The 65929-nt window shown below is 38.0% G+C and overlaps 2 protein-coding genes and 2 pseudogenes across 3 annotated transcripts; 1 reads left to right on the top strand and 3 right to left on the bottom strand.

Moving 5' to 3' along the window:
• Positions 1–24453: 24453 nt before the first annotated feature.
• LOC143623604 (DNA replication licensing factor MCM2-like) lies at positions 24454–27821 on the bottom strand (annotated as a pseudogene).
• An 8814-nt stretch (positions 27822–36635) lies between these two features.
• Positions 36636–38187, top strand: LOC143623603 (DNA repair RAD52-like protein 2, chloroplastic). The gene is made up of 4 exons (XM_077094463.1): positions 36636–36910; positions 37084–37121; positions 37605–37696; positions 37900–38187. Exons 1-4 carry the CDS (start codon positions 36636–36638, stop codon positions 38035–38037), a joined length of 543 nt encoding a protein of 180 aa, XP_076950578.1. The 3' UTR covers positions 38038–38187.
• On the bottom strand, positions 38098–41449 carry LOC143623601 (uncharacterized). The gene is made up of 10 exons (XM_077094462.1): positions 41376–41449; positions 40276–40345; positions 39725–39849; positions 39527–39635; positions 39379–39442; positions 39260–39315; positions 39039–39137; positions 38811–38960; positions 38541–38711; positions 38098–38444 (listed from the first exon to the last, which is right to left on the bottom strand). Exons 1-10 carry the CDS (start codon positions 41447–41449, stop codon positions 38214–38216), a joined length of 1149 nt encoding a protein of 382 aa, XP_076950577.1. The 3' UTR covers positions 38098–38213.
• Positions 41381–45404, bottom strand: LOC143623600 (uncharacterized; annotated as a pseudogene). The gene is made up of 6 exons (XR_013151928.1): positions 44619–45404; positions 43054–43119; positions 42725–42939; positions 42356–42650; positions 42075–42271; positions 41381–41984 (listed from the first exon to the last, which is right to left on the bottom strand). The product of XR_013151928.1 is annotated as an uncharacterized LOC143623600 (transcript).
• Positions 45405–65929: the final 20525 nt, after the last annotated feature.

Raw genomic sequence — 65929 nt, 5'->3', positions numbered from 1 at the left:
GCTTGTATCCGAGGCTGCGGGAACAGGCGGAGTCCTTCACCATGGGAGGCATTTCCTGCGGGACCAGCTTGCATACTGCGCGTAAGGACGTCACTTCTCTGAGCACGGTTGGTCCTGCGGATCCAGTTGGTCTCTGCGCAGACGTCCCTGTTTAAGGTGAGTCTTGCGGGTCCAACTGGGCTCTGCTGGGACCTACCTCTTCAAGTCCCCCCAGTCCAATGTTCTTCTCATGCGTGTTTAATAAAGTGAGGTGAACTTTTGGACTTAAAAGGGGTTTTTGAAAAGGGTTTCGTAAGGTTTTCCATGGGAAGTCCTTGTCACTTGCAGAAATGCCCGAGTTTCCTGCTTGGTCTTTGGGTATGATGCGGGTAGGTCTGTAACCTCCTCGCAAGTCAGGAGCATTGAGTCCCAGTTGTGTGGATTCTCCATGAGGTTTTGGTAGTTTTGAACATAGTGATCAATTATGTTAAAACCACCAATTCCATCCTGGAGCTTTAAACAACGTAGTTCTCGACGTTCCCGCTATGCGGGGATGTTATTTCCTTTTCCGCAAGCACTGCCCAGAAGATCCTTCTTGGTTTCAATTCCCAGCGGAGCGCTAGGTATGTGAAGGGTTTTGCCTTAACACTGTACCTGCGCTCGTCTTACGGTTACTTTACTTCCAAGGTATTCCTGGCGTCAATTCCCTGCGGGTGCTAGGTATGTGAAGGGTTTTGCCTTTACACTGTACCCGCACCTGTCTTATAGTTACTTGGTTGCCGAGGTACTTGGCTTCAATTCCCTGCGGGTGCTAGGTATGTGAAGGGTTTTGCCTTAACACTGTACCCGCATCCGTCTTATGGTTACTTGTTCGCCAAGGTTTTCTTGGCTTCAATTCCCTGCGGGTGCTAGGTATGTGAAGGGTTTTGCCTTAACACTGTACCCGCATCCGTCTTACGGTTACTTGCTTGCCAAGGGGTAAGGGGTATTTTCCCGCTTACTTTTTAATATTTTCGAATTTTGAATTTTGAAATTCGAAGAGTTGGTGAAAAGATAAGTCCAAACCTCTGAAACGTCGTGCGACGGTTTCTTCTGACTGTGTCAGGACGTGCAGGGAGTTATGGTGACGTGACAGAACATGGTCATTCCAGTTGCTTTTTCAGGCGCGTGGGCACGGGATTTCGGGCGCGTAGCCGCGAAATCTCTGGCATACGTCCTTGTGACAGATGTTGCCAGCTTGCTTTTGCCACGCGTCCTAGTTTCATTGCACCTTTGATTTCTCTCTCTTCCGTTATTAAATTCATCGCATTAATTGCGATTACTATATAAAGGGGGGGAGGGTTATTTGCAATTCACACTTTTCACTTTCATCTCTTCTTCTCAAGTAATTTCCGGCGATTTTTTCTGTTCAGTAAAGCATTGCCCTGAAATCTCTTTTCATCTTTCTTCCACCATGTCTTCTCATGATGCTGATGACCAGAAGACTGCTGGCGAATGCCAGTGCTCTCTTCCTGTCGATCTGTACCAGTATATCGTCAGGAAGTTCATGCTCGAGTCTCTCGAGCCTGAGTTTCCTGAACCCCACCATACTGTGTACGATGCCCCTAGTGGCAAGATCGGGGTTTATGCTGCATTCTTTGTCTACGGAAACCTTAGGTTTCCGTTGACAAAGTTTGTGTACCGTGTCCTGGAGAGGCACGGTGTGCACCTGACAGAGGTGCACCCCATGGCCATTGCCAAGGTCCGGCACTTTGAGTGGGTGTGCCGGATACTGGGCCTTGAGCCCCTCGTTGACCGTCTGATGACCTTCTACACTTGGAGGTGCATCCAGGGGTGGTACACTCTTACAACCCGTATCAAGGGTTTAAAGATTTGTACCACCGAGCGGAGTCTTCGCTCATGGAGAAGAGAGTTCTTCTTCATATCCGCTCGCGCCATCCCCATCGCCATGAAGTTCAAGAATGGCCAGGCGCTTCCGAACCTTCCCGCCCTCAACTACGAGGAGGCAGAATGGTTCTCGAAGATATCTCGGGTCCAGTCCCCGGTTTTCCGTTTTCCGGAGTCGGCGATGGTGATGCTGGGGATGAGCCGGGTGTGGAAGGCGGCGAATGCGGATAAGGTTCCGATCGTCCTTGAATATGGTTCGAACTCTATCCCTTATGGTACGTCTTGTTTCATTTTGCTGACTTCGATTTTTTCTAACTTTCTTGTTGATTTCAGAGGGTAACGATCTTCAATCGCTCCTGAATCCGCGGGAGGAAGATGGTCCCGCACGGATGGGTACTCGTGCCCTGGACGAGAACGAGTTGCCCATCCTAGAGCAAACTGCGAGTCGGTTCGTGGAGGTTTACCCGCCGGGTCAAGAGATCCTGAGCCATCGACGGCCAGGTAAGCCTATCTTCTACCCTGAACCCCTCAATGCTGTGCCTGCTGCTGGAGTTGTTGACATTTCTTCTTCTGAGGAATCCGCAGAAGGTCCTCCGTTGGTGCGGAAGAAAAAGGCTGCCGGCCGGGAAGGGCAAGGAGAAGGTGTCCACTGCCGGCCCGGTAGTCCTATCTGACTCCGAGTCAGATAGTGTAGAGGTGGCGGGGAAGCCCGGTGGTGAGGAAACCACCGCTCCTGAGGCTGCAGGTGTTACCTCCGGGGAGGCAGCGACGACGACGGTTACCGGTGTCAAGAGGCCGGCTCCATCGGGTTCGCCCCCGCTCGTCCGTGCGTTCAAGCTCAAGAAACCCCGTAAGTACCCCCATAATTCTTGTCTAGATTTGTTGTTTCAAATAAATTTTTCTAACACTTTTGCTTGTGCAGGTGTGGATGTTGACGCATTCCAGGGTGGAGTTGGAGCAAGTATTCCCCCGCCAATGACGGTAGGCTCGGTCAGCCTTCCCGAGGCGTCGACCCAGGCGTCTACGCCTGCTTCCGCTGGTTCCAGTCTTCCTGAGGCTGTTCCAGCTGAGAAGGTGTCTCCGCCGGCCGTGAGTGCAATTTTTACAGCATCTTTCACGGAGCCGGCGGTTACCGTTGCTGAGGAGGCGGTGCCAACAATGGCTTCCACAGCGGCTGCCACTATACCTGCGCCACCGGTACCGACGGCCGGACCATCAGGTACGCGCCGGGCTTTCCGCCGATCTATGCCACCTTCCCGTCTGCCTGACCTGTTGGATGGATTTCCTTTAGGTTCAGGTGATGGGTTTGGCGGCTATCGGCCTGTTATTGACCCTACAGGTACGTAGGGTTCTTTTTCCCGTATATATTTTTATCATCTTTTCCTAACTGCCTTTGTTTCTTTTGCAGTGTCGGATTCCAATGAAGTGTATGTTCCAAGATGGAACATACGCCGAGGGACAACCCTTCGCACCCCTGTGGAGTGCGTGGACTGGGCTCGCCACGCTGCTCCTCATGGTGCGTTGGGGGAAGCCATGGCTAGCTACCAAGAGGGTAGGCTAACCAATGAGCTTCGGGTTCTCCAGGCCCGGACGCAGCCCCGCGTCGAGCTGCTTTGTCGTGAGAACGACAAGTTGAAAGCAGCTCGCGCCAAAGATGTATCTGAAGCGCGGGCTCTTCGGGAGGAGAACCGGCAGTTGGCCGCTGCCGCAGCCGAGAAGGAGAAGGCATTCAAGGCCCTCGAGGTTGAAGTCCAGGCGCGACTCGAGGCCCGCTCCAAGGCTGCCCAAGCTGTGAATGAACAGCTTCGGCTGGCCAAGGAGACTGCGCGAAACTCAACTGAGAGGGCTGCCAATGCTGAAGCTGTTGCTGAGCCGCTTCGCGAAGAGAATGAGCAGCTTAAATGCAAATTAAAGGCTCTTCAGCATGCTCATGACGCCTTGGCAATGGAAGATGCCAAGAAGCTGCAGGAGATCCTTGACCAGAGGGGGGTGCTTGACCGCACTGAAAGGAAACTCAAAAGCGTCGAAGAGGCTGCCGCCAAGGAAGTTCAACTTGCCAACCTTGATAAGAGCGGAGCCGAACGTGCTTACAAAGAAAGTCAAGCTACCCTCCAATGGCTGCTTCGAGAAGCGTTGCCTCAGGTATCTTTAACTTTTTCTTTACGCTTTCTGCTCGTAATTAGAAAATGTTCTAACTTGTATTCTCTTGTAGGTTGTGCGTCGGGTCCTTTCGGAGACCTCTTATGACGATGCGATGAGCACAGCCCTCAACGCTTCTCATGAGGATGGGGAGAAGACTGGCTTCCTGCTTGGTCTAGGGTTTGCTGAGAGAGGCTTTCCGCCCTCCAACTTCCCTTTATTCAATGTTAATACTGAAGCTGCTTATGACCAAGCTGTGAACCAGTACGCTGCCTTCCCGCATCCAGTGGTGGAGAAGGTGAACGAAGCTGCTGCTGCTGATGATGGGCTAAACATCCTTAAGGCTTTCCTTGGGCAGCCGCGCTCTGACGGTGCTGGTCCAAGCGGAGGTGGCCCTGAAGCCTGATCCTGAAGATCCCTTCCCACTGCTAGGATAGACTTAGCTTTGTATAGATTTCTTTTAGGCGGGTAGTTACCCGGCCACTGTTGTAATATATCATTGAAATATACGATTGTTATTCCTTTCATTGGATTCTTTGCTTTATAAACTTATGACTTGCATACTTAGTTTAAAATAGCAATTTTCCAAGTGTTTAGAATAAGAACCTTTGACCGTGGTTGATAGTGGGTTAAAGTTTCGCTTCCTCCTTCGTGATTGTGCGGGTAGAACCGTCACTTGCACTTGGTAGGATGGCTAAACTTTAACTTTTATCTAACCTGCGTGTAGGTTTTTCTTACTTTTTGAGGATAAGTTAACCTTTGAACGTGGTTGATAATAGGTGTGAAGTTTTGCTTCCTCTTTCGTGATAGCGCGGGTAGAACCGTCACTTGCACTTGGTAGGATGGCAAAGCTTTACCCATACCTGACCTGCGTGTAGGTTTTTCTTACCTTTTTAAGAATTTTGTTTTGAACCGTTCGACGCGCGGTTGTCGATAGGTTAGTGTTCTTCCTTTCATGATTCGTGCGGATAGACCGGCACTTTCATTTAATGGAATAATTGAACTCCTTCAACTGACCTGCGTGAAGGTTTGCCACGTTATTGGGTTCGTGCGGGTAAGACCGCCTTCCCACGCAACGACTTCACGTAATGTGAATGCCGTCACCAGTGTTGGATTGTTTTAACCGTTCGACGCGCGGTTGTTGATAGGTTAGTGTTCATATTCCTTTCATGATTCGTGCGGATAGACCGGCACTTTCATTTAATGGAATAATTGAACTCCTTCAACTGACCTGCGTGAAGGTTTGCCTGCTGAGGATAAGTTAACCTTTGAACGTGGCTGATAATAGGTGTGAAGTTTTGCTTCCTCTTTCGTGATTGTGCGGGTAGACCCGTCACTTGCACTTAGTAGGATGGCATAACTTTACCCATATCTGACCTGCGTATAGGTTTACCTTTTCCTCTTAAGAATTTTGAACTGTCCCACGCGCGGTTGTTGATAGGTTGGTGCAGTTCCCTCGAATGATTCATGCGGATAGACCAGCACTTTCATATGGTAAACTTTTTTCCCCTTCAACTGACCTGCGTGAAGGTTTATCAAGCTTTTTGGGTTCGTGCGGGTAGGACCGCCTTCCCATGCAATGACGTTTTTTGTAATTATGCGGTGAAAACCGGCATATTAGTGTGTACAAAAGTATAAATGTAAATCATCAGCTTCGACGTTTGAAAGAGAATCATTTCCATTAGAAGTGGCTCTTGGCCTTTTCTGTACAAATTGGAATTGATTACATGCAAACTGTGTAATTGAACTCCCTTCCATGTTGGGACAGGAGTGCCATCGAGCCGACACGCACCTGTTTCGGGATCTCGTTCTTTACGCAGCATGTAGTCTCCATATTGAAGCTGATTTTTTATTCATGTTTACCCCAGCCATGGTTCCACACGCACCTGCCTGCCTGCTTAGCTTTTATTTCGCCACGAGGTGTGCGAGCGTCCCATCTCTGACGAATGTTTCGACCATGTCTTTTACGTCTATGCATTCTTCAGTGTTGTGGCCTTTTGTTCTGTGATAGTCACAGTACTTGCTCCGATCAGCATCGTGACGATGTCGGATTACTGGAGGCTTTGGCCATGGGAGCTCTTCAGTAGCAAATATGTCAGTGACGCTTTTGGTAAGTGGCGTCCATCTGGAGTTCCGGTGCAGCTTTACATTATCCCTTTCACCCAATCGGTGCTGTAAGCCGGATGAGGTGTCAAAGTTTACCCTTGACTGCCAAATGCCTTGCTTCCGTTTTTTGTTCAATCGGGCGGTGAGGACGTTGTCCTCTCTCGTCCTCTGGGTGTAAAGGTTTGTGCTCTGCGGAAGGTCTCTACCCAGTTGCTTCTCCGTTTCCGCATAGCGTTTAGCTGCTGTCATGATGCCATCCCATGTGGATGGCATTCCATCTTTACCCGTTAGGGTGCGGATAAGCTCTGGGTCCTGCGCGCCCTGGATGAAGGCTGCGCGAACAAGATCCTCGCTGATATTGCCCAAACTTAACTTCTTTGAGTTGAAGCGAGTGATGAAGTTTGGCAGAGATTCATCTTCTTCCCGTATACATTTGAGGATTGTCCATTGCTCCTCGGTATACTTTCGCTGCTGGCTGAAGTGTTGGCTAAACTTCTGCTGGAAGTCTGCCCAGTCGTAAATGTGGTTAACCGGTAAACGATCAAACCAAACCCTAGCAGCCCCCACCAGCGTCATTTGAAACATGTAACACCACGTGGGTTCCGTCCAGTTGCTGACGGTTGCCCCTGCTATGAACCTGTTCAAATGGTCGTCTGGGTCGGACATACCATCATAAGTGCCTATGTTGGGCATTTGTTTGGCACTTTTTGGGGCAATTGCTTCCGCAATGTCCCTTGCAAATTTGGACGTTCCCGCATTTGCAACGTTCGGTCTGTACGTTTTGGAGAAGTCTCGTGAACTTCCACCTGTGCTTTTTGGTTTGAAGGCTTGTCCAAAATGCCTTCTCGGTTGGGAGTCCGTTTCCTTACGCTTCCCTTTTGCCCTATGGCGAGGGTTCGCGTCGGAGTCGGATTCCTCCGAGTCATTGTCCAAGTATTCTTCGAATTCGTCGGCCTGTTGGACGGAACGCAAGCGTTCGTCCAACTCAGCTTGGAATTCCTTTTGTCGTGCCTCCGCCCATGCCTTAACTTCCTCAAGAGTTTGGCGGGGGAGTCTTGTTCGTTTTTTAAACTGGGTATCGGTGAATCCCAGTGGGCGATTATTTACTGCACTTGCCCCAGCTTGGGTAACTGGGGTAGTGTTCGTAAAATTTACTTCACTTGCCCCGGCTTGGGTAACCGGGGTAGCGTTTGTAAAAACTGTGTTGCCGGTATTCCCTCCAGTAGCTGGGGTTGTGGTTACCGGAGTCTCTTTAACCATCTTTCTAGAAGTTTGAAAAAACTGGAGAAAAATGAAGTTCTAGCTTTATGCACGGATGGCGCCAATGAAGAAACACCAGTCGAACCCCGACCGATTACTGGTAACCTAGGGGTTGGAGAGCTGTTTCCCACGAGGGGTTAGACCCTTGGAAGATGGTTCTTCTGATAACCTGCAAAACAGACACCGTGAGCTCGTCACTGAGAAGGGGGGGGGGTTCCTCCTTGTGACCACCCTCCGGCGTGAGAATCAGACTAGATTGCTCTTTAAATATAAAAGTATATTAAGAGATTGCTAGAGCAGATATCAGGTATATATGATGATAATATGATCAGATGAGATGGTCATACCATTTGGGGTATTTATAGCCGAAGGTAGGTTTCCAAGGGGTTTAGCCGGCCCAACACGCTACCAACTGTAACCTATGCACGTGCCCTGCCTGTGAGTGGTGGATAGGTAGCGGCTGACACAGAGCAGGCGTGTCGTGCACTCTTCCTCTTCTGCCAACAACAGGCTAGGCACGTGGTATGGCAGGAGTTGGTGGGTAGGCGGCGGCTATTGGTCACAGTGCTGTGGCGTGCTGTCTGCCATGCTGCTGTCAGTGAGCTGTCGCATTCTTGGTCAGATCTTTTGTCTGTACCTCGTCAGGTATCACACAAAAGATCCTCCATCATACGGACTGGCTCATTTAGGCGGGAGTTTTCCCCCTCCCGCCTTTGCTCATTCCTTCAGGTGACACTGGGGAGAGTTAAGTGCCTAGTGCGTGTAGCCATGCTGCGCGGGTGGCCTTCACTCATGGCTTGTATCCGAGGCTGCGGGAACAGGCGGAGTCCTTCACCATGGGAGGCATTTCCTGCGGGACCAGCTTGCATACTGCGCGTAAGGACGTCACTTCTCTGAGCACGGTTGGTCCTGCGGATCCAGTTGGTCTCTGCGCAGACGTCCCTGTTTAAGGTGAGTCTTGCGGGTCCAACTGGGCTCTGCTGGGACCTACCTCTTCAGAAGGCAATCCCACTTATAAATAATGTTAAAGAAAGTATCCCAAGTGTAGCGAGTTATGGACTCATACTCATTCTTAAAAAAGGATACACATACATTGAACCATCTAATATGTGAAACTTAATTTTGAGCATGTTTCAATCTCAATCTATGATAACCAATTTTCATGAGGTTATGTTCTCCACATAGTAAATTTATTAAAAATTAAGGAATAGTTTATACAAAGTATATCTTTGTTATTTGTTATGCATGATAAAAGGCTATTTGAACACTTGCACATCTAATCTAGCTAGGAGTCTAGATCGTAAATATAAATGCACACATCATATATATATATAACGCGTGAACACACAAAATATTTTCATAAACTTCATATAAAAATTACACGAATAATTCATGTGATTTGCTTATATTTTTGACACATCGTCTAGAATTTGATATTCAACACACAACAAAAACTTTTATTGGCGTGATATAATAACCATTTTACTTATTTAGATAAAACAAGAACCCTTTTCATGTATTTATGTGATTGTTATTTTATATTAAAGGTGATTTGTAATATATATATATATATATAATAAGAATTTATGATACAAAAAATAGATTTGACAATTATAATTTATATGCGTGCTTACAGTTCACATATATTAAAAATAGAAAACGTTAAGATTCTTTTAAGGTTGATACTTACAGTCTGTTCCAGAGTCAATTTGTGGAGAGAAAAGAAAAGAAAGGGGGAGGAATCATGAATAGTTTCAGAGTTTTTTTTTAAAAGAAAAATGAGAGAAAGGAAAAGAAAGTAATATAAAATTGATGGGATTTATATTCCTTCCAAATCAAAGAGAAAGAAAAGTCGATCAAGCTCAATATAATTAAAATTACTATCTTGCCCTCAGCCCCTCACCATGTCTGCATCAGTTCATAAGCTTCGTACCTCTTTCCACTAACCAAATCTAACCTGTTGTTGATCGACATAACACTTTGTTTTGATTTTGCATATTTTAGGGTTTAATAACCATCTAAGGAATAGGATTAATATGTTTATCTTGTAGCACTTGAATTAATTAAGTAGTGAAAGAAAGTTAGAGGTAATAATTGTCAAATAGTTTGGTATTTGTTAATTTGAAATTCGAAGCTTGTAAATTTAATAAGAACTTGAAATTCAAAGATGGTAATATATTTTTTTGTTGGTAATTCAGACAAAGATGGTATTATCTTTTTCTGTTGGTAGTTTTTGTTTATGTGTAATGAAAACAATTGATGGTTAAAGAATTAATGTTATATGTATGTGTTTGATCATATTATATTATGTGGTATTGAAACACAATTCCGGTAATGAATATAATCATTAAATGGGAAACGATCGGTCTGGTCCGGGTATGTGCCCGCCGGAGCATGGTTGGAACCGTGAACCCGTAAAGATTAATCGCCCTAATCAGTTTTTAAACTACATGAACCATAATGTGCAGCAGCAAGTTATGTTATTTTAAGTTCTGATTTAGCAAGTTAAGGTTTTGGAATATTCAACACTCAACAAGGTTGTGGTCTTGTGGTTGTTAATGAATGCAACAGATTGATTATGTCTTGAGGTTGAACATAACTAATATTATCTACTTGAGCAACAACCTGCAAGTGGTATAGTGCAGAAAAATTGCAAACGGGCCAGTCTCATTGCACAGTCCTAGTTAGGGGTGCAAACGAGCTGAGCCGAGCACGAGGTCGACTAGGCTTGCTCGACTTGTGAGTATTTTTTCAAGCTCGAGTTTGACTTGGGCTCGGCTTGTTTACTATTCATTAAAAAGATTATATAGTCATAATACTTTATGTAAAAATGATCGGCTCGTTTAGGCTTGCGAGCCGGCTCAAGCTCGGGCTTGTTTAGGCTCGGCTCAATCGATTTTTTTCATGAGTCAATCACGAGTAGCTCGCGAGCAGATGCGTTTTTCATTTTAATTTTACTAAAAGAGTATAATAGTAAAAATATAACTTTATTTTCCTTTCTACCCATCTCAGGAACACATAAAATGTATAATTTCCTTTCTTTTCCTTTCATTTTCATTAAACTCGGGAACACAAAAAAAAATCATAACTTTTCATTTTTTTTTCCTTTTCTTTCCATTTTAATTTCCTTTCCTTTCTTTTCTCTTATTAAATGAAATTCAGAAACACAGTGTTAATGTCTTTTTCTCTCCACAATTTGCTCAATCATCTTATGCTAAAAAGTCATAGACCACTACGACTTGATTGTTGACATTTACTAATTTCATGATGTAGGCCGCGTTTCATATTAACCAGCCTCAAAACTTTAATCAAGATTTTAGGGTTTGCTTAGTATGTGGTAATGAAATGGACGGAATAATGAAATTCACAGTAGAATAAAATGTATCATTAACATTTCATTCTTGTTTGGTTATCATGTAGCAAAACTAGGAATAAAATTTCATAATTTTGTTCCAAAACAAGTGTAGAACTTTCTAGCGTAATAAACAGTGAGACGGAAACTTGGTTGGGATCAGTATTCAAACTAACAACCTAACAAAGCCTCGCTTAAATCCTTAATTGTCATAAACCACCGAAAATAACGCTAGTGGATTGGGGATCGAATGTGGGTCTCTATCGGAGAACCCAAAAAATACAACCACTAGGCCACCAGTGGGGTATAACATAATTTTGGTAGAGACAAATAACTCTTAAGACGGTCGAGGGAGGTCGGCAAACGGGTAACATAGATTCTTAAATTTGTCGTTCTGAAAGAAAAAATATATTAGAAATTTTAAAACTTTGTAACTGATAAGAATTTTTTTTATTTTTATAACTAATTTAGATATTTAAGTTTTTTGTTGACACGTTAGGCGATGTCTATTAATTAATTTATAGTATTATATTCCCGCCAAGATAGAATCTCTCTTAATTATTTTATAAGTTATTATCAACAGAAAACGGTATTATGTGTAGGTTGAGTATTTGTTGTTGTTTCATAATATCAAACCATGTGCTACCGCTTGTTTTTCTTATAATACAGCCATCAAACTATCGATACAGATCACCAAATTAATCATAAAACAATTATATAAGTATCACGATTATAAAGTCCCAAATGGAACAACTAAATATGTGATCAATCTTTCAATTAAATCAAAAGAATATTAAAAGTATTTAATATTTTATTATCAAATCAGATGGAGTAAGGTATTGAATAAAAAAAAGAGAGTGTGAGAAGATGTTTTAAATTAATTTATATTTGTACAAGTAACATGAATAGGGCTTAATAAAAAGTAGAGGTGTTCATGGTTTGTTTCGAAACTATGAAACCACCCAAATAGGTAGGTTTGGTTTTATGGTTGGTTTTTCATTAACTATCGGTCAACCGGTTTCAAAAAATTCAAACTGTAGCGAACGGTTTGATTTATGGTTTACAACGAAAGCCAACCGTATAAAATCGGACCGGACCGTGTGATTTAATTATTTTAAAGTTTTAAATATTTATATTTTATATGTATATATATTTTCAAATTTATTACTATACATAATTAATTTAAAGTATATAAGATATGTATAACAAAATTGAACAATAATGGTTAAAAAAGACGGGAAGAGCCCAGAATCCATACAAGTTTTTTACTTGGCAACTTGTGGCTTAAAATCGTGTTTCGCTTATTTTTTAATGACGTGTTTATGCTTGCTATATACAAATATATGACATTACTAAAAATTTATCATGCATTAATTTGGACATCTTTACAAAAATCTAAAAGCCCAAACCGCGAAACCAAACTGTTACTAACGGTTTGGTTCGGTTTGGTTTAGGAGTTAATTATACGCTCGGTTTTGGTTTATAAAAATCAAAAACCGTTACCAACGGTCTGGTTCATGGTTTTACCCAAAACCATGAAAACCGGACCGTGAACACCCTTAATAAAAAGTATGGTTTTGTAGGAAAGATAAGAAGTATCTAGTTCAATGATTTTGGACATGGATGGTTGAGATTAATTTATGGGTGAAATCAAGTGTTACATAAAGGGAATGACATAATAAGAATAACACATTTGTTGACTTTCTACCCACATGCAAGACATGCGTCAATTCTCCTATCATTTTAAAATGTTCATAACTTTTTTATACGACATTTAAAAAAAATAATAAAATCAACATAAACACGAGTGTTTTTCATCTTTTACGTGAATATCATATTGCTATACAAAAATAAATAAAAAATTAGTGGGTTTTTTACAAAGTGTTTTACGATAATTGTGTTTTATAAAATTGTGTTTTACAAAGTTGTGTTTTTATATTATGTTTTACCATTGTATTTTTATATGATGTTTTTCATCATGCTTTTTCCGTTGACTTTTCCGATGACTTTCCGGTGAAATTTTCCGGTGAAAATTCCCAACGATTTTTCCGGCCAAAATTCCGACGGCTTTTCCGGTGAAAATTCCCAACGACTTTTCTGGTGAAATTTTCAACGAAGTTTCTCAGCAACTTTTACGGCGAGGTGGCGTTGGTGGGTGACGGTTGTAGTGGGCGGTGGAGTGGTGGTGGTTATAGGAGATGAGTGAAGATGTAAGTAAGTTTTTAAGCTTAAATTAAGTGGGTTTTTAAGGTTAAAGTAGTTGACCAAAATGTCCCACCTCCCTAGCATTCCTAGAAAAATCATAATAATAAACCTCACTTTGCACCTTAAACTTTTTTTTATATGTTCTTACTCATAGCTCTCGTATTACCTTTGTTATTATCGATTTGGGTTGAGATTTGCGTTACAATACCATCACCAAATCTCATTAAAAATAATATAACTGAAAAAGAAATTTACATTTAATTTTTGACAAAATAATACACCACACATCACTAAAAACTAAAAACTTAATATACATTAGGCCCAAAGGTGTTAAAGCTGAGTTGATAAGGTTAACGAGTGACACACCATATCATTTATGAGTTAAGAGACATTAAATGCAAGGTAATTAAAAATGTTAATAAGCTTTAAAATCCTTGGCACAGGCAATCACAATAAAAAAAAGGTTAATGAGGGTTAAATGATCTTTTGAAAGTGAGACAAAGTAAAATAAGATAAAATAGTTAATGTTTACTTGAAGTTAAAAATCTTAAATATATACCCCGATAAAATAGGTAATGTTTAATGGTGGCCAAAAGCAAGCTTTTGTTGATTCCAAGATTCACGCATCCGACCCACATAACATGATATTGCCCATTCCTCGTTTGTCTGGGTATCTCCAGTCTCATTCCTTTTTTAACTTTTTATGTGGATTATCCTCATGTCAATTGCCTTCTTGTTTTTTAATTTCTTTTTATTTTTTTAGTAAGACAAACATTTTCACACCCACCAAATATTTTCATTCCTTTTAGGACACTCTAAAAATGTTGTGTTTCGTGACTCCTCGAGACTGACTGGTTCGACTTGTTGACTTGCTTGTCGACACATTAAATTAAAGTCCAAGTTTTAATATATCTAAACCTAAATATTTATAATTTATTAATTACACAATGTTTGTGTTAAAAGTATACATTTCTTTTCTTATATATGTCAGTATGGGATTATGGGTAAAATAATAAAATTAATTTCAAAGAATAAACGAGCTGGCTCGACAAGCCACAAGCAAGGGAGTAGCTTTTGAGTAGGGCTGTAAATGAACCAATCGAACACGAACAAGGCCTTGTTCATGTTTGTTCGTTAAGAAAATATTGTGTTCACGAACACTTACCGAACGAGATTTTATGTTCGTGTTCGTTCATTAAGAAAATTAATGTGTTCACGAACGGTTCACGAACACAATAAAATCGGTAGAGGATGAGAATAAGACCGATGGATTCATCAATGTGAATATTGAAAGCCCGTAAATGAATCGAATGAACACGAACAATGGCATATTCGTGTTCGTTCATTTAACTTTATAACTAATCGAACAAATATTTATGTTCATGTGTGTTTATTTAAAAATGGACATTTATGTTCGTTTGTTTAAAATCTAAACAAACATAACTAAACAACGATAAACGAACATAAATAAATATATATGAACCAATGTGACTGAACACAAACAAACATAAACAGACTTAAATCTGAAAACACATAAATGAACACAAATTATCAAATATAAAACCTTTAAGACATATCCAGATAATATTTAATTGTTTTCTATTAATACATAAACGAACATAAACGAACGTTCATGAACATAAATGAATGAACGGAACATTTGTTCATGTTCGTTCATTTAATTAAACGAACACAAATTTTGTGTTTATATTCGTTCGTTTATTAAATAAATGAACATAAACGAACTTTCCGCCGAACGGTTCATGAATAGTTCACCGAACGTTCGGTTCGTTTACAGGCCTATCGGTCACCCCTCAATGAGTTCGGTCACCCCCATGACTTAGTCCAACCTTCGGCACTGGCCGCGAGCCAGCTTGAGATTTTTACGGGCTGAGCTAGAGCTCAAAATTTCAACGATTTACCTGGAAAAGCTTGGTTCATTTAACGCCAAGCTAAAACAAATTTCCAACCGTCACTTTCGAAACCCCTGTGACAACACATGGAAATACTTGCTTTGGTGGCTGCACATCATGAAGTATTTGTTACGGCTCTTTTTATGACACATAAACATAAGCCTGGAAAATACCATAAAATTTTTTACTATGAAGAATATGCTATTATCACTGTCACATAGCATAAATGTTGCTATGATTCTTGCATTTATGTAACTCCATTCTTGATAAGAGATTTAAGCGCATTCATCTACTATTTCATTTTTTTAAATAAAATTATGAATTTTTATGTAAAATATTCTTTACTATTATTACCATTACTCTTGAATATTTCGATTAGAGCCGGCGTGATAATGAAACTGGTCATTTAGTGTTGTTTAAAATAAAACACTTTTGATTGGGTTGACTCGCACATATGTTTTTATTTGGTTAGAACATACCATTTTACCGGCAGGATGCCAGATGGTCATTGGGAACAAATAATGCGTTACTTTGGTTATGAAAACACTATTATTAGAAAACTATATCCATTTTAATAATGATTTAGGAGATCGTGTGCAGTACAAATACACATTCGACTTTCAACCAATTTCCTCTTTTTAACAAATACTTTTTTTTTATTCATAGATTACAACCCAAATAAACCAATTTATAACTACATGAATTTAGTTTTGAACTTTTGATGCAATTGTAAAATCATAAAATATGTAAAGCATCACACCTGAACATTTCACTAAATCAATGCAAGTTGGAAAATCGTCTAGGAATTCAATGGATTCAAGATCCAAATATCAACTTGAACCACACTTGAATGATTGGAGTCAAACTCTAAGGAGACACATGATTGTGCTTCCCAAGATACTTAATAGCATCCATAAACAAACAAAGATATAGATAAGATAACAAGAAAGTAACATACAACAATCAGGTATAGACAAATCATGGGCTAATTGACCATACACCACAAAGATACATGGCATTGAAAACATGTTGCATAATACAGGGATGCATTTGTATATTATGCATGTATGTATTTAACCACTAGGTTATGTACCCGTGTCTTACACGGGTTGGACAACTTAAATTTTATAAGTGATAACTTTTGATAAATAAAGTTGAGTAATACATTAAGTAGGTACGAAGTTAAATTATAACTACTATTCACAAACTTAAAAATAAATCATAAATCTCTAAGGCTAAGTGTAGTGGAGGGGCTACAATTGAGGGCGAATTGTGACACGTGGCGCCCAGTCAGCATGGAGTGGAAATTTGTTTTTGGGGTGTAATGGTGTAGGGGCTACAAGTTAGACCCACAGAATCTTTTTTTATTATTTTCTTTTTATAACTAAACTACACAAATAAAAACCAGTTTATTTAAATAATTAGATAAAAATGCATTAAAATTAAAAAGAAATACAAAAAACTTAAAAAACATAACTAATAATGCATTAAAATTAAAAAAAAAAAACACATAACTAAAAATATTAAAAAACATAACTAAATAAAATACTAATATCCATAATATTCGCGCATTTTTTCCATTCGTTGTCGTTGCAATAATGCGGCATCTTCGTGTAACCCGACATCTTTGAGGGGTTTGTATTCTTCACTCATTTCCCGCAATTCCAACATTTGGGCAATCTTTTCGTGTTGTTTGTTGGTTTCGTTCATGACATCGTTGAGTTCCTCGACACATTTTTTTTGTTTTTTGATGATTTCTCTCATGGTAGCGGCGACTTCTACGAGTGTCGGTTGGTTCGGGTTGTTTGTAGGATTCATTTTGCTAAATTTTTTGAAGAATTTGGGTATGAATTGTATGAAATGGATATGAAATGGAGAAGAATGTGTATGTTTATATATATATATATATATTGTTTAAATTATTATTTTTTTTAAATATTTGACCGTTTACAACGGTCATATGAATATAATAATATTAATTTCTTCTCCACCCGGCGACAAACTAACCTCGCCCCCGCCCCTTTTCGCCCATATATCGCCCCCGAGGGCGGCGTTCTAGCTCTTTGTCGCCCCTTCTCGCCCTATATTGTAGCCCACTACACTTGGCCTAAATTCTTCTTTCGATACAACATTAGATAATACACTAAATATATGGTAGCAGCTAAAGTAAAATAGTACTATGAGAATATAAACAGTACAATGGATCAATACGAACCAACCATCAATAGAAGAAAGCATTCGATTAGTTGAAGAATGTATAGTAAAGGAGAATCGATAAGGTTTTGATCGACAAAATATGGATAGAAAGAAATATATCACAGTTACAAGTGAAAAGAAGGCGGTTCAGGTTCAATTAAAGATCCACGTGTTTTTATCAATGAACCCGTTGAATAATGAAAATGTTCAGTTTATAAAAATGTTTTATAAATAAACCAAACGTTTTTTGAAAATATAAAATACGTTTTGTAAAAGCAATTAGAGAAATCATTAAATAAAAAATATATAAAAGAACTTTAAAAAGTATGTATGATTAATGTATAATTAATACGAGAGAGAGAGAGGCGGGAAGAAAGAATAAGAATACATAAGAGAATGACATGTGGCATTAGAAACTTTTAGGTAGCGTTTGGTATGCAGTAATCATAGAGGGAATGGAATGATTCATTGCTTGGGAATGAAAAATATGGTGTTTGGTTGCTTAATTGAATGGAATTATCCATTACACATGGAATCCCATTCCATCAAAACCATTCCTTCCCACACCCTTTTTTTTTCATTCCATCCTCATTCACCATACTTTCTTAACAACATCACCACCTAAACAGCATCAACCACCACCACTACCATAGCCACCACCACAATTGGCCGCCACCTTCGGCGTATCCACCACCACCTCCGCCACCACCACCGTGTCGCACCACCACCACCTTACCACTAGCGCTACCACCGTCACCACGCCGCCGCCACCATTGTCACCGTAACCACCACTACCATTTCCACCGTAACCACCGCAACCATTGTCACCGTCGCCGCGTGACTATCATCGCCACCACCACCTGACCTCAACCACTGTCGCCACCACCCTACCATCGCCATCACTACCAATGCTACCATCGCTTAACCACCGCCACCCCTCCCACCATCACCACCACCATAACCACCGCCCTTGACGCCTGACCACCACTACCACCACCGTCGCCACCACCATTTTTTTTTGTAAAATAACTTACTCTGAGAAAAAAGTGTGTTTATTATTTATATTTCATTCCTATAATTTTTTTGGATACCAAATAACATTAACTAATGATTCATTCCATTCCCATAGGTTAACCAAACAAGACAAATGAATGGTAATGATCCATTTCATTCCCTTGTTCATTCAATTCCTTCTCCCATTCCATTACCTCCAACCAAACATACCCTTATTTATTATATAGTATAGATTCATACCTTAAATATGTAAACATCAAACTAACACCACCACAATATTTTACTGGTATCTTTGACAAGTCATCCACCTCACATCAACATGTGTAACATCTACATGAGACCCCAAAAATCTCTTAGCTAAGGCCACCCGTAGTGGCTGCGTTTTACCCTATAACTCCGGGCACCCCCCAGGTGTTTTGGGTGGTTAAAAGTATCCTGGCGTTTTGTGTATAACGCGCTGGTCGCTCGAAATAAAAAAAAACATTTTTTAATCCCCAATGGTCATATGGCCGTTGTAAAAAAAATTGTTTTATATATATTAACCACCAACTTTATCTTCAATCAAAACTCACCAAATTTATAAATCTTTCTTTTTACTCTATATTTCCTCACACCAACTTCCCTATACACCCTAAATGGACTCTCCTACTTCTATATATAATCAATTTTTTGGGCCCGGCCGACAAGCCGAAGACGACGCGGAAGAAGAGGCGGTTACGAGTGCGATTGTGCTCACGACAACTTATATGAATTCTATTAGCTCTCATCCACCCCCTTTCAAAAAGAGCATACATCGAAGAAGATCGTATCGAAGGAAACAACCGGTTGGTGACGGATTACTTCAGCGACTCGCCGAGATACAAGAACCCGAAGACCTTTAGGCGTCGCTTTCGAATGTCTAAAAATTTATTTATGCACATCACTAATGATTTGAAGCGTGAGCTTGATTACTTTAATCAAAAACCAAGTGGTCGAGGGACGCTAGGATTCACGGCTATTCAGAAGGTTACGTTAGCCATACGCCTGCTAGCCTACGAAAACACGACCGACATCAATGACGAGTATTTAAAGATAACCGATAAAACAACTCGGGACACCTTGGAGTATTTTTGTTACGGTACGTTTCATTTATTCAAATAATTATATCACTTGTTTACTTAATCGATTATTTTATAAAATTTGTGTAAAATATAGGAATATTACAACTATAAGGACTACATTATCTGAGAGAGACCAACTGGAACGATCTACAACGTCTTTACGAGGCCCATACAAGGGTGCATGGTTTACTCAGCATGATATATGCATTGGGAGTTGACTAATTGTCCAACTGCATGGCGAGGTCAATACACATGGGGTGACCAAAAGGGACCAACGGTAGCCTTCAAGCGATTGCTTCATACGACCTTTGGATTTGGTCAGCATTCTTTGGTGTTCCCGGTTCCAGTAATGACATCACCGTCTTAGAACAGTCGCCTGTGATGGAGAATTACATATCTTGGACCGTTACCGTCGCTTCGTTTGGGGCTAACGATAACTTCTATCATCATGGGTACTACCTGGGTGATGGAATATATCCAGAGTATGCGATTATCATGAAAACATTTAGAGACCCGTTGGATGAAAAAAGACAGTATGTTAAGAAAGTATAAGAGTCTGCGAGAAAGGATATCGAGAGGTATTTTAGGTTCTTCAACAACGCTGGCATTTTGTTAAAATCATTGTCGCCTATGGTTTTTAGAAAGAATGAAAAGTGCTATGTATGCGTGTATCATATTGCATAACATGATCATCGAAGACGAGGGAAGAGCAATATGTCCAACTTTATACCGAAATCGGATCCACCACGAACTCCAGCAAGTATGGAGCAAAGACTTGAAATACGCGATGGGCTTTCTTGAGGACCTATCGCGTATCGCGATGGGATGTTTTAATTATTGTTGACCAAGGGTCCATCACGATACGCGATGGACCAATTAAGACCCCATCGCGTATCGCGATGGGGTGTGCAGACGGGCACCTGGGGTTTTATATCAAATTTTCATCAAACACGAGGGTAACTCGTTTTTTATCATCCAAGGCGATTTCCAGAGCTTCCAGGGGCAATTCCATCATTCCAGCTTGTATCAAGATCACCTACATGCTCCATATCATCCATATCGAAGATCTCACGATGTCGAGGCTCGGTTAATCTCCCAGAATCTCACCCGGGAATGTATAGTTTGTAACTCTTTCAGTTTTCTCATGTGACTAAGAACACTTATGTATAATTGTTTATGGTTGATACATGATTATTGATGTTTGGTATTTCTGTGTGTTCAATCGATTTAGGTTTACGTTGGTCTGAACGGTTCGTTACCAGTTGCTATAATAACAGATCATATGACTGTTTAATAAAACAGATTTCCCTTAACTGAGTCACAGTGGCAGTGACTGTTTGATAACCAGTGCTGTGTGTAAAGCAATTGTTGATGTCTAAGGTTTTGTCTGATTGATCAGTCTGTAGTTAACCTTTAATAATTAACCTGTTAGGTTGCATGAGATCATTGTAGGTTGCTTACTTGAAGTCCGGGTGTGATTTACTCTTATTAATTGCTTGAAACTTGTTTACTTGTTCGGTGCTTAATTCTAAACTCAACTTATTTGCTTGTGTGATCAGCACTACAATTTGTCACTTCATAATATTCGAAATCTGTTACACGATTACATTGACCACATACTAATGGTGGATACAATACCTTATTTACCCTATCTACATAGGTTATTTAGGTTTTTGCATGACTCAAATTACGGTCATCAAAATGGCGCCGTTGCCGGGGAGTTAGTGCGCTTACTGTATTTCGTGTTAATTGGTTTTTGTGTTTACTTTAATTTGAGTTTTAATTTTTCAGTTTTTAGTTAAATTTTATTTTTCTATTTTACGCGAGGTTTGTTGTTTGTGCAGATAACAGGTTTATGCACACCCGCCACTCGTGCAGATAGTCACAATTAATTTTTGAGCCCGAAATTGAGAGACTAGCTCGGCAGAACCAAGCCCATAACAGAACCTCTGAAATGGAAGATCAGGATCAGAACCAAAACCAACACCAAAACCAGAACCAGAACTAGAACAAAAATAAAAAACAGAATCAAGACCCACAACCACTCCCACAAAATAACATGTTTCACCCATACAACATGCCTCCACCACCATTTTTCAATAACCAAAACAACCAGAGTAACTCAGCTCGTGCTTCTAGAACCCGAAACCAAAATCGAAACCGAAACCGAAACCTTGACCAGGTTGAACCTTCAGTCCCACATAACACCCCTAACCGAAGAATTCAACTTAATCTTGAAGATGTTGTTCCGAGCATTCTGACAGAAGATGAAGAGGAGGGGGGGGGGGAGAAATGAGGTGAACCAGGGTTTGGAAGTCGAGGACGAGGTTGATCAGTGGGTTAAGAGGAATCAGGCAGTTGAGCCCGAGAACGAGGGGTATGAGATGGAAGATGAGGGGAATGAGAATTTGATGCAAAGGTGGAAGAACCAGTAATTCGGAGACGGGGTGATGCGGTTAACAGAAACGGGGAAAGGAATGACATGGGTCGAAACATGGTTAATCGGGTGGAAAGGCCCGAAAGAGTTCGAAACATTTAGGTGAACAAGGGTGGTATGGTAAATCCCTAGGGGGGAGGAATTTTGTAGCCCCGGTTCATGGTGTTAACAGTCGGTTCAGACTGGCTATCTCAGACGGAGCATCCCCGTTGGTTCCACAGGTGCGAGTGCAGGGAAAGCCAACTTTTAAGTCCCGACCATCATACATTAACATCGTACCTCATTTTCACAGGATGGATTCTGAGGACCCGTGTTCACATTTGACCGATTCTTCGGCTATCTGCGGGTCGATTGGTGACGGTACTTATGATCAGGACGAGGTTCGGTTGTGGTTGTTCCAGTTTTCGTTAAAATGCAAAGCAAAGAACTGGTTTAACTCATTACCGATGCACAGTATGGGGAACTGCGCCGAGATGAAGCAACTGTTTTTAAACGAGTATTATTCGCAATCGAAGAAGAGTGAGGCCCGAATGGAGATCCACAACTTTTCACAATTATCGGGCGAGTTATTTCATGAAGCATTTACCAGGTATAAGGAGATGATCAGAAAATGCCCACATCACCAGATTGAATTGTGGGAATTGGTGAAATGCTTTGTAGACGGGTTAACATACAAGGACCGAAAACATCTGAAAGCCTCGTGTAATGGTCAGTTGCTGAATCAACCTGAGGAAGATGATTGAGATTTCTTAGAGTTTATGTGTGAGGATTCCAAATCAGAAGCAACAGTTGAAAGGCGAAGACGTGGTACTTTTTCCAGGTCAGTAAAGTCAGTCACGAGTGAGTCTGAGCGAATTGCTGAGTTAGAACGTGAACTGTCTGGGTACGGAAAGGGTAAGAATAAAGAAGTCGGGAAAGTTGGAGTGAAATTCTCAGTTTGTGAGGATTGTGGTGAACTCGGGTATAAGGCAGAAAATTGCCTCGAGTTTTATGATGATGAGGAGGATGAACCCGAGGAAGTTAATTACGCTTACGGGGATTCCAAGGGTCAAGGGATGAATTCAAACACTTATCACCCAGGCCTGAGGAATCACCCAAACTTTCACTACGGGAACGCTTCTACACAGTTGAACCCGAATTTTCAGAGAACGAGCCAAAACAGGTCGCAGGGTAATTACTGCCAGGGCGGTTATCAACAGCAGGGCTCGTATAATCAGAATAAGGGGGATAACATAGACAGTAACTGGGGTGGATATTCTTCGGGTAATCAGGACCAGCAGAAGGGGTCCTCGGGAAATACAGATGATTCGGTACACGCAAAGTTGGATGCGTTGATGAAGGTTATGACAGATCAGAAGGCTGAAACGAAACAACAGTTCAAATTACGGGATAAATCATCAGAGGCAATGCTGAAGCATACAATGTGCCGGCATGACCTCGTGCAAACCCGTGGCCACCCCGGTTGACACAAAAGGTAAACTCGGGTCCTCCGGCCCTGAATTCGACAATCCTGATTTATATTGAAGCTTGGCCGGGGCCTTGCAATATCTCACATTCACGAGGCACGGCATTTCATATGATGTACAACAAGTTTGCATGCACATGCACTTGCCACAAATTGATCATTGGAACAGCTTGCGGCGCATCATACGGTACATTCAAGGCACCTCTGATATCGGTCTCACACTCGGTTCTATGCCTAATCATTCTTTACGAGCCTACACCGATGTCGACTGGGTCGGGTGTTCAGACACTCGTCGCTCCACATCCGGGTATTGTGTTAATTTTGGAAATAATCTCATTTCTTGGTCTTCGAAACACCAAAGTACTATATCTCGTTCTAGTGCTGAAGCTGAATATCGTGGCATAGCTAACGTTGTTGCTGAAATTTGTTGGTTCCGAAATCTTCTACTTGAGCTTCGTCATCCACTTACTCATGCAACACTGGTCTATTGTGATAATATAAGTGCTATTTATCTTTCGGGCAATCCAGTTCAGCATCAACGCACCAAACACATTGAGTTGGATATACACTTTGTTTGGGAACAGGTACACCGGGGTCACATTCGGGTTCTTCATGTCCCCTCCAAATACCAGATTGCTAACATATTCACTAAAGGTTTGCCCCGGGTATTATTTGATGACTTTCGGTCCAGTATAAACCTTCGTCAACCTCCAGTTTCAACTGCGGGGGTGTAATAGAGTATCTCATATAATTGTAATATATCTCCACAATAATATGAGATATCGATGTATATTTTATGCTAAAATAGATTATTCTCTTGTAATTTGTATAAATACATTATATGGTTAATGAGAAGGCAAGGACTCTACGTTCATATACAAAATAAATATATAAAGAAAGTTATGTCGGGTACATCGGGATATTACAAGTACTAAACCCACGAAAAAAATTCAAAACTAATCCCAAACCCTAATATGTCGGGTATTACATGTCCCAGTTGTGTTGGGTTTTCTCATCGGATTCAGGTTTCATTGTCATCTCTGCTTATATTGTGATCATTGTAATGTTCATCCTAAAGAATTAATATAGTAAAATAGCAAAAATAATTAAATAACAAAGCCAACACCATCAGTTTCTTCGAGTGCCAAAAGGGACAAAGATTTAAAAAGAACACTTTGGTTAACTCATCATCTTACAAGATGATACCTTATCTATCACACCTCTTTCTTCATGCAACTCAAAGTTACCACCTTTAAAATCCCTACTTGTAAAGAACGTACACCTTCAGATCGGTTATTCCATGCCTTCACATCAACACGAGACGTGGAAAATATATCTTCACTACGCGCTGCATTGTTCACCAGCTGATATCAATAGATGCAGCACAAGCACATTGAATATCATATACTTCTTATAGCTCTGCACCACATTTTTTTAATTTTGTAACGTTTTTAGCCTTTTAACCTTAAAAAGAATGTGTTTCATAATACTACCTTTTGGTATAGACTTAAAATGACTATCTGTTGCAAACTTTGCAAGCATCTCGTCCATGACAGGATCCACCATATCCTATACATCAGACCGGTTTTCATTCATGCTAATCAAAACCATACACAAAAACATGAAAAGAAAAAGAAGCTTAAATAATATTATAAGTTATTAATGTATGTATATATAAGTTGTAACCTTCACAACAGAGAATATACAAGTTGTGAAAAGTTTTTTGAAGAATTATATCTGCAGAAAGTTACCATTCATGAATTAACCAAGTATCATTCTCATTATAAATGAATGCAATTTAAAACAATAAGATATTGAAATTAGTTTTCGAATACGTAGCCTACCGTCCTCCTATTAAATTAGCTGCAGCGATAACTGAGCATCGAGCTTGAGGTGAAGTTACAATTCCAGCTTTAGACGACATGGTAATGCTTTGTTGTTTCATTGCTTCATGAATACTCACCCTATTGATGTCAAAAATGTAATCAAAGTACATTTAACTATTTGTTAACTACCAATGAAAAAGATTAGATACTGCATGAGTTAATTACCTATATATGTTGCTCATCCATTTTGTCAAATTCAACAATAAGGCATATCCCACCTTCAAGGGTCCACTTGCGTGTGACCGGATCCTTGGGGCACTGCTTCCGTAAGACCTACGACAGAAGCACCTTTCTCGGTTGTGTAAACCGCCCTTTGACCGGTTTTCAAAACAAAGTTAGCAAGAAAGTTAAAACTATTGTTAGTGTAGAGCCTACCTCGGAATCGGGCTTCCAAGGTGGCCCATGGAGAAAGCAAAGGTGAATAAGATTGGAGAAAGCCCAATAAGGAAGGCCCATGATAAAGGATAGAGATGGAAGAGAGTAATGAACAATCAAATCAAGTTTGACCCAACAAGTTTGACCAGAACACTAATCTTTGGACCAAGGGGAAGGGACGTTTGAGGGAAACATGTTTCCTGGCCTAAAGCTAAGGCTGGCACCTCCGGTCCAGGCCAAGGGATAAAAGATTGTAGCGGGAATACTCAAAAGAGCAAAGAAGGGCCCACTGGTAATACCCCAAGGGCGGAAAGCCCATGTATTGTCCATGCAACATGTTAGGAAGCAACATCAGGCTCCACATTTACTCATAACAATTAACCCATTCGTTCTCATTAGAGACTCAATAAACACATGAACAATACATAAATATTTATCTCTTTGGTCATTCTAAGAGCATATCTTGAATCCATTCTGTAGAGTCATTAAGGGTTCCAACGGTTAGTTTTGTTGTTAATGTGACCATGCAATAAGATGCTTTTTACATAATAAAACACTTACAAAGGAACTGAGATTTTGCAGTGCCAGGATCACCTAATAAAAGCACATTTACGTCTCCTCGCAACATCTGTTTTCCTTCTAGTATTTTTCTCTTGACCTCCAAATATGGCAAGAGCAGTTGCATAGTTTTTATATCTTCATGACCATATATTGATGGAGCAATTGACTTGATAATCTGGTTAAATGTTATTATCACATGTTGTAACAGATATTAATATACCTTAGAGTAGTTCTAAATAAGCAATTTAAAAGCATACTGGTTCTCCAATCCGTGGATCTTTAGATAACTTCTCAGTTTTTGCTCTGTCCTCTTGACCTCTTGTGTAAGTTTATCACATATAGTAACAAATCTTATTTCTTAGTAACATGGTTTGCTTCAATCACCGTGGCGAAAACAGGGGATCTGTGTTTTATATTCAGTGAAATCAAAGTTTTGTGTAAATGCCTGTGACTTCCTGAAAATTACATAAAAGTAAGAATATGTTGAGATGGTTACTTTACTGATATAAGATGAAAGAAAACTCAAGGCTTAAATTGGATTTCATGAACATTACTATCACTTCCTCGTTTCAAGCTTTTTTTTTTAAAGCTTGAGCTCGGCTCGTTTATTATTTATTAACTCATTTATATACATTTTTAATTATTTTTATATATTTTGTAAAAAGAAAAACCTTTAACGAGCCTAAGCTCGACTTGAGCTTGTGTAGTATGTCAACAAGCTAAAGCTCGGCTCGAGGTCGATTGTGCAATGTAAAAATAATACATAGAAGTCCAAAAGAGAAAAAAACTTAAAAATACAAAAGGCTCTACGAGCCTAAACGAGCTTCTCATACAAGGCTCAAGCTCGGGCTCAAAACCTAAACGAGCTTTGTTTGAGGCTCGGGCTCGAAAAAGCTTGGCTCATTTCGAGCATTTTATCGATCAAAACTCGAGTGGCTTGTGCAAAGAGCTCGGCTCATTCCGAGCTTTTAAGTTTTGATATTTTCTTTAAATGTACATACTGTCATATTGATTAACATGCATACATCAAAGTGTTTATATGGCAATACAAAACTTTGTATTTAGGTTTGGAATAAACACAAGTGAAAAAAAAGTCGTGGAGGATCCTAGCGTATGTAAATGATCACGTTAACTTAATAATAGACGTAAATGACTGAAATCCTTAAAAGATCGATACGTCATATGTAATAAATAAATTTTAATATCTAGATACATAATCGTAATTGTATACCATAAAGATAACATATAAAAATAAATAAACTTGAAGAGCTAGACACATAGGTGCTGTTTGTTTTTTAAGAGGTAAATCGTCTGCAGTCTGCGGACTACATCTGCAAGTATCTGTAGCAGAAGAGGTGGACCAAACCTCTGCAATCTGCAAGAAATAGACTGTTTGTTTTTAACGTCTGCAAACTGATAAAATAAAACAGAGTGTTTTTAAACAAACCGAATCGAACAAACTAATGGTAATCATCAAAATGCATGGTAACTCATCAAAATGTCATTTTTATTATATAAATATAATTCTTAATAATAATAATAATAATACTGAATTGGGATTAAAAGTTAAAACCTGAACAGGGGACATGGTCGGGTCCGAGTTCGAATCTCCAATCAATCGTTCATGTGAGGCATGAAATCATTGTTCCAGATCAACTCATCGGAGGTTAAAGGGTCTTCCTTTTCACCGCCCCAGTACTTACGGAGCTTGATGGTGGTGGGTGGTCTGCCGTAGTCTCCCGGAGCAACACCGGTGCCCGGTACTTACGAAGCTTGGTGGTGGGTGGTCCGCCGTAGTCTCCCGGAGCAACGCCGGTGGACCATTTCCGGGGCTTCTTGTTGGGCAAGATTATCTTGGTCGGCAAAGTGGCTGAATTGGAGTCTTGTTGATTGATGGGTGTTGCTGTGCAGGTTAGTGAAAGATACCTACAACTGATTGCAGCCATTGTTATTGTTATTGTTAATTGATTGGAAGTGCTTTGAAATATGCTTGAACAATGATGAAAAAAATAAAAAAAAGAGGAGAAGAGGTGAGAAGTGGGTTGAACAATGCTTCTAGGAGAAGAGGACGTGCAGACGTTTTTTAATGAAACGTCTTCGGAAAAACAAACACACTGCAGAGCCCAACGTCTGCGCGTCCTCTTCTCAGTGCAGACAAAAGAGGTACAGAAGTGCTTTTGAGGAAAAACAAACAACACCATAGTTTCTATATACCATACAGACAAAAGATGCGTTGAAGAAACACTAAGTGACCCTGGGCAGATTACGGATAATCTGGGGGTTAAGTAATGTTTCCCACGAGGATGAGGTCCAGCAAAGAAGGTTGTTCTTCAGGTGACCTGCAAAACAGACACCGTGAGCTCGTCACTGAGAAGGGGGGGTACCTCCTTGTGACAACCCTCCGGCGTGAGAATCAGACTAGATTGCTCTTGAATATAAGTGTATATTAAGAGATTGCTAGAGAAGATAAGATAATGATATATCAGATGATGTCCTTACCATTCCAAGGTGTTGGAGTATTTATAGCCGAAGGTAGGTTTCCTAGAAGGTACAGCCGGCTGAATAATATTCCTGTTCTACCAACAGTGGGCTACGCACAAGCCATGCTGGTAGAGATGGGCAAAAAAACCGGTTGGTGAACCGGTTCAACGGTTTAAACCGAAAACCGGTTTTTACAAAAACCGGTTATTTAAAAACCGGTTTGACCGGTTTAGTAACCGCCGGTTCGTATATCGGTTACAAGTTCTAGAGAAAAAACCGGTTACTGAACCGGTTATGGAAAAAACCGGTTAATTTTAAAACCGGTTATTATGAAAAAAACCGGTTATTAACCGGTTCTAACCGGTTTCTAAACCGGTCCTAACCGGTTAGACCGGTCCGAGTTTTGCACCAAAAAAACCGGTTAATAAACCGGTCCGGTTATTTAAAAACCGGTTTTTTTCCAGGCCAAGAAAAACCGGTCCGGTTATTAACCGAACCGGTTTTTTTAAAAAAACCGATTAGTGCACCTCTATATGCTGGTTGGTGGATAGGCTGCGGTCGACAGTGACAAGGTCGGCTGTATACTGTTCCTTTACAGCCGGCTATGCACTGTTCCACCAACTGTAGGCTGCGCACGTCCCATAGTAAGGGTTGGTGAGTAGGCAGCGACAAATAGTGACAAACAGTACTAGAGGGTGCTCCTCCTCGTACTGTTGTCGGTGAGCTGTCACCCTGTGATTGGTTCATGGGCTGTTCTGGTCAGATCGTCTGTTTTGCCCATACCTTGGTAGGTATAGTACAAAAGATCTTCCAGAAGCATACGGACTGGCTCGTTTGGCGGGAGTATTCCCGCCTTGCTCATTCCTTCAGGTGACTACTGAAGTAGCAAGAGTTAGTGCCTTGTGCGTGTAGCCTTGCTATCAGTGCGGGTAGCCTTCCCTGATGGCTTGTATCCGCAACTGCGGGAACAAGCGGGGAACTTCACCATTGGGAGGCTTTCCCTGCGGGTACAGCTGGCGTACTGCGCGTAAGGTCTTCTCTGAGCATGGTGGGTCCTACGGAAGCAGTTGGTCGTTGCGCAGACGTCCCTGTTCAAGGTGAGTCTTGCGGGTCCAACTGGACTCTGCTGGGACCTACCTCTTCAAGTCCCCCCAGTCCAATGTTCTTCTCATGAATTATTAATAAGTGAGATGAACTTTTGGACTAGCAAGGGGTTTTGAAAAGGGTTTTTAGTTTTAAGGTTTTCCGTGGGGATTCTTCCCGCGTTTTTCCTAATGTCACGCAGAAATTCCCGACTTTTCTGCTTGATCTTTGGGTATGAAGCGGGTAGGTCTGTAACCTCCTCGCAAGTCAGGAGCGTTGAGTCCCACTTGTGTGGATTCTCCATGGGGTTTTGGTAGTTTTCAACATAGTGATCAATTATGTTAAAACCACCAATTCCATCTTGGAGTTTCAAACAATATAGTTCTCGACGTTCCCGCCATGCGGGGATGTTATTCCCGTTTCCGCAAGCATGGCCTAGAAGATCCTTCTTGGTTTGAATTCCCTGCAGAGCGCTAAGTATGTGAAGGGTTTTGCCTTGACACTGTACCCGCACTCGTCTTACGGTTACTTTACTTCCAAGGTATTCCTGGCGTCAATTCCCTGCGGGTGCTAAGTATGTGAAGGGTTTTGCCTTAACACTTTACTCGCACCTGTCTTATAGTTACTTGGTTGCCAAGGTAAGGGGTATTTTCCCGCTTTTGAATCCTTTTGAAATTTTGAAATTCGAAGAGTTGGTGAAAGGATAAGAACAGTCCAAACTATTGAAACGTCGTCCGACGGTTTCTTCTGACAGTGTCAGGACGTGCAGGAAGTTATGGCGACGTGACAGTATATGGTCATTCCAGGCGCTTTTTCAGGCGCATGGGCGCGAATTTTCGGGCGCGTGGCCGCGAAATTACTGGCACGCGTCCTTTCAACAGCTGTTGCCAGCTTGCTTTTTGCCACGTGTCATAGTTTCATTGCACCTGTGATTTCTCTCTCTTCCGCATTAAATTCATCGCATTAATTGCGATTAGTATATAAAGGGGGAGAGGGTCCTTTGTAATCCACACTTTCACTTTTCTCTTCATCTTCAAAACGATTTCCGGCGAATACTCACCTTTTCAGTCGAGCATTCTCTTGAAATCGTTCTCTTTTTTCATACCTGCAAGATGTCTTCTGTTTACGATCTTGAGGCTACAGCCCAGGAGGCTGGGGTGTACGCTGAGAACCCGTCATCCACGTCCGACAAGGATGACAAGAGTACTGCTGGCGAGTGCCAGTGCGCTCTGCCTGTCGATCTATATCAGTACATCGTCAGGAAGTTCATGCTCGAGTCTCTCGAGCCTGAGTTTCCTGAACTTCACCAGACGGTGTATGATGCCCCCAGTGGCAAGATCGGGGTATATGCCGCATTCTTTGTCTATGGGAATCTTAGGTTCCCCTTGACGAAGTTTGTGTACCGTGTTCTGGAGAGGCACGGTGTACACCTGACCGAGGTACACCCGATGGCGATCGGGAAGATTCGCCACTTCGAGTGGGTGTGCCGGATTCTGGGCGTTGAGCCCTTCGTCGACCGCCTGATGACCTTCTACTCTTGGAGGTCTATCCAGGGGTGGTATACTCTGATAACCCGGATCAAGGGTTTGAAGATTTGCGCAACCGAGCGCAGTCTTCGTTCATGGAAGCGGGAGTTCTTTTATATCTCCGCTCGCGCCATCCCCCTTGCCATGAAGTTCAAGAATGGGCAAGCACTCCCCAGCCTTCACGCCTCCAACTATCAGGAGGCGGAATGGTTTTCAAAGATTTCCCGAGTCCAATCTCCGGTTTACCGCTTTGCGGAGTCCGGGATGGTGATGCTCGGGATGAGCCGGGTGTGGAAGGATGCGGATGCGCAAAAGATCCCGATCGTCCTTGAATACGGTTTGAACTCTGTCCCTTACGGTACGCTCTGTCTTCTTTGTTTATATAGGTTTGTCTTCTAACTGTTTTTCTTTTATTTCAGAGGGGAACGACTTGCAGTCGCTCCTGTATCCGCGGGAGGCTGATAGTCCCGCTCGGATGGGTACTCGTGCTCTAGATGAGAACGAGTTGCCCATCCTTGCACAGACGGCGGATCGGTTCGTGGAGGTCTACCCGCCAGGCCACGAGATCCTGAGCGCCAGGCGGCCAGGTAAGGCGTTATTCAACCCTCGACCCCTCAATGCTGAAACCTCTGATGGAATTCCTCTAATCTTGTGTTCTGATGAGGAATCCGCAGATGGTCCTCCGTTGGTGCGGAAGAAGAAGGCTGCTGGCGGGAAGGGGAAGGCGAAGGTGGCCGCCACTTCCGATCCGGTGCCTCGGTCTGATTCAGAGACCGAGAGTGAGGAGGTGGCGGGGAACCCCGGTGGTGATAAGACCACTGCTCCGGAGGCTGCGACGACTGTCACCTCCGGAGAGCCCAGGATGACAACGGTGAGCGGCGTGAAGAGGCCAGCTCCATCGGGTTCATCCCCGCCTGTCCGCACTTTTAGGCTCAAGAAAACCCGTAAGTACAAACTTTATTTTTAACTTCATAGCTTTCCATCATTAATACTTATCTTCTTTGTGCAGGCGTGGATGCTACCGCATTCCAGGGTGGAGCGGGGAGGAGTACCTCCGGACCCATGACGGTAGGCTTGGTCAGCCTTCCTGAGGCGACGACCCAGGCGGCTGCGCCTGCTTCCGTTGGTTCAGTTGCTCACCCAGTTGAGCCAACTGTTCCAACTGCGATGACATCACCGCCGGCTGTCAGTGCCATATTTACCGCATCTTTCACTGAGCCGGCGGTTACTTTTTCTGCGGACTCCGCAGCGGCGACCACGGTTGTGAGTTCACCTACGGTGAGTTCACCTCCGTTGGTTTCTACTACCGCGGCGGCCTTCACCATGCCTCCTCCGTCATCGGCAACGACGGCCGACCCTTCAGGTATGCATGGGGCTTCTCGCCAACCTCTGCCTCCTTCCCATCTACCTGACCTCTTGGACGGATTTCCTTTGGGTTCAGGTGATGGGTTTGGCGGCTATCGGCCTGTTGTTGACCCTACAGGTGCGTAGGGTTCTTTTGGCCTCTTTTTTTTTTTTTTTTATTATATCATCTTTTCCTAACTGCTTTTTGTTTTTTGCAGTGTCGGATTCCAATGAAGTGTATGTTCCACGATGGAACATCCGCCGAGGAACAACCCTTCGCACACCTGTGGAGTGCGTGGAGTAGGCTCGTCAAGCAGCTCCTAGTGGTGCGTTGGGGGAAGCCATGGCTAGCTACCAGGAGGGTAGGCTAACCAATGAGCTTCGGGTTCTCCTGGCCCGGATGCAGCCGCGCGTCGAGCTGCTTTGTCGTGAAAATGACAAGTTAAAAGCAGCTTGTATCCAAGAAGTAGCTCAGGCGCGGGCTGTCCGGGAGGAGAATAGGAGGCTCTCCGCCGCTGCTGTGGAGAAGGAGAAGGCGTTCAAGGCCCTTGAAGTTGAAGTTCAGGCCCGTCTCGAGGCCCGTTCCAAGGCTGCCCAAGCTGTTAACGAACAGCTTCGGCTGGCTAAGGAAACTGCTCGGAACGCAACTGAAAGGGCCACCAAGGCTGAAGCTGTTGCTGAGCCTCTACGCCTCGAGAATGAGGAACTTAAAGCCAAACTAGAGGCGCTCCAACAGGCTCATGATGCCTTGGCGATGGAAGACGCGAAGAAGCTCCAAGAAATCCTGGACCAGAGGGGGGTGCTTGACCAGACTGAGCGGAAGCTAAAGGGCGTTGAAGAGGCTGCGGCTAAAGAAGTGTTGCTTGCCAACCTCAACAAAAGTGAAGCCGAACGCGCCCGTACCCAAGCTCAAGCTGCCCTCCAGGAAGCTCTGGTTACCAAGGAATGGCTTCTTCGAGAAGCGTTGTCTCAGGTAAGCTTAACTTCATAATGTCTTTACGCTTTTCTTTGTAAATAGAAAAGGTTTTGATACTTGTATTTTTTCTTGTAGGTTGTGCATCGAGTCTTCACGGAAACGTCTTATGACGATGCTATGAGCGCAGCCCTCAACGCTTCTCATGAGGATGGGGAAAAGGCCGGCTTCCTGCTTGGTCTAGGGTTTGTTGAGAAAGGCATCCCGCCTTCCAACTTCCTTTTGTATGATGTGGATACTGAAGCTGTTTATGACCAAGAAGTGAACCAGTATGCCGCCTTCCCGCATCCGGTGGTGGAGAAGGTGAACGAAGTCGCTGCTGCTGATGATGGGCTAGCTATCCTTAAAGCTTTCCTTGAACCGCCACGTTCTACTGATGGTGCGGGTCCAAGTGGAAGTGGTCCTGAAGCTTGATCCTGAAGATCCCTTTCCACCATTAGAGTAGATTTTTATTTTTGTACAGCTTCTTTTGTATGCGGGTATGACCTAGCAATCTTTGTAATATTTGAATTTTGATGGAATAAAGATTGTGTTAATTCCTTGCCTTGTTTATTTTACGCATGTTTTGATTCAACTTAGCAATTTCTTTAGTACTTAGATAAGTTAACTTTTTAACGTGGCAAATTATAAGTTTGTTTCGCTTCCTCTTTCATGATTGTGCGGGTATGGCCGTCACTTACACTTAGTAGGATGGCTAAACTTTACCTATATCTGACCTGCGTGGAAGTTTTCCTCATCTTTTCCTTTGAAATTTTCTAAGTGTTTAGAATAAGTTAACCTTTGAACGTGGTAGATAATAGGTTGAAGTTTTGCTTCCATGTTCGTGATTGTGCGGGTAAGACCGTCACTTGCACTTAGTAGGATGGCTAAACCTTACCTATATCTGACCTGCGTAGAGGTTTTCCTCATCCTTTTGTTAGAAATTTTCTAAAGTATTTTGAATAAGTTAACCGCTCGACGTGCGGTTGTCAATAGGTTCGGTTTCCTCTCATGATTTGTGCGGTTAGGACCGGCGCTTTCATTTAATGGGATGACCAAAGTTTACCTATGACTGACCTGCGTGAAGGTTTACCGTTTTTTGGGTTTATGCGGGTTTTGCCGCCTTCCCCACGCAACGACTTTCCACGTAATTATGCGGTGAGTACCGGCATCAGTGTTGAATAAATTAACCGTTCGACGCGCGGTTGTTAATAGGTTAGTGTTTAGTTTCCTCTATCATGATTCGTGCGGATAGACCGGCACTTTCATTTAGTGGGATGACTGAACTTTACCTTTAACTGACCTGCGTGAAGGTTTGCCGTTTTTTGGGTTTATGCGGGTTTTGCCGCCTTCCCCACGCAACGACTTTCCCCGTAATTATGCGGTGAAAACCGGCATATTCGTGTGGAAAGTTCATAAGTATAAATGTAAAATCATCAGCTTCGATGTTCTAAGGAGAATCATTTCCATTAGAAGTGGCTCTGGGCCTTTCTTTACAAATTTGGAATTGATCTACATGCAAACTGTGTAATTGAGCTCCCTTCCATGTTGTTGGGATGGGAGTGCCATCGAGCCGATATGCACCTGGTTCGGGATCTCGTTGTTTACGCAGTATGTAGTCTCCGGCATTGAAGCTGCAATTTTATTCGTGTTTTCCCCAGCTGGGGTTCTACACGCATCAGCCTGCTCAGCGTTCGTTACGCCACGAGGTGTGCGAGCGTCCCATCTCTGACAAATGCTTCGACGATGTCCTTTACGTCTGTGCATTCTTCAGTGTTGTGGCCTTTTTGTCCTGTGAAAGTCACAGTATTTGCTCCGATCAGCATTGTGACGATGTCGGATTATTGGAGCCTTTGGCCATGGGAGCTCCTCAGTGGCGAATATCTCGGTGATGCTTTTGGTGAGTGGCGTCCATCTGGAGTTCTGGTTCGACTGTACGTTATCCCTTCCGCCTAACCGATGTTGCAAGCCGGATGAGGTGTCAAAGTTTACCCTTGACTGCCAAATGCCTAGCTTCCGCTTTTTGTTTAGTCGGGCGGTAAGGACGTTGTCTTCTCTTGTTTTCTGGGTGTAGAGGTTTGTGCTCTGGGGGAGATCTCTACCCAGTTGCTTCTCCGTTTCCGCAAAGCGTTTAGCTGCTGTCATGATGGCATCCCATGTGGATGGCATGCCATCTTTACCCGTTAAGGTGCGGATGAGCTCTGGGTCGTTTGCGCCCTGGATGAAAGCAGCGCGAACAAGATCTTCGCTAATATTACCCAGACTTAGCTTCTTTGAGTTGAAGCGAGTGATGAAGTCTGGCAAAGATTCATCTTCCTCTCGAATGCATTTGAGGATTGTCCATTGCTCTTCGGTATACTTTCTTTGTTGGCTGAATGTTGGCTAAATTTTTGCTGGAAGTCTTCCCAATCGTAGATGTGGTGGACCGGTAGACGATCGAACCACGCTCTAGCTGCCTCAACAAGCGTCATTTGGAACATGTAACACCACGTAGTTTCCGTCCAACTACTGACGGTTGCCCCCGCTATGAACCTGTTCAAATGATCGTCTGGATCAGATATACCATCGTAAGTGCCGATGTTGGACATCTGTTTGGCACTTTTCGGGGCAATTGCTTCCGCAATGTCCCTTGCAAACTTGGACTTTCCTGCATTTGCAGCAGTTGGTCTAAAGGTTTTGGAGAAGTCACGTGGGTTTCTCCCCGCGTTCGTTGGTTTAAAGGTTTCTCCAAAATTATCTCTTGTAATGCTCACGAAACGTGTGCAGTGGATGATTATAATTAATCATTTACCATCTTCAAATGCCATTGTCGTAGCATGACATGATTACAATATTTTAAGGGCATGTGAGCATGTCTAGCGTGGTAGGTGAACTTTAGTGGTTAAACACGATAAAGACGTATGTTAATATATATTTATAGAAAATAATCAAAATGTTAGTCAAAATATCCACCTAAAAATTGAATTGACGGTTTTTAATCTCTACACGACAAGATTTGTAACCAATCAGATATGTCATTGTCCAAAAATTATTGTTGGATGCCTAAAACATTATGTCGGCTCCAACACTTGTATGACGCATGATATAATCTTGTTGGTTGAAAATCTGACCGGTTAATGATTAAAAAAATGTAGAGGTCAACGAAATCGATGATCGAAGAGTATGAGAAAAGAAAAAATTGGTTAAATAATAAATATACAGTTTATTTATTTGTATATCTTCCGTTTAAATGGGGGGGTAAAAGAGAAGTATAAATACGCCAACTTGCAATTTTCATGCGTGCGTTATTGAAGGTCTCACGTACCTACCCACCCACCACCAATTTCATTCTCTTTCTCTTGTAGTAAAAGCAACCTAACACCAATATCTCAGTAATGGACATTCAGACCACTACCTTCAATTCGGCACGTCTTCAAAATAATTCATTTAAACTGAACATTGCTAGAACCAGACGGAATGTTGTTGTTAAGGTGTCTGCTGCTGGTGGTTCGAATTATGTGGTGCCGTTGGACTATAACTCCCCAGGCATCACTCGTCCGTTAGCCGAGATTCTTCGAGATCTTAACAAACGCATCCCTGATAATGTCGTCCTTGTCAACCAACCTCATCATCATCATGATGGATCTCAATCATCCACCTTCATCCCTTGGTACTACTACATATATACATTCACACTTATTATTATTTTGAAATAGGACAAAATTGAATCTTTATATGCTAGGATCCGCAATTTCAAATAGCAGATCACCTAGAAACCAACCATAACAGTTTCATCTCCCATCTAGAAACCATTGATCCTAGCTATATCATTGTTTATTGTAGGTACCATGCGAACAGGATGTTAAGCTTCTATGCTCCAGGTGCGTTTGTTTCACCATGAATTAGTATAGTAGTCTATTCTTTAGTTATTGTGACATTTCTTTAAAAGAAGGTTGTTATTTTCCCTATCATGAACCCCGTTTTGGGCGCTTAATGGTAGTGGATGAGAGCAAGTCCTACACAGGGGTAGGTAGGAACACCTAGGAGTACGAAGGATTTTTGTTAGGTTTGGTTAATTTGGCTATTAAGATTTTAAGTTAAAAGGAATTCATTAAAATATCTCATTTTCTTTAATCTGTATACCTTGTTGGTTATGTGGCTCGTTTCTTAAGCATTGATCTAATCCATGTGCATCATAACTTATTGCGACCTGTATGATTTTGGAATAAAAAGCCTAAGCAAATATTCATTCTATCTGCATATTAGGAGTGCTTATGAAATAGTTAAACCTTTTTTTTCTGTGTGATGTCTTTGTACTCCAAGATGAATGCTATTTCTTTTCTTACCATTCATTTTTTGTTTAGGTTGGTGTGGAGAAATACGGGACGTCATTTTCTCAGATAGTGGAAGTGTGACTGTGGTTTATCGTGTCACAGTACGTGGTTCTGATGGAGAGGTACGTACGCATAAACCACTATTTGAGTTTGAACTTTGCTATTTGAATGTTGCTATTATGATAAGAATTTTGTTTAAAGAGGTTTGGTTAATAAATATGCCCCCTTAAATATTCTTAGGCATTTTCACATGTGAAATTCAACAACTAATAAAAATAACAAGTGTGTGATTATTGTTAACAAAAGTAGTATCTTGTACCTGCAGGCACACCGTGAATCAACTGGAACCGTGCCAGCTGGCAACGATCAAACTGTTGATCCAGTTGCAGCAGCTGAAGAGTTGGCTTTTTGCAAAGCATGTGCTCGTTTTGGACTCGGGTTATACCTGTATCATGAAGACTAGATGCCATACAGGATTTTGTTTACTTATGCACAAGAGTACAATAATAATAAAAATATATATCGTAAACTTTTTCCGAAGGGTATATCGTTGGAGTACTTCCCATAGTACCTATTTGTATGCATTTATCTTAAGCTATGAAACAATTTACAACATATATGTATTAACATGATGGTTTTCTATTGTTTCAAAAGTCTTGTACCACCATTGTTAATGATCCAGTCAGCTATTGTATCCACAAGTAAGTCAAATTCCTTTGAAATTTCTGCACGAAAAGTAGAGTCAACTCCTAGTGAACTGCTTACTTCTTTGGCAACTGTTTCCAATGGTGTCCCTACTGTCAGATTTGCCCAAAACTCTCCGCTCCTGTTTACAGCATCCACCATACTTGGTGGTACATCCGGTAAAGCCTGTGTACACAAATCGAAGTAAGCATTCGCTCATACTTGATGCTTAATTAAATAAGTTGAAATTGCTGCCTCAACGTCGGTTAAGTATAGTTATACCTGTTGTAAAGGAAGTCCATGATCACCAGGTAAAGTACGAATAGACATATCGAGTACTGAACTAATGACAGACTCTGAACTAAGCACTTGAGCTAGAACAGGGGTTTCATCAATCGTGTCATCTTTGAATTTGACTAAAAGATTCCTTGAGATTCCATAGTATGCTTTTATCTAGAACAATATCAACAGTTACAATCTTTTTAGAGTTGTAATTTTTCTTAGACTTCAGCTGAACAATATTTATGAACTGGAAATAGCAGAATTACATACCAGTCTTCGAGTTTCTTCTGGTTTTGGTGAAAATTTTTCCCTTCCATTAGCCAAGTCCATGTATAAAGGAGGAAGTTGCTCAATCAAAGGTATAACTTGTTTCATAATTGGAGGGCTGAGATTCTCTAAGTTTTTCAGTGTCATCTCCGCCTGCATATTTACCAAAAACCAGTTAGCAGAAATAAAATTTTTACCATCTAATGAAGTCAAAAGTAAAAGCTTTCTTACTCCTAAACGAATTGTCGGTGATGATGCAATTTGTGACAAGATCGGTCCAATGCTTTGAGCCATTGGTAAAAGAACAGGTGAGAATAATGGAACGCCAGGCTGGCAGCCTGAAATATCAGTGAATGTTGCATATGGTTATAACGGAAAATGACTCGTTTGTTCATTTAAATGTATGATGTTATACTATAATAACTGCCATAACTAAATCTGAAAATAACTACCTTATTGTTGAATGCCATATACACATTACCACACCTCTGCACAGCATACCTGGAACCTGATTAACAAAAATTAATCATACAATTAGCTCTAAAAATAGCTTTAAAAAACGGTTAAATACCAATCAGAAGGTGAATGACGGATCCTAGAGAATGTCCAATGCCAAAAGATGGGAGATATTTCACCTATAGTTGGATAAACTTCAATTTAAATATATAGAAACAGAATTTATATAATTTTTTTTTCTGCGGTCTAAGTTTATAGCTCACTGTTTCATGTAAAGTCCTAATACACCTGTCGTATTTGAACTGCACTTCGTCTGCAATAAAGAAGTGATCAAAGCCACTAGCATAAGGTGTTGCTATCACCAATACACCCCTACACAAGAAATGTTACTTCTGCAAATTTAAAGTTGGTCCAATTGCGACTTGATAGATGATGGCATATAGGCATATGATATTACTTACTTCTCTGAAAGTCGTTCCAGGAATAAACGGTAAGTAAGCTGTGGGGCCGCACCGACAAAAATGCCACCAACAAAATGCACAACAGCAACTGGCTTTGTGTTTCTTGGTCTCAACACCCAGGCTCCCTAAAATTGCATAAATCAGAGTCCAGATAAATATATCGAACCCCAAATTGACTTCAATATTTATCGCATTGAATGGTTCTAATTTGAATTCCAAACATAAGCATGAAACTGACTAGAATAATCTTAAACCTAACTAGATGCCCCTTCCGAGATAGAGAGTACCACACCCGAATGTTGATTCACTTGGTAAATAGTAACATGTTCTTTTGAACTCAAATGTTATTTGTATGATACAATCAGCATGAAATTACATAATAAATAAAACAAAACTAAAATTAAACATGGAAACTCATCCAAGTATGAATTAACCTGTTATCACCTTAAGAATAATATTTGTAATGTTTTCATAACTAATCTACGGTTCAATTAACAATTTATCTAAAGGAATAAAAAATAAAAATGATTATAGGATTATGTGGACTATACGTCAATTTCTTCCCAATCTCCTGAGCTACCCCATCCATCTTGAGATTGCTTCACAGTCTCTGTTAGTAACCTACAAAAGCATAAGATGTGTATAGGAATAAATTTTGTACCATCAGTTAATCAAAAACCATTCATATTTTCATATATTTCTAGCTTTTATATCTCCATTTCATGTATTTATGCGTCTACTTCATGTTTTTCTAAGTAAAAGTTTTAGCCCAAATATGATTTTAGTTATTAACCGAAAAACAAAAAATTAACTGAAAAACGATGGTTAATTTGGTTGAGGTTATTAACAGAACTGAACCCCTGCCTATTGATGATCGGGCATAAGAACATCATATATGATGAAACAAACCACAAATAAGGGTTTCATAATTACAGATATATCAACAGTAGACTATTTTTAATTCCAATTATATGGCTACAAGTTCACAAATATAATATTGAGTGATTACATAAAATAAAAAACTAGGGTTAGAAATAAATAAATAAATAACCTGGAGAATTGAATTGGTTACTAGAAGAGGAAAGATATCATTGGTGCCTCATGAATACCAGAATCGGGTACAAATACTACAATTAACGGGCCCTTATTCAGTTAGTTAGGTCCCCTAATTGAGCCGTGCATGTAACACTTTCTAAATATATTCTTTATATCAAATTAAATAGATTGATTATTATTATGATAGAGTATTTGGAAATATATTTCCCAAAGTTCACGTATAATGGTTGTGTCTTTATAAATATAGAGAGAACAATATTCTATTAGCATATAACTTATTTTATCCATTATTTAAATTATTGACGGGTTACATCTTTATTTCATTTTTAGGATAAAAAGTCTATCATAAATGAGAAAACATTCTGACCTAACTTAAAACTCTCTATTTTATTCGTCACGATGGTTGAGACTTGAATCCAAAAACCTCTTTTAGTATTTAGGTAAGATTACTCATTTATAAATGTAATTTGATAGGTTATTTATTCCAATTCAATGAAAGAAATTAGGAGATTTTATCAGTTTATATTTTTTTTTAAAATTTTTTTAACAGTAAAATTATACCTAAATCCAATTTCAACGGGGCGCAAACACTAACAGCAAGGGAGCTAACATCACACCCGAATGGGCCTCACTATGTGTGTTAATATCAATAATAACAAGTAGATACATGTCTTATAATAATTCTTTCAATCACAATCAATTGAAAGGGTTGCATGTACTCAAATTCAATTTTGAGGACTTCCACCCGTTTGATCAATTCCTCTTTTAAATTAAAATAATAAAACAAATACAACTTATAAATAAATAAATACTTCAAAATTGTCAAGTTCAATATAATACATCAAATTGCAAAATACAAATGAAGTTATGATCACTCCATTCCTTTTGAAATGAGTTCTTTAATCTAACAAAAACACAACTTGTACTCTTGTAGCATGAGATAAGATCATCTTTTCTATAATCCATTTGATGAAGTTGTGTAGAATCATGTTCAATAAACTCAACTTATAATTCTATTTACACAATGTTAGAGCCAGCAATCATGGCTCATTAACTATTAATGGACCAGTCATAGTTCTGGTAAACAATATGAACCGCACCACCGTCACTAGAAAGATGTGACAACAGCCCTGCCTTGGTTGCATCTAAGTAGCCAAAAATCCACTTTAAGATCTCTTTTTCCTGCCCAAAATCCGCACTAAATCTGAAACCAAAAAAACAATAGTACGCCCAGTTCATGAGCGAGTGTTAATTGAAGTAACGACTAAGCGATCCAAGAGTCTGGCTCACTCACCACTTAAAGATACGACTGAGCCGCACTGTTCTCTTAGCTAGATCCACTTGAATCCCATCCCTTTGTAGAAACTCGCGTGCAGCAAATTTTAGTTCAGATTCTACCCCTTGTGGGGTGAAAAATCTCACCGGCGGGCTTGATTTTGATCCGTTGCAGATACCAAAATGGATCAACGGATTTAGTTGTGGTAAAGCCAGCTACAAAATAATATAAAAATAAGGTTTCGTATTTTGTAACCTCTAACAACAACCTTAATATGGAAATGAATTGTTTTATTTTACCTCTAGACGCTTGTCACCCGAACCAAAAGGTTTGGTAACAGAGTAAGGTGCTCTACGGTTACTTCTAAGAACACCATTAACAATTGTTGTAAGGGAATAAGATGACCCACCGATGATGTATAAAAAATCAGAGTTAAAGGATCTCCTATCGATTACTGCTGACCCGGGATGACCAACACTGATGACACCATGGATAACCATGGCATTGTTTAGGTTAAGAAAAAAAGCAAGCCTTTCTGAAGCAGTTAGTGTAGATATATCCACTCTTTGAAGTTCTAGCATTAGATTTACATATCTGTGAAGTATAATTAAAATTTATCAAGTATAAAATTAAAAATATAAACATATGTAGTTAGTTAGAACTCATACCTTCGGAATTCCTCGCTGTTGCTGATACCTAAATAATAAAGATGGCAGCCATCTTCTGATGCATAGGATTCAAGTATGGCGAGTTTTTGGCTAATTAAAGTTGCAGATTTTGGCTCGAGATCGTTTGTAGAACCACGAAAGTTATAGCATCGTGGAATAAAAGGCTCGTGTTCAAGAAACCTATAAAAATGGTTTCCGTCTTCAAATTCGTTTCCCTGAATAAACAAGCAATATGATTAATACCCTTACGTTCTTTTATATAAAGTTAGAATACTTTTCGCACATGTTGAAATGCTTGGCTGTAAAAAGTTAATTTGGTTAACGGTTACGAATATGTACCCGAAAACGTGATGAATGAAGTGTCTTCTTGCTAGCTGCTTCCCCATCTCTACAGCCTAATGCCAAAGATAATATATTGAGGACAAGATGTACATAAATTATAATAATGTATGGTTTTGTACTATATTTCAAAAAAACACATGATGCAAAGAATCATGATTCATATTGGGTATAAAGAAGAAGCAATTGTGCAGTGAACCATGTGTCTTCAATGATGAGTTTAAAGTCCTTTAACCACAAACCGTAAACATTTACCTTAAGAGTAAAATTTTACCCTAATCTCAAAACCATCTTACAAGTTTACATGCATTATGTTTAGCTAACTACAACATTGCTTTTGATGTCATGATATTTGTTTAGTAGTATGTTTTTCTGAGTAAAGATACTTGAAAATAAAAAATAAAAAAACTAATATATCTCAACGAGGCTAACTAAATCACATGCTTTTTATGTGTTTCTAACAACCATTTGATAGTATTAAATAAAACACTTCATGATTTTGTCGTTGGTGTTTTTTTTCTAATACTTAATTCATATAAATATTGGGTCAACGCTAGTTTAGGCTTCGGATCCTGAAGTTCAACAACAGTACAACACTGTGTAGACATGATCATGTACTTTGCAGCATACTGAAATAACATATTCCTGCTACCGTCGGAAGTTTCAAAACAGTTAGTAAGATTCTGTTACAACTTACAAATTATTTCAAACTACTCATAATCATACTAGCAAAAACGGGTGTGTATGGTTTGGTTTGAGTATGTAAGGGGCAAAAACCGAACAAAAAAACAGAATTTTTTAAGTTCGTTTAATCTCCGTTTCTCTTTATTTGGTTTTGCCATGTAAGCTTGAAATTTATGAGAAAAAAAAATTTTGTTTGCACAAAATAATAAATTTAGCTCTAAATCATTCCGTTAACCAATAACTAATTTATTATTATACATCTCGACTAAAATATTTGAGTTTTATATTTGTTTAAGTTTTTATATAAAACGTAAATGAAAAATGAATTCGCCTCGGTTTTCATGGTTTTCATCACACGTAAAACCAAAACCAAACCTTAAGTTCGATTTTACAAAGATAAAACCAAAACATCCTTTTTGTTTCGATTTCGAATCGGTTTTTTCAGTTTCACACCAGTTGTAACATGTTAATAACAAACAAGCACATGTACGATAGGCTGCGATGCATGGAGTCAAGTTTACTTTTAAGCACCTACAATGACCCATATAATGAATTTGGCTCTAAATTATTTTCTTAATCAATAACTAATTATTATTATTATTATTATTATTATTATTATTATTATTACATATTTATTAGAAGTTTTTAAATAAAAAATGAATTCGCTTCAGATTTTTTTTTCAGTTTTTATTACATGCGAAGCCAAACCAAACCAAACCAAACCAAACCAAACCGTAGGTTTGATTTTACAAAATTAAAACCAAGTTGTCAGCTTTTGTTTTGGTTCGGTTTTTCAATTTCATTTTCATGAAGAGAATCAACAACGGAAACTAGAAAGCAAGAGTGAAAAGAATCAGAGTACGTTACGTACCTTGTTCCTCCCGCAGTCAAAGTGATGAATCAAAACCTCGACCATCTCCGACGCCGAGAAGCAATTCTTAACAATCTTCATCTTCATCAACCGGTCCTGAATCGGCAACCGCTGCCTTAATATCCTAACCACCACCACCATCTCATCACTCTTCTCCTTGGATACACGTCCGCCAAACAGCTTCTCGTTGAAAAATATCTGCGGCACCGCGGAGCTTCCTGTCCGTTCGATCAGTTCAATCTCCCTCGTTGGATACACGTCCACGTTGATCTCGACGTAACGTATGTTCTGGCTTCTGAAGTACGATCTAACGGCTGTGGAGTCTCTACAGTTTGATCGCGAGAAGAAGGTGATTCGTCCTTTGAGATGGCCAAGGTCATTTTCGACTTTTTCGTTCTTCTTATATTTAACTGTCACTTTCAGTCCTGGTAGATTGAACTCCGTTACGTTTTTATTCGAAACGACGTCGTTATTGTTATTGCTATTGCTATCGTTCGTTAATAATGATAACCGTCTTGTGATCGCCGTGGATAAGCTGTTGCTCTTCTCTCGGAAGAATTTTCCGACGGCGGTTTCCGGTGAGGAGTTGGATCGTTTAATCAACGGCGGTGGTTCAGGCGTTGGAAGTTGCGGAGATACGGCAGTCTGTTGAACGTCGCCGTCATCTAACGGCGCTTCCGTCTCAACTTGTGGTGAATTTTGTTCTCCGTTATCATCGGCGTTAGATACGGTCTTGTTGTGCTGGCCGTCAACAAACTCCGGCGTAACGCCGTTAGGTAAGTCCATGGGTGAATACTTGGTGAAAATGAAATATATTGAGGTAAGAAGGAGGAGGTGGAAACGGACAAACGTGTTTATTTACCAAATATTGTTATTATTATTTTATTTTATGGCAATAAATGATGATGATGCTATAAAATAAATGGTTATATAAGTTTATCCATCGTACAATGAATTACACTTCTCTTGCTTACGATGAGTCGATGACTAAATCAAATAAGTGAAACTTTCAATTAACGAAATTTTTTAAATATTCTCTCATTTAATATCAAGATTATGTTCTTTTAACTCATTTATTTTTAAAATATCAATCAGATCCAAGGCGTCGGTTTCTAAACAAATTACAAGACACTACATGTAGTGTCCAAAATACCTCTGCTTATTAGTTAATCGGTGCACACAAAACACAAGATAAGCATGTAAGATGACTTGTGAAGCTTTCATCATCCAAGTCCGCAATCAAAAAAAATTGAGAGTGAAAAAAAAGTCGAACAACGAAATTATGTGTAAATTCACCAGTATTATTTATGCATTAAAATATAATTAACATAGATGATTTACGCATGAACAAATCAAATAACATATATATAATCGGTGTTATCGGCCAACTGATCCACTTGATGGTCGCTAGAACCAGGCAACTGGTGATCGAGTATAATTTTGGTATTTAATTGTATTATTTTATAGTTTTTAATGATGAACAATGGTGATTTATACATGCTTATGTGTTTTAGGTCATTAATCGTTAAATACGTTAATTTGAGACTTGTACAAGCATGTAATGAAGCCTCGGGAAGATCATAATACGAAACAATGAAGAAAGAGGTAAGTATAGGAAAATCTGAGTTTGGCGTACCATACGCCAAAGTCGGCGTATGGTACAGTAAATGGCGTATTTGTCACTGTATAGCGGCAAGTTGGAGTATGACTTTGTCAATTTCAACGAATGGTACAAAAATTTTGACGTACGATACGCCGAAGGCTGACATGGTTCGAAAAATTCAAAAAATTTACATTATAAGACATAAGTTTTAGGGTTTTGTGGAACAACTTTTTCTAAATACCGGACATCTTCAATCACTCCAATAATTCTTCCTTCAACCAACCAAGTCAAGAATTGAAGATATAATGAAGACAATGAGCGGCTAACCTCCTTCGAGACATTCTTGGGGTGTGGTGTATTGTATGATTTAAGTTTCTTTCATGCTTAGTACTAGATTTTGTGTTTGTTAATCGATTACCTATGCTTCTTGATGTTTAGTACTATTAATGAACAAAGCATTCAGTTTATATTTATTTTAATCTAGATGTTTAGTTTGTCAATTGCAAAAGACTTATTTGCATAGGGTTTGTTGATTGTTCTTGATCTAATAAAGCGTACAACTATCCTTACTTGAGTCATTATGTGAAGGAACCTTTGGTTACCAATTATGTATGTGTTACGATTGTTGATGCCTACGATTAAGAACTCATATAAGTTGTATTTGTCAGTTGATAATTAGTGATTATTTAACCTTGTGTGTGACTTGCGTTTAATTATTGTTTACAAATTTGTCAAGTATTCACTTGTTTTAATTAGTCTAGTGTCTTTAGCATTCAAAGCTACTTCATAAATTAGTCAACTCCATATAGGTTAAAATTGTTACACGAGAAACTAACCACCTACTTTTCATAATTCGACACTCTACTTACCCTAATAAGTTTAAGGTGAATATGACAATTAATGTTATTTTTGACCGGCTATTTAACACCTTTCAACTACTAGCCAAAAAGAAATCCAAATAGATAAAACGAGACCGTCGATGGCACTGATTTCCGATCTGGTTACAAAAAATTTAATTGTTGTTTAAACTTCCTCAATGGTTCCATATAAACGGACCTATTCGCATCTAGAAAACTAATTCCCAAAAGTTCTCATATATTTAACCTTTTATGGTTGGTATAACTAGAAAACTAAAGTAACCGGAAAATGGGACCATAACTTGAAAACAAATCTCTTCTACTTTGTAACCAACTCCTTTTTGTCTTTCATTAACAAAAACAAATAGAACGCATTCTAAATAATTTAATTACTTTATCTTAATTTAATGAAATACCTTATTGTCATTTATGTTTTTTTTTTTGAACGGCTATTGTCATTTATGTTGTGAATGTTTTTTCTTTTATGATGGAAAATTTTATTTGTACTTTGAAATTAGTAGTTTTATATATATATATATATTTTTGGAATGATGAATTATTAGTTATATTGACTTCATAAAAATATATTTGTAGAATAATCAACTTTAACAAACCATTAGTAGAAAATTATTATATTAATAAAACGAATGCATATATACAAAATTCTACATTTGTTAAGTTAAATGTGCAAACAGAAAGTAGTGTCTCCGTCGTTCATTCACGTCTAAAAATGTTAGATAAGTGTATTTCATAGACAACTATTACATTTATTAAATATTTGATCATATATCTATACCTAAACAAACATATACGAACATCACAAGAAAATAAATCATATTTATACTTTTACCTGTTGTATCTCAAGTATTTTGTTTCTTAAAGTTTTATTACACTTGTCTTTATGCACTATAGAAAAAAGGGCTTTTAGCGTCAAATATATGTAGCGATCTCTTGGTGAATGTGCAAGTCGTTGTGATTCGTCGGGAAACACGTTATAAATAAAGAATTCATTCATTGAGTATTAACGGCGGTTATTAATGGATCACCACCTGAAGCTTCATCGATAAATCACTAACAACCCACATCATCATAACTGATCATAAGTCATAACAAATGTCTGATTTATATAAATATATCAAGAGTGACAAATCGGTTTCGATGCACTATTCAAAGATAAGGATTAATGATCATATAATCTTAGTTAGATATGGTAAGTATGGTCAAACAACGAAAAATGGTGGTTGGTATATGACATAAATTGATTGCAATGCATAATTGAAAATTGATTTTGAGGTTGGTTGGTAAATACTTAAAATAACACTAACAAGAATTCGAATCTACTATTATAATAAACAAAAATGATGGTTCAACCACATGTCATCTAATTGGTCTAATATTTTGCCAAGTGGCACCCCTCATCTTTTGACATTTATTTTCTAATTATTTTTATTAAAATAAATAATTACTTACCAAAATTACTTATTATCACATAGACCCACTCATTACTTAACAAAAAAAAAAAAAAAAATTAAACGTTCCTTCCATATTCAACAAATAGCCTAATTGTTAGTTGCCTATTGTGTAAATATATCCATACAATAAAAAGTCAAATCCCCCATCAAACCTGTTGTATAACCACCGATTTCTTAACAATCGCTAATAAAAACTCATGTTTGTTCTTCGAGTACCCGATAACATCATCGATTAAGAACAACTTTGCTTTCATAGTCAACTTTTTTTTATCATTTTATGAGTTTATGGTTTGGAAACATGGGTAACTCAACTAAAGATTTGGGGCTCAAAATGGATATTTATGGCTTCCATTGATCGTTTTAGGTCACTAAAGATTTGTTTTCGTATTCCTCTTATCTAACAAGTGTGTTATTCGATTATCAATGATGTATAAACCGTAAGTCAAGTAAGTTTTTGATATTTTGGTGTAGCCAATTTTTTTTTACTTTATGCATATTTTATTTCTCAAAATTATCTATGTTTTTTCATATTTCGTATGTGAATATCATTGCTCATATGTTATCTATAAGTTTTGAATTTGTTTTGCTTGCTATGTATTTTGAGTTCTTTGATTTTGAATTAAGGATAAAAAGGTGAGTTCTCTATTGATAAGGACATGTGTTTATCAAACTTTTTCGTGTATGCATTGATTTTGAATAATCACAAAGATATATATATATATATATATATATATATATATATATATATATAGGGAAAGTATAAGAAGAAAACCTATTCCAGTTGAAAAAACCATGTAAACTCAAATGAGTGGTTGTGGTATTGCCATGTGTCACTGGATATATTCAATTGTTTTTTAAGTAGAAGGGTATTTTAGTCTTTTTGTGTTCAGTCCTTTAATATTTTATCTTGCCAAATCACCGATTTTTGAGGTTCCCGCTTTCATATATCTTAATATCATAAGAAAATTTCAAATTGATTCCTTCAAGGTTACCGGTTTTCAAGTATGTCTCCCAAAGCAAAGCGATTCTTAGAATTTTCAGCCTTTTCTCCTTCAAAGAGACAACATCAACTAACAGCATTTGATTCTTTAGATGTTCATCATTCCAGTGTTGACTCTGTCACACCCCAACCTACGGCAGAAATGCCGGGGCGTAACTGATTGCCACAGCTCGCAAGGTACTATCATGAAATTATAAAGCGACAATATCTAATTAATTTATTTATTATCAAACAACATTTATATACAACAAAAATAAAGAAAATTACAAATACAAAACCAACTATTCTTGTATATGTTTTATCCTAAAGTCATCTTTATGTGAGCTTCAGTTCGATAAGCAATCAAAATCTATAACCTGCAAATGCATACAAAATATATGTTTGTCAACAACATGTTGAGTGAGTAGATCACCAGTTTTGACACAAACAAAAATGGTAATAATATATAATGATATAAGTGAATAAAAATAGGCAAAACTGTTATCTGTGAGTATAACCAATTAAACCATAGCACATACATAAACAATCAACCATAAAGAAATGACTAAACTGTTGCCATGCGAATGGGCATTGGTTACCAAAAAATGAGGTGTCAGTGAAACCATTGCCAATGCGATCGGGCTCCGGCCACTACGACGGTCGTATGATCATACAATAATGAGATTATGTTGGACCTCTCCGAATGCGATTCAAGTAAGCAAGTAAGCAAATAGCAAGTAACAGACAATCATTCAATTGATACACAACACATAGATCACAGTTTGCGTTTGAGAAATACTAAGATAAATAATATGATAAATGGTACGCAAGTGTCCCAAAAACATTTGAAAACAAGTAAAATAGGGGAGTGATTACTCACCTGATCGGATGAACGAAAATATAAATGATGATGTGGGAAAGATGAACCCTTCGGGATACACCGACCAGGATTCCTAATTAAATAAAGATAATATGAATTAATTAATAATGGTATAACATACTTTATTGAATTAAGACGTCGATGTGTTTTGAGTTATGTATTGTGGTTAGAATGTTTATTAATTGATCGATGAGTTTCTATTGTTATTATTAAATCAATATTTATTAATCATCATTTAATTAAGAGGATCGTTTGTTTATCATATAGCCGAATTTATTAATACTTACTTTAAATAATTATGAGTTGCGATTTACTATAATAACAAACGTTTAAATATTTAATTACAATAAGTTGGATATTTTAGAATCTTTAACGAAAACCCAACATTGAAAATATAACTTGTACTATATTTATTAATTTAATACTAACGTTTAAATATATATTTACAATACAATATGTATCTTGAAATATTTATCAAAAATATAATTTTATAAATATAATTAACACGTTTAAAATACGATTGCTACAATTTCACAGAATGAAACATAAATATAATATTAATAAAGGCAAATTTATAGAGACGTTTGACAACGAGAAAAACCAATAATGGTGACGGGTTTAAGGAAATAATGATGATTTATTATTATTAAAAAAATTCCTTATAATACATATACATATACACACACACACACACGTAACCAAAGCTTTTAGACAAGAAACAATAAACTCTAAGATGTCGGTTTTAATAAAAATAATGTTTATATAATAATAATAATTAATATCATATATAAAAGAAACACTTGAAAAATAAAAATAACCAATAACGTAGCCACTGGGACTCGAACCCAGGTGGCAGCCGGCCCACCTGTATAACGCACCCACAACTGGCTGGTGTGCCAGATGATTAAATTACAGAAACAATGTTTTATAAACAATAGTTGAATAATCCCCAAACTACTTATAAACCCTAGAATCTTGAATCGCTCAATCCGTTCAATATGCGTCTGATTAATGTTAGGGCTTATGATCACTGAATAAAAACGAACACAACACACAGTTTAATTACCTTAAACGAGGGTTTGGTGATGATGGACGGTGAGATACGGCTGACGGCAAAAGATGATGATGAACGAGGTATTTGCAGATAAAGATAATCCAATTCATCCTAGGGTTAGGTTCGCGATGATGAGGGGAAGTTGTGGACCAAATTAATTAAATTATAAGGTTTGTTTACTTGTATAACGAGTTAGGGTTAGGGTCGGCTATAATGTTTGACGAACGAACTACCAAACAGCAACTAGAAACAAATTAAGTAGAGGGTTAAGGTTCTCTAGGGTTAGGAGATTGTGTCCGACCGTTTAATTGAGTTATTATAGGAGATAGATTGTATAACAAGCCCAAACTAGTGTCGGTTAAATCGCAAATGGCAATACGAGTCGTTGTGATCGAGTTAACTTAATTAGGTTGACGGTTAGGCCGAATTTAGAAGGTAGAAATCAATTATTGATTCAATTTCCATAAACAAACAGTAAATTAAGGTCCAAGACTTCGTGGATTCGTGAATAGGAAGCGGGTTTAGGTTACGGGTTGGATCTGGGTTGCAGGGTATATGGGTTATAATATGAGTTTTACACACTAGTCCCTATAGTTAGAAAGTGGATACAAAAAGGGATAATAGTTTTTGTTTGGGTCAATATTGCCATCCTTTGTAAGTTATTATTATATAGTATATAATAAGTTAAATAACAATATCATAGTAGTTAGTAAATTCGATAAATGTGGTAAAAATTACCCAAAAACCGAAATGGGTCGGGTCTGTATAGATTTGGAAAACCCGAGTTGTTACAGTCTCCCATACTTAAGGGAATTTCGTCTCGAAATTAAAGAATACTATAGAAACACCATTAAATTTTGAGAGAAAAAAATATTTTAATTAAAATTTAAAATTTTTATCATAACACAGAGCTTTGAATAGTCAGAACAGCGCTCCAAATGAAGATCCGATAAGAACACTTATATATAGGATGTATCAGCGGCGTATCCACCATGTCCTTATCATCTCTACATTTGTACCGTTACCCCAACTACTTTCGATTCTATATTATGACACATAATTGAACGCATTATGATTTCCATGCGAGGATTTCAATAATTATGTTTCGGACCATAATTAATGTTATCGTCGGATGGTCCACATAACCTGTCCCATCGTGTGGTTTACAAAATATTTGAAAGGCATGATTTTGTGAGAATAGTTATTAATTTATTATAAATATGAGGAAAGTGCTAACATATTATAAGACCACTTGAGAGTTGATTTATTATAAGTGTAAAATCAGAAGATTTTATAAAATATTTTTAATAACGCAATTTAGTTGAACTTTCAAATTTGATTAATGAAGTCAGTGAAAATTTTAAAGTAACTTAAAAGTTAAGAGAAACGGAAACATTGAAGTTGGGATAGATGATGCGTCCACAAGATCGATTGTGAAGAAAGAGAGTGGGGATACGAGCCAACTAACAAATTTATGTGAACTTACCAAAAATTCTATGATTGCAAGGATAACATCAACAAAAGTTTATGAATGAGTTAATTGATAATTGATAACATCAACCTGTGAATTTTTTTCTTAATATTGCAAGAATTCGAGGTAGAATTCATAAGATTGAGAGCACAAATTTGAACAAGATTAAACGAAGACTTTGAGGGGTTTAGTTTAGTTAAATGAGAAACTTATGAAATTTAAAGAGAACTTTATACAACATTGAAATGTCGCAATTGTGTATTTAAGATAAAGTAAATTAAAATATTAAAGTACTGGTAGTAGTAATTGAGAATGAAAAAATATTAATGCAAAAATTTATGTATACAAACACACTGTAAATAGATGAAATTGGGAAGCGGATATTCACGAATCACCGCAGGTTTTCGACAACAATCGTGCAAATGTCATTAGATAATAGTGAAAATTAATAATAAAATTCCAATTAAATCACCGTGGGAATTCAATGAAATTCGTTTTTTTATAGTGAAAATTAGCTTAAAGAATGGAAAATAAAATTTTATAACGGAAATAATTTTGTTTAAATAATGACAAGTTCAATTAATAATAGAACTATAACAATTCAATTTCAACAATTAAAAAAAAATATAAGATGAAAGGTAAATTGTAATGCATGAGATCAATAATTACACGACGTACAAAGATGTTAAAAATCAAAGTTGAGAGTAGAAATTGACACGTTATCAATAATTTAATAAGCAAACAAGGTAAGTGAGAAAAGACAAATTAAATAATATGATCAACTAATAACTGACTGTCGAAATTGTGTCTTTTATAATTGAAAAAAAAATAATAATAATAAATAAAAAAATTGTTTCGATTTATGAGGATCTAAATATTTTGATAAGTTAACGAAATGTTAATAAACCAAATCCTATAATTTTTGATTAAGTAAAACCAAGCGTATAGATAAGTATAGCCACCGACGATATTGACCTTTGGAAGGATAAGAAAATATTTTATTGTATGCGAATAGATACTTAAAATGATGGATTTTTCCAAGTTGGGTTTGTTCCAAAATAACTAATTTAGACAAATAATCGTTTAAGGTATAACTGAATACAAAATACGTTTAGATGAAAATGATGAAGACGATAAAAATCTTCTTTGTGAAAACTTAATTACGATTGGTTTGATTAAAAAAAAAACCTTTGTTAATTGAGCTTATGAAATCTTCAATAATTGAGATCGAATGATTTGGGGCACCTCGAATAGGTTTGTGTAAAACGAGGTTTAACTAAGATAGGCTTGATGAAATTAAGTCTTGCAGGTCTAGAATCGAATAAGCGAGAACGACTTTGTTACATGAAGAAAGTCTGAAAGGCATAGAGTTGATAAGTTTAAGCTAAATGAGCATGGGTAGTACGGTACGGTGCCGGTATAATTTAAACTCGGCGTGAATTAGTAAAGAACAATGCGTTGTTATAAGGGTGAGTAAGGGCAAATGAATAGAAACTTCTCAGAAAGAAATTAGTGAACAAGATTAAATCGATTGCATTAGCGTTTTGAGTTAGAATTTATACCCTAGGGATTGTAGGAGCTATCTCTTTTACAGTACTTGTGGTCATAAGCGAGTATAGAGAATATATGATTTATATTGTTTGATGTAGAAATCTTTCTATAATTATGTAAATTGAGATTAAATGAGTATAAATAATAAGTTGTGTAAATTTCTTATTAGTTATGAAGGAAATAGTGATATTCGACATAAGTTGTGCTAGCGTTAATCATGACTTAAGGATAAGTCAGAATTTAAATGAGATAATCTATACGACAATTTGTTAAGTAGATGATATAATCAACGAGGTGATTTTATATTAGATTTTTGTCAAAGCATAACAAATTAAAATGTTGATACTTAAAATTTGAGGGTGATAAATGAGATGTAACTAATAGTTATTGGGGGTATTGAGTTACTTGTGATAAGTTCGTTAATTGATAACGTGATAATCGTGAACGTGAGGGATATTGTTCGAACATTAAGGTATTTAATAATACTTTTATTATATTTGATAGTGTGATGATGTTGTAATATGCGCATGAGAAAATAGCTATTAATTGCTCTTGATAATTTGTGAATGTGATAATATGAGTGCGAGATATCCGATTAGATAATTAAATAGTAAGTTGTTTAGATGAACTTGTGATAACAGAGTCCCAGTGAGTGAATGATTTGTGCTCCATCATGGAAATAAAAAATATTTGTGAGTATGTGAATGAATTGAATCAGTAAGTCTTAGTTCGATGTAATTGAATAATTAAGTAATTGAGTCAAATCATAACTTGTTTCAAATAAAATAAAATACATGAATAAATAAAATAATAATAATAATAATAACTTAAGTTTCTTGATATATTGGGCTTCCCATGGTATTTTGTTGGCCCATGAGTGTTACGTGCCGTTTTAACATACCAAACTAAATAACGAATGGCAAATGTAAGTATGAGTAGTTGAAGTATCTCGTGTATCACCAGGCGTGATAATAATCCAACCAAATATCGTAAATATAATAATTGTGAAAATGAATAGTTGGCGTGTCCATGGCGTTCCATTGATTTTTCACCTGACTAGACATTTAAAAAGTAATAAAATAATAACAATAAAACGTAATGGAAAAAAATTTAACCGTTAACTGATTACGTTAAACGCTTAAAAGGTAAAAACAAAGCTTAGGAAATCCTAAAGGAATTTCCCGCAACGAAAATAATCAACAAAAATTTAAATGTAAATATATATCTTGGGAATGAGGCATTGCGTCGGAGTTATAAAAGAAAAATATTTTGAGAATGAGACACAGTCTCGGAGTAATAAAATAATTTGAGAATGAAGCATAGATTCGGAGCTGTGTGTACGCATGACAAATAAAATAAACAATTAAATAACTACTTAATCTAGCAAGTAATTACGTAAGCAGTAAACAATCAAATAGAACACATCAGGTAAACAAATAAGCACGTATGGGGTTCCTAAGCATGTTACTAAGGCACCACTAACGACCTATCTTAAATCTTCGGCTTTGATACCAATCTGTCACACCCCAACCTACGGCGGAAATGTCGGGGCGTAACTGATTGCCACAACTCGCAAGGTACTATCATGAAATTATAAAGCGACAATATCTAATTAATTTATTTATTATCAAACAACATTTATATACAACAAAAATAAAAAAAATTACAAATACAAAACCAATTATTCTTGTATATGCTTTATCCTAAAGTCATCTCTATGTGAGCTTCAGTTCGATAAGCAATCCAAATCTATAACCTGCAAAGGCGTACAAAATATATGTTTGTCAACAACACATGTTGAGTGAGTAGATCACCAGTTTTGACACAAACAAAAATGGTAATAATATATAATGATATAAGTGAATAAAAATAGGCAAAACTATTATCTGTGAGTATAACCAATTAAACCATAGCACATACATAAACAATCAATCACAAAGAAAGGGCTAAACCGTTGCCATGCGAATGGGCATTGGTTACCAAAAAATGAGGTGTCAGTGAAACCATTGCCAATGCAATCGGGCTCAGGCCACTACGACGGTCGTATGATCATACTAAAATGAGATTATGTTGGACCTCTCCGAATGCGATTCAAGTAAGCAAGTAAGCAAATAGCAAGTAACAGACAATCATTCAATTGATACACAGCACAAAGATCACAGTTTGCGTTTGAGAAATACTAAGATAAATAATATGATAAATGGTACGCAAGTGTCCCCAGAACATTTGAAAACAAGTAAAATAGGGGAGTGATTACTCACCTGATCGGATGAACGGAAATATAAATGATGATGTGGGAAAGATGAACCCTTCGGGATACACCGACCAGGATTCCTAATTAAATAAAGATAATATGAATTAATTAATAATGGTAAAACATACTTTATTGAATTAAGACGTCGATGTGTTTTGAGTTATGTATTGTGGTTAGAATGTTTATTAATTGATCGATGAGTTTTTATTGTTATTATTAAATCAATATTATTAATCATCATTTAATTAAGTGGAACGTTTGTTTATCATATAGCCGAATTTATTAATACTTACTTTAAATAATTATGAGTTGCTATTTACTATAATAACAAACGTTTAAATATTTAATTACAATAAGTTGGATATTTTAGAATCTTTAACGAAAACCCAACATTGAAAATATAACCTCCCTCATCTTTTTTCATTATATAAAGGATAAGGAAATAGTTAAACTCTTGTTTTCTTCAACATCCCTTTCTCCAATTTTTATCATGTCTACACCTCGATGTAGATTAGTTCCTCTTTCTAAGATTAAAATAGAGTCATCTTCCAGAATGCACTATAAACCTGTGGTCAGAAGAGAGAACCTACATTCCTTCAAAATTCACCCAAATTTCGTTGAACCTAAAGTTGAAGATTTTAAGTACAAAACCCCGAAGGTTGAGAGGCCCAAAGTTGAGAAAAGTTTCATAAGAAATTCAAGTCCCTGCGGTCAACATCATGATGACGAATGGATGTTTTACAATAATTTTGGCAATCCCCTCCCTAACATCACCACTCTTTTTCCATACCCAACTCCGTCTTTTGACTTCTGTCACTGTTGCAAACGTTTCTACTTTGTTCGTTAGTTTTGTGACCCCCTCAGTTTAGATGTTCACTTCCTGAAAGTATGTACTCTTTGTCATGTTGTTTAAGGGATTTTTTTAGTTTTTATTTATGTTAAATGTATCTGGAAACGGGATCCCATTATGTATCTACCACCCTTAAATGTATTAGGTGGTTTTTTAAGTGTTTTCCCAATGTATGTGTACTATGGTTAGATTTTATTTTCTTTTTTTAAATGTACTAGTTCAACGAAATTTGGGTTTGGATGCTGCTTACTTTTATTATATTGGGAATTGTGTCAAGGACCCATAGTTCACGTGATATTTGTTTCCCCTCCTGTCCTCCCATAGTTCACGTGACAGCTGTACTAGTTCAAGGACCCATTAATTGTTCTACAAATTCCCCTTCCTACCATATTCTCTCTTGTATTTATTTTTTATTATTTTAACATTTTTTATCTCCACCCGCTCAGTTGTTGTTAAATACCCATCCAACACTCACCAAGTCATTCCACACGGCTGCCTTGAAAAACCACATTCATAAAATCAGTCTCATTAGTATGTATGTGTGCTACTGCCATAAGGTTGCCACCTTACGTACGTCTTGGACCGATTTGAATCCTGGACGCCGTTTTTATTCATGTCCTCATATGGTATACAATTCTGTTAAATACACTATATTTTTGTAATTTTCATTTTCGTTTTTTTGTCTTTTTTAAAATGCAGGAGAACAAGTGTGGTTATTTTGTTTGGCTAGATCAGCCTATGTGTGACCGTTCTAAGAAAATCATTCCTGGGTTGTTGAAATCAAAAAACAAGCTTGAAGATGATGTTAAAGTTTTGCGACGTCAAATACGCGTTAGGGACATTCTTATTGTCGTGTTAACTTTTTTTGGTTGTTTTTGGTTCTCTTATTTTTTATTTAGTTTTCTTAGTTTGGTTGGGACCCTAGTTTGGTTTGGTTACTTAGATAGTACTTTTTGGTTCTCAAGTATTAAAGTGTATTGTACATGCTTTTAGTGGTCATTCCTAGTTGTCATATCCTACTTAACTAGCTTTATCTTTAGCTGATATGCCTTATTAGGGACCTGTCTTATCATCCTACATAGTATATATTACGAGGTAAATGTGACCCTACCAAAAGTACTAGGTTGAAAACAATATGATCTAACTTATAAAAGTACAACATAGTACAATATGCTTTAATTTTTTTTTCTTTTTAATGCTTTAAAAAATATTTTATCTTTTTTAACATCATATATACTTTTTGTAGCCCTTGTATACGAGGATGAACACATGTAGCAGCATTTATAAAAAAGATTTCGTATTACTAAAGGACTGTTAGTAGTTGTTACAATAAATTATTCTTTAATTTCACTATGCATAAAAACGTTCTTTTGATTTTAAATATGTTTTCGAAACTTTCTTCTAACCATATGCTTTTAAATATGTTTTCAAAATTCAAGCTATATGCGTTTTAGATTATTTTTTCCCATTCACCACCCCACCATGCCATGTTAGGAGAAAGTGTTAACATATGTTTGTAACAATAGTTCAATTTCGGTAACATGGATAACATATGTTAGGTTGGGATTGAAAACATATGTTTTATGATATCTTAAAACCTATGTTAACGTTGATATCACACAACCCAATGGGTTACAATATGTTATGAAAACAGGCGTATGGTCATTATCCCGAAATCGTATTGTCAAACTAGTATACCTGTTGGTCAAACTAACATTTTTTTTTTCGAATGTTCTCCAAATAGTCACGTGTTTAAGAAATTATGTGTATTCCCCCCCCCCCCCCCGCATTTATTGGTTCTATAGATGGTCCCCCGACTTATACCTTTTTAACTGTTAGTTTTCCTGTTCCACGCGTACAATCAACTACAGTACAACTACGCAGGTGTCACATCTATTACTTTTATACTGTCCCACGTAAACAATAAATGGTCCCCCGACTTATACCTTTTTAACTGGGTTACCCGGTTACCCATATATTATACTAAAAGGCTTACATATTTTAATGTTTTTTTAACAATCAAAAAAAGGCCTTCGGTAATGATGACAAATAAAGGCTTTCTGTAATGATGCCATCTCTTTTTGGCGTAACCTATGGGAACCATTTCTTCTTGATAAATAAACATACTAGATTTTTAACAACATTTTTTGAGTAACCTAAATCGTTTAGTCAACCTACCGTACCTTTTGGCTAATCCCCACATGTTCAACTAACCCACTACAGTTGGCTACTTAAGATATTATCTTTTCCCTACGTTGGACAGCTGTTGTTTCATTTTCCACGTGATAAACCCACTACAGTTGGCTACTTAAGATATTATCTTTTGGGGATCTTTTGTACCTTTATACTTTTGTACTTTCTACTGTAGTCTACTTTTAAATATTATCTTCCTTGGAATTCCCTACGGGGAGCCACCTAATCTCTCTATTTTCAAAAACAGTTTTTGTCCACAAATTAACATAATAATTTAAGGTCTCACAATTACTAGCTGCCACCGTCATATTATAAAACCCAAATATAAGGGCCCACAACATACTTTTTGTCCCACAACAAAAACAGAAGTCCCATAGTAACTTCTTTGCCCCAACACACTACCCCCAGTTAAATCATGTTCAGATGTCACCTTACCCCACCCCACATATAATTAAAGTTTTACAAAACAAAAACTACATGTTTAATCAAAAGCATACTGAATTCGTGGGATCTTTTCACTTACCTCCTACCTCCATCAGAACTTCTTTCTTTAGAGTGTTTAAGTCAGACAAAAGTATTTTTGATAATATCTTTTTCCTTAAAATTTTAAGCTGACTTTTTTTCTTCATGCCTTGTCTAGCAAACCTGGCTTCGAAGTTTTCTCCACCCCCCATGAAAGTCTCCATATGCCGCATCAACACCACTCCACCTTCTGTCGGGTGGTTTGTGATTGCCCACTTCACCTGAATTCTTTCAACCTTACTCTCCTTTATCTCCTGACTCTTTGGATGATTCCAAGACTCCAAATATCTCACAAACATGTCCTTCTGTTAATCCGTTAACAAACTAATAAACATATTTGCGATTTTTTTCGTTTTACTAAATTAATTGTTATATTTACTTTCTAATTTAGAAGATTCTTACCAGTTTGTACGCGGTGTCTTTTAATTCGAACTCGTCATTGTCCTGTATTTTTGCCAACGGAAACATATTAGGGAAGTGGTCAATTGTGAAAATTGACGGATTTTTTAGATTAAACACCACCACAAAACACTCGTCGTGTTCCATTATTGGGAAAAAGACCAAGTATATGTCTTTGAAACTACATATACTCAGGTCCGACCTCATTGCAATGTACACATTCTGGGCAAACTTTGCGTCTCTCACCATCTGTCCCATTTCTCTGCCCCTATCAAACCCTCCCCCTGTTTTTCATATCATTATGTATTGTTTAGATTTCCCTATAATTTATTAACCAACATGTAATAAATACGTTTAAACAATTAAGCACTTACCATCACCTCTGTGTTTAGGAAGTATCTTCTCGCTGTTTTTTGTGTTTCCCAAGTTACGTTCTCATTCAATACAGCCGACCACAAGTTCACCTCATTCTTGTCAATCCTTTCCTCGTAGTTCAAACTCCTAATCACCTCCACGTCCGCTGTCATTCCTTGAGTTGTTGAGAATATTATTTTCCTTCATGTTAATACTTTTTTTCAGTAATTATGTTTTTACAAGTTATAAAGAACACAATTAAAAAACTTACCAATTTGTTTCTTCACTGTTTCTGTCTTCAACCATCACGTACTCCCATGTTCTATTTTCCAAATCCGTTGTCTGTCTTTCAATATCCAACGGCCCACTCATTGTTGTCATTTTTTCAGCTTTCCCTCCAGTGACCCATGCGTTCGCTTTCGTCTTCTTTTTCTCAATTTCAGAAACAACTCCCCTTGGATCTATTCCCCTTTTCATTGGCTCAACTACATATAGTACACTCTGTCAACAATATATAACGTATGTTTTCCTAAAAAAACAACATATGAAAATGACTTCATACCTCTCCTTTGTTCATCTTTCACCGGTTGATGCGATGAGCTTCCTATGTCAACATTTGTCTTTGTTGTTGTGCCTACCACATATATACAACCCCAAAAATTAGGTTGTTGAATACTTTTTCATTTTCCAGCTGACTGTAAAACGAAATTTGAAAGATATGGACTTTGTCTTTAATACATTTTGTGTGTTCCTGTAATACTTTATTCGACGACGGTGTTTGGACATCCACAATTTTCTTTGTTTTTTTTGGTGTGTCTACGACATTTGAAACAAACAGTTACTATCACAGTTTACAATTATTCATTACTATAATATATTTTTCAATACCTGTCTTGTCACCCTCTTTTTCTCTTTCAGCCGAATACTTTTCCGGATAATCAGTTTTGTCACTCTTTTTTGGTGTTGCTGCAAGACATAACGAAGACGTCAAATATGTTTGTATTATCGTTTTAATATACACTTTTTACAAAATCACTAACTAACAAATAATTATAACTTAATACCGATCTGAGAAACCCCTAGACTGAAAGACGGTGCATCGGCTCCAAAATCTTCATTTTCTGCAACATTCAAATACATAAAACCTGAAACTGTAAATGTATAATGTAATCAACAGCCATGTGTTTTTTTGCCTTACCTAATGTCTTTGGTTTACGGGCGACTTCCCTTTTGGTTCTTCCTTCGTTACCCCGTTGTTGTTCTTTGGTTTCAACTTCTGGCAACCTAACATCATCACCCCTAGTACTCTCATCTCTTGTTTTTTCATCCTCATGGGCTTCCAAATCTTCGACTTCCGCGTTGTCCACATCATCTTTTCCACCTGACACATATTTTTCAAAAGTGCACAACGTCAATTACTCCTACATTTATGTATTATGAAGTTACATTTTTTTTGCTTTAACACAAATGACAACGTACTTTCATCTTCCAATTTCTCAAAGCTATTCATGTCGTTTTTGTTTTTGTTAGTGCACGGTTTTTGCGTCTAGAGTCTTTGTGTTTATCGTTAATGTTTTTGTTTATTAATTAATGTAATAATTAGTTTATTTAACAGCTAGTTCGTTAAGTTATAGTCTAGTTCGCTAGGGGATGTTAGCGAACTAGACATTAAAAGTATTCCCTCCTGATTCGTTAGGGGATGTTAACGAATCAGGGGGTGTTTCGCTATGTTAATGTATGTAACGAAGGAGAGGCTGGTTCGCTAGGGGATGTTAACGAACCAGATCACCTTCTATATATAGTGAACTACTGTTCACTTTTAAAAAAGAGAAGTTTTTGGGAGTTAAATTAACGAATGGCCGTCCAAACTCTCTCTCAAGCTTCACCTAATATTATACAGATAATTTATTGATAATAGATATACATATATAACACTGAATCAATGTTAATTATGAGCTAGATCCTTAATCGTATTAATAGTATAAACACAGATCTGGGATCTGTTCGTTGTTATTGTTATTGATACGAATCATTCGAGTTCCAACAAGTGGTATCAGAGCTGTCCGTGCTCATACACTTGATTTGGTTTGATTTTGTTATCATTTTTTATTAAATTTTCTGTTTAAAAGGTTTTGAATCAATTTGTGTTTGAATTGGTTGAATTATGGACAGATTGGATTGAGTTTGTGTTGGTTAAGGTATTGACTAGGTTCGGATTAAGTGGAATTGAGGTTTGGATTGGATTTGTATGATTTAGTTTTGGTTTCGGTTTAAGTCCGAAACAGGGAATTGTTATTGGTCAAATTGGATTGGTAATCGATGTTAATTGGCTTAGTGGTATAGTGTACTGGATTCGGAATTGGTTTACGAGGATTTTGGTAGGTTGATTGTGCGTTTTGGTTGAGTAACGAGATAGTATTACGGATTTAACAATTCTGAGTTTCTGGGTTGATGTTCATAATTTTCTAGAAATTCACTTTGAATGTTTGAAGATTTGAAGATTCAAAGATGAATCTGATTCGTTATCATCAACCTGGTGATTCGCTATATGTTTTGTCGTGATTCGTTATCAAATTTGTTACTTCGTTACCTTGTTCGTTAGCCAGTTCGTGTGAGTTATTGGTTCGTGTTATCTAGTTCGCTATCTAGATTAACCGATTCGTGTGACACGTGTTTTTCTTGGAATTTGTGTCCTAACAACCTTTGCCACGTGGCATAACGTGTCAGAGTTTGTTACAAACGGTTGTAACAACCTGATTTGCTATAGTGTGATTCGCTAATCCACTGTAGCTGATTCGCTAAGCATTCCTTGGTGATTCACTAAGTTTATTTTGGCGATTCGTTACTGATTATCATCTAATTCGCTAAACTAATCCTTTGTGATTCGCTAAACTAATCCTTTGTGATTCGTTTGGTCAATTCGTTAAGTTGACTTGTGATTCGCTAAGTTGACTTGTGATTCTCTAAACCTTCATCTAGTTCGTTATCTGTTTCGCCATTTGGTCAATCTTAACCTTGTTAAGAGTTGATTCGTTAAAAACTGTTCACAGTTCGCTATAACTGTTCACGGTTCGCTATAACTGTTCATAGATTGTTAAATTTTATTTGTTACACTCTTTAAATTTTTGAAACTTTTCAAAGATGGCCGGTATGTATGCATTAGCGTCTCAAAACATGTTGATGCTACAGATGTTACAACTTGATACCGAGATAGGTTCGCATTCTAAATGTCCAAGATTGATGAAGTTCAGTGACTTTGCCAAGTGGGAACCTCGGTTTCGTGCTCATTTGGGATCTGTTCATCCTGACTGCTCATATTGTCTTGATGAAGTTTATGTTGCACCAATGATTGGTGATGATACTATTGGGTATACTCCTAAAGCTGTTTTTCAATACTCACAAGAAGAGAAGAAAGCTTTAGAAATCGAGATAAAAGCCTATTATACGCTTACTATGGCATTACCAGAAAATATCTTTCATCAAGTTGGTAGTATCAAGAGATATGCGTCTTTATTTCAACATCTGCGTATGAGAAGCATGGGAAACACTGCTGAGAGTAAGAAAGGGATGCTCAAGTTTCAGTTTTGAAACTTTAATCTATTGAAGGGAGAAACAGTTGAAGAGATGACTACAAGATTTAGTCATTTAATTGCTGAAATGAACAAGATGAAAATGGAAATTTCTGAAAGGGATAAAATTGACACTATTAAAAGTGTGCTTCCAAGTTCCTATTCAACATTACTAATGGTTTTGAAAGAGAATGACTATTTTGTGAATGAAGACTTGACGGCACTTGAATTTTTACAAAAGATCGAAGCTAGAGAATAGGATCTTAAGTGTCAAAAATCCTCCAAAGAAAATCAAGATCCAGGTTTCTATGGTGGAAGTATACCTCTTAGTTCAACGATCTCTCCAATCACTGCTTTTCTTACTCATGCTACAAGTGAACAAGAATCAACTATGTTTAATGATCCAAAAGTTTGTTTCTACTCTGCTGGTAATTCAGGTGGGTCTGGAAGTTCAACAAATACAAATCCATTTGCTACACCACCTAGTGTTAATATGAAGGAAGCTGAGCAAAACTTTGCTTTTCTGACGGATTTTATGTCTTCATATGAAAACTTAGTGAGTAGTAAGATTGCCACAAGTGATTTAACAGATGAGGACTATGATCAGATAGATCCAGATGATCTAGAAATCATGGATTTAAAATGGAACATGGCTATGATCGTTCGTAAAGTTAAAAGATTCATGCAGAGAACTGGAAAAGATCTTCCAGCTTTAAACAAGAAGTTGGGTTTTGACAAATTAAAAGTAAAGTGTTATAATTTTCAAGAATTTGGGCTCGCGAAGGAATGTGACAAACCAAGGAAAGAATACACTGGTCCTCGTGGTCAAAGTCAAAATGCTTCTACACCACGAGGAAGTGATGCTGAAAAGAAACCATCTTCTTCTACAAGACAAGCAATGTTAGCAGATGGAACCGACTGGTCACAACGGTTACTATGCAATGATGTTCAAGCAAATTTGGCTATGTTTGGGTTACATAAAGATTGTCAAAATGTAACTGGTAGTGAGATGTCTTCCGATAATGATTCTGGATCTGATTCTGACGACTCTTGCAACAAGCCTTCTGAATCAATGTTTGCTTGCATGACCAAGATTAACGAGGTTAGTAATTCTATTTTTGTTACTTCATCTATTAAAGCATCATGTGTTGACTGTGAATCTAACAAATCTAAGTTAGAAGCTTTGAAAAACCAAAATGATAGTCTTATACAAGAAATTGCTTCTCTAAAAGATACTTATCGACAATCTCTTGAATCTCAAATGAGATCTCGAGAAAATATTGAAGCATTGTATACAAGTAAC

This window comes from Bidens hawaiensis, unplaced genomic scaffold, assembly GCF_021521415.1.
Source record: "Bidens hawaiensis isolate Kalapana, Puna unplaced genomic scaffold, B.hawaiensis_p1.1 tig00003506_1, whole genome shotgun sequence".
Lineage (NCBI taxonomy): Eukaryota > Viridiplantae > Streptophyta > Magnoliopsida > Asterales > Asteraceae > Bidens > Bidens hawaiensis.
The sequence above is the reverse complement of the archived record's forward strand: the minus strand, read 5'-3'. Positions and strand labels throughout refer to the sequence as shown.

Coding starts and splice junctions, on each gene's coding strand:
- LOC143623603 (XM_077094463.1), top strand. CDS start 36,636: ATGGACATTCAGACCACTACCTTCAATTCGGCACGTCTTCAAAATAAT. Junction 37,122..37,604: donor GTTAAGCTTCTATGCTCCAG/GTGCGTTTGTTT, acceptor TTTTTTGTTTAG/GTTGGTGTGGAGAAATACGG. Junction 37,697..37,899: donor TACGTGGTTCTGATGGAGAG/GTACGTACGCAT, acceptor TTGTACCTGCAG/GCACACCGTGAATCAACTGG.
- LOC143623601 (XM_077094462.1), bottom strand. CDS start 41,449: ATGTATCTACTTGTTATTATTGATATTAACACACATAGTGAGGCCCAT. Junction 40,346..41,375: donor GTGATGTTAGCTCCCTTGCT/GTTAGTGTTTGC, acceptor ATGCTTTTGTAG/GTTACTAACAGAGACTGTGA. Junction 38,961..39,038: donor CACCGACAATTCGTTTAGGA/GTAAGAAAGCTT, acceptor GTAAATATGCAG/GCGGAGATGACACTGAAAAA.